The sequence below is a fragment of the Photinus pyralis genome, unplaced genomic scaffold (genome assembly GCF_008802855.1).
Source record: "Photinus pyralis isolate 1611_PpyrPB1 unplaced genomic scaffold, Ppyr1.3 Ppyr1.4_LG3a, whole genome shotgun sequence".
Classification (NCBI taxonomy): Eukaryota; Metazoa; Arthropoda; class Insecta; order Coleoptera; family Lampyridae; genus Photinus; species Photinus pyralis.
The window spans coordinates 16,896,620-16,968,708 of record NW_022170509.1 but is presented as its reverse complement, the minus strand read 5'-3'; the positions used below and the strand labels follow the sequence as shown (position 1 = coordinate 16,968,708).

Here is a 72,089-nt window from a genome sequence, read left to right as displayed (position 1 = left end):
AATGTTTAAAGTATACATATATGTTGACGCTACAGTGAGAAGCTAGCGGCCCATCCCAAAAAATTAGAAATTCTACCGTGACTCGCACACAATTGTAAATTAGCAGAAAATAGCAAAAAAAGAGACCAAATTAATGCAATAAACAATTTTGAAAATACCAATGTTGACACCACAGCGCGAAGTTGTGAAGTGAGTGTGATCAGAAAAAAAATGAATTACTCATTAACGTGATGAGCACAAAATTTTAAATTAGCACAAAATGAGCACAAAATTATAGTAATAGAAAATTTTGAAAATATCGATGTTGACACTCCAGCGTTTAGTTGGAGTGTCATCAGTTGAATTGCTCATTAACCCGACAAGCACAAAATTTTTAATTTTCAGCAAAATTAGCACAAAATAAGCACAAAATTATAGTAAAAGAAAGTTTTGAAAATATTGATGTTGACACTCCAGCGCGAAGTATAGTGCAACTCATTGGGGTTGCACAACATGCCAGTCCCCAAGTGTGGTCATCTACTTGGCGTGCAGTTTTTAAAGCTCAACGTATCACTTCGACGTTACAGTGCAGTAATTGCACGGGGAAACTCGTCCTGATTAGGGAATGAAAAAAGTATTTCCCCAAACCGACGATAGTGGTTAGTAATTTAGCTCAAAGGTATACTAAAAATAGTGTGAGGTAAACCTGATAACCAATTATTTTGCGTAGTTTATCAGAGTTTATTAAGGGCTTGTTCCGGTAAAAGCATGTCGATCGATACCTTATTTATTGCGGGGTTAATTGTTTAGCAGAAAATTAACAAGGTGAATAATTCTCCTTAAAATATTATCTCACCTCAAGTGGCCACTTTAATTAATGAGCAAGAGTTTCCATCGAACCGATATATTGTTAAGACATGGATTTTTCAGTAGGAGGACACTTTGCAAAATATTTTAATGTATGAACGTTAATTAAGAGATAGGCACTTTGAAGTTAATTTTGATTTGCATACTGTAAACCTGTTTGAAAGCGCTTGCTAACATTCTTAGATAGAAAGGGCTTATGTAAATGCAGAGATAGACAATTCAGATTACTACAAAGAAAAACCGAGCTCTATTTTAACTTCTAAAAGTTCGGTCATAGCAGATTTCTTAATTATGTAAATTTGGGATTCTGTTTTGGGGATATCAAGATTGATGTAAAATTTCCAGTCGACAATGTGTCAAGACTCGCATATAATTTTTAATAAATCAGCAACGAGGAAACCAATTTCATAAATAAACAACGAGTGTATAAGCAAAGTGGAAGGCATTGTTGATGGAGAAAGGTTTATAATATACGATCAACTTTGTAAAACCAAACACGTTTCTTCTACCCACAATTGCCATTTAATTCAAAATTAAATGCAGTTTGTGCACGATCCCTCATATCCGGCGTTAGATTTTCATTACACACAACGTACAGTTACTTATTCTCTGCATTTCATTATAACTTCAATATTGTTAAGTGCAGTTTTACCTCCGTTTTATTGTATGCAAAACGTGTGTCTGCCGGATGAAACCCACCAAAAAGTTTAACTGCCAGACATTTACTCATATTTTTTAATTGTCTATGAAATACAATAGGTAATTAACTGAAATTTTCCTCTCGAAAGCACTTTTCTTTTTTTAAAGAAAAATCAATACACGAGAGTATAAGCGTTTTCTACACCATAAATCATTTAAGCTTCCACTTTTGTGCTTTTTAGGCTGATTTAATATTAATTTTTGGATGTGTGGCAAAAAATCCAACACGGTTCGTATATTAACCCCCTAAAAGTGTCCTCTACAGTAGTAATTTGCATAATGAATCAAATCGAGCGGTTCAATGTACAAAAATCTTTGTAATTCGAGAGCACGATCTGATTTTTGTTTGTGGAATAAATATGAAATCGTAAAGTAGCAGCATGTGCCATCACATTGTCTTGCAACCTTTTAATAACATCGCAGTGAGGGGCGAGGGCACGATATTGGAAGCACCAGCTAAATGCGCCAATCGTTAGTGTTTGATTGTTCACGAAAAAGCTTTGCAAAAGTTCCATTCCCTTCGAAAGAACAAAAATGTCCCTTATGTGATGGACCGGTGCACAAACGATCTATTGCAATTTCAAATGCAAGTATCTCGCAAACGGACTGTCGGGACCGGGTACCCACAGAGTGAAAATAAAGAACTTTCATCTTCACTTTGTGAGTACCTCGTTTGTACTATTGTTATATTGAATTTCCATTTATGGATAGATTTTATCGACAAAACATTTTGTTGACATACAGGGTAGCCGTTTTCTTGTCAACCCCTTTGAAGCACTAGATAAATCGTATTTTTTAAAATGGCTTGGCATGTGTATAAAGGTTAAATTTAGTTAAGAACAAATTTTTTTGCAGAAATGGCAATTATTGATGTTAGGATCATACACGTATTGCAAATTTTTATTTTTGCTTATTAGAGCTTCCACTGGCAAGTCTTTTCTTACTTGGAATTCCATCGGGTTTTCCTCCTCTTATCTTTCTGAAGTACTTCATTTCTGTTTTTTTGTGATTCGTTCAGCACCCAGCTCTCGCTGCCATAGGGCATTATTGGTCTGAAATGGTCTTCTAGCTTGTCATTTAGTTTTATGTTGTATACTTACCTTCCCCCAAGGAATGTACCTATTTTTTATTCGATTGTACCATGCCCATAGTTTCTTCGTGCTGTTTTTTACTTCCTTTATTGTGTTATCTATCATGATTATAAATAGAATTGTCCTTGTCGTAACCCGTCACTCATTTGTTCTTATGTAGCTCCTATACACTCTGCATATGGTTTTAAGAGCTGTTATGAGAGCCTGTGATATTTCCATAGCTTAAATCGCGGAACTCGATCGAATGATTTATCTAAATCTATGTTTTGTCTCGAAAGTTTGGTAATATTCTCAGGTTCGTGATGTGGTTCGATGTATTAAATTCTTCTTGCAATTTTCTTCGACTTCTTTTGTTGTAGTACATTGAGACCTCGTACATTTACTTCCCAGGTTAGCTCAGGTAATAATGGGTTAAGAATAGGAAAGAATGCAATATATTTTCTTCTACTGATAGTCTTATAAAATACTAACTCAAACTAATTGGCAGAAATATTTAGAAAGTTAAATACGAAATAATTACGAAACTTTCATATTGGAGTGTCTTTGAAACAAACCTTTTCACTCCCTTTGTAAAAAGCAATAACTGTCATGAAAATTACTCTCAGAACAGAATACATTTAATAATTTAATAATAATTAAACACTGAAGTCTAACAAATTCTTACCTAATCCCTAATTATGTTCAAAAAAGTATCTCTACTGGCCAGATACCTACTTGAATTTATATCCTAATAAACAATGCGTAATTCTAAGCAATCAAATATAAATTGTCACATTTACACTATTTAATAATCGTTCTTTAAATACGCATGAAGATATACGTAATTCGAGTTTAATTTAGTAGTAGTAGTGATGGTGCAAAGAATGATTGCGGTCAACGAAATATGTGCCATTTCTACCTATTCATTTTGTATGGGATTTTGTTCTTTAATTACATGAGCCGTCTTTTTTAATGGAGTATTATATTACTCAGCTCATCATGAGACAAGCTCGTAGCGTGGAAACTGCTGATCAGGCATGTTTTGAATTGGGTGAGCCGTTCGGTATTGGTAGTACATAAAACACGAACCAATAAACAATTAGACATGGCTATTTTTAGTGGTAATCTGCCATTGTGGGCACTCACAATTTTACAAAGTAATTAAGACGGTGATTGGTTTTTGGAGCTGCACTAGTCTTATGTGTACAGTTTAATAAAATTATCTTTAACGTCTCTTGAGGCTCATCGTGAAAAACCCGTGTAAATTAAATATTTGATGAAAATATCGCAACCGATAGGACCAGGTCGATAAAGTTGGCACCGCCACTTTGCCCAAATCAAGTAAAAAATTAGAATTGTAGTCCGCTTAGTTCTGCGGGAAAAGCGATTTTTAAAGTGGGGGTGCTAACTAGAAATCAAGTTAGCACCCGCATTTTTTCCGATTGACATTTCGCATCAAAAACTATGAATTAAAGACTAATTTGGACCCAAGTTAGATTTTCATTGTTTAAACAATTTATAAATGGAACGTATAAATTGAAGACTAATTTGTACCCACAACATTAGAATTTGTACCCGCTTGGTTCCGCCGGAAAACTGATTCTAAGATAAGCATTTAACGGCCGCCTGGCATAAATTCAAAATATACGCTTTATAATGTAAGAAGATTCAAGCCCTTAGAAATATTCTCCGCAATCTTGCAATTTCCCTTTGTACCTTCCGTCGACTCCCCATTTTCGAGATATTCACACTAAGTACCCTTCTCAGTCACTCCGTTCTGCATTTAATATCATTAGTAGATTTGTCTAGGTCAGACGTTCCCCTTGCCCTTTATGAGTATCCTCTTCTAACACTTTTCGAGATAGACATCACTAGTGGATATATTTCTTCCAAACGTGCCAGTCGCCCTTTGTGAGTATCTCCTCCGACACTTCGCTCCAGAGATATTAGAACCAATCATCTTAAGGGGCCGAGGAGGAGGACAGTGGTTGGTAGAAACTAATTCCTTTTATTGAGACATTTCATTAGAATATCATGAAAGATAAAATCAATTTCTAACCCCCCCCCCCCCCCATCTTAAGTAGGAGTCGCGGATGAAAGTTATAGGTTGTAGAAACCAATTCCTTTCGATGAGACGTTTTATTAGAAAACCATGCACGTGTGTTTCACGTTACAAGCAATACACTTATAACGAGAAGAGAGAGAGAGAGAGAGAGAGAGAGAGAGAGAGAGAGAGATAGAAGAGAGAGAGAGAGAGAGAGAGAGAGAGAGAGAGAGAGAGAGAGAGAGAGAGAGAGAGAGAGAGAGAGAGAGAGAGAGCTTAATACTTCACTTCGAATCGAAGAACTGACTCAAAACACAATTTGATTTGATTAAAAATTCCTATTTTTCATTTGTTTTGCCAGGTTCATATGAACTCAGCAGAACACTACCTCAAAAAACCAAGAAAATGAAAAGTGAACTAACTATAATTAGGTGCTAATTAAGTGCCTTATTCTCGAATTAAATGCTCCTTTTTTTTATTTATTTATTTTTTTTTATTTTGCCTTTATTTTTAAGTGGGCGGGGTTTCAGCCGAGGCTGCTCTACCAACCCAACCCACTATACATTTACAAATATCCATGCCCGAACCCGGATTCGAACCAGGGACCCTGTACCGTGGTCTAGCTTCCACTGAACTGCGCTACACGGGCCGGCTACGCTACACGGGCCGGCCCGTTTTAATTTATGACATGTTCGGGCAGGTTCATATGAACTCAGCAGAGCACTACTTTAAAAACCCAAGAAAATGAAAAGTGAACTAACTATAATTAGGTGCTAATTAGGTGCTAATTAAGTGTCTTATTCCCTAATTAAGTGCTCCTTCTTTATGAACCTGGCAGAACATGCAATAGTTTTAAAAAAAGGAGCAATTTAATTCGGGGATAGGGCACTTAATTAGCACCTAATTAGCATCTAATTATAGTTAGTTCACTTTTCATTTTCTTGGTTTTTTGAGGTAGTGGTCTGATGAGTTTATGCACCTGGCAGAACATGTAATAATTTTAAAAAAAAAGGAGCATTTAATTCGGGAATAGGGCACTTAATTTGCCCCTAATTAGCACCTAATTATGCAGTATGTTTGATTGTGTTCTGCTGACCTTGCTCTGCTAGGTCCCTGGACATATAAAAAACTTAGACATACTTAAGCTACATGCATGTACTCTTCCCCACAACTATTTGGGAATGCGAACTGATACTATGCAATAAATGCAACAAGTTTAATAACGATTGAATGTATCTATAATGGTCTGGTGGTATCCTCGGCTTGCAACCGGGGGGCCCGTGTTCGATTCTTTGCATAAAAAGTTTTTTTTAATTTTTTACAAGAATACGTATCCCAATTCAGCGCAGTTGGACATTTGGTTATTTGTAGGATTAAGACTCGATATTCCCTCCCAACATCCCCCTGGCTCAGATGACTTCCTAATAATATAATTTGTGTACAAAAAAATGTTTGCGTGTACAAATTAGTCCTTAATTTATACGTTTCATTTCTTTTTACTAATTCCGAGAATTTATAGAAAAAAAATTGTTTAAATAATGTATAAATTGTTTAAACAATAAAAATCTAACGTTGGTACAAATTAGTCTTTAATTCATAGTTTTTGATGCGACTAATAAAACTAAATGGGAGTGCTAACTTGAAATCAATCCTTCGAATCGGTTTTCCGGCGGAACTAAGCGGGTACAAATTCTAATTTTGTGGGTACAAATTAATCTTTAATTTATACGTTCCGTTTCTTTCTAATAATTCTGATAATATAATATGTATAAATTAACAATGAAAATTTAATTTGGGTACAAATTCGTCTTTAGTTCATAGTTTTTAATGCGACTAATAAAATTGCAATCGTAAAAAGTGGGGGTGCTAACTTGATTTCAAGTTAGCACCCCCACCTTAGACTCGGTTTTCTGGCGGAACTAAGCGGGTACAAATTCTAATTGTGGGGGTACAAATTAGTCTTTAATCTATAGGTTCCATTTATTTTTATTAATTCTAAGAATTGCCCTTTTTCCGTAAAAAATTGTTTAAATAACGGTACCTCCATTTCATTCGTCAAAAGGCAAAGAACATTCTTCAAAGTCCCCAGCTGCTCCCAACCCCAAGCAGTTTCGTCAAAAAGTAACGGCTAGTTTCATTTAGCAGAGTTCTAGTGGGATCGGGGGAAGATGCTGGATTTGAACCGGAAACTCCAGATCAGATCATCTCGTAAAAATGTAACTGAGAATTCTTCTACTCGCTTTCCTTGAACCGGTCGCAAGTGCTTTGACTTTAATCTGCACGGGTGAGGGATTAGTATTACTGAGCCATGGATTAGTTGAAGCCCACTTAGTTATTATACTTAGCAAAATGGAGATGAATTTCCTGGAAAAATAAACTTGCAATGCGCACAAATAAAACAAAGTCTATAAGCTCTCAATAAATGGGATAATAAAATTTTGTTTTTTGAAGCGCTGCATGTAGCACTATTGCCTTTCATTGTTTAAATTCGTACTTAATGCTATAACCATTGAATTTAGTTATAAATTCAATGCTATAACCTAGCGTACCAAATATTGCATAATTTTGTAACGTTACTTTTGTTAGCTTTTGTTTCTATTTGGATGAAAATTGTAAACATTCCAAAAAGGCCAAACATATCGACATTCCCATAATTTAATCAAGGTAATTCCCTGTTGCCATTGAAGTTGTTCAAAAAGCAATTAATGAGAATAAAATTTTACACAAGCGAGTTTTAACAATGTAATGCATTTAGCGATTGTGCAAACATTCGTGACAATGCAGATTTTGTGATTTTGTGCAAAATCGATCGCATTTAAAAACTCACATACAACACTGCCGGAGCTAGCTGTGATGCAAATTGTGTGCCAAGTGAAACGCGGCTCGTTTTTAATATTTTATGTCAAGTAATATTAACATTAAGTAGAGAAGTACACATTGTAATCCTAATTCTTTGTGTTAGGTATAACTGAATTGGATAAAAAATGTAGGAGTTGAAAAAAATACATGCAGGCATTATGCGCGAGTGCGTAACGATGCCATTTACGAAAGGTCTGCCACGCATTGATTACGGAATGTTTTATGAACGTCTTGTTTTAGCTAGATGAAGATGCGCACATATAATGGACAAAGGAATAAATGTGTAGTGTATCCATTTAGTACTATCTCGAAAGGTAGTGATAAGAATTTGTGGCTAAAGCAACGGTAAAGCTTTCAACGTTTATGTCTTCTGCGCTGTGGAACTGCCAATTTTTCTAATCGGTGGCAGTTCCTCGATATTTCATATTAGAACGGAATAGGTTAACTGTACTTTTTCAATTTTAAAAAAGAAATTTAACAAATGTTGGCACAATGACAGCTGAGAATTAGAAATAAGTGTTCATAAATTCATTCAGTTTCATTAGTTTTGCTCTCTAAGCCACTTTACATTTTCATTTGATATATGGCCCCTTTAGAATTTCATTATAGTATCATTCCGTAATAGTAACATGCTTGAATAACACCTTAACACACTAAGCTTACAATTTTTATCGCATCTCGGTATATGATGAGGGTTTTTCTCGCTTTAAAAATGTAAAAACTATTGCTGTTATCATTTTTGCTAAATTCACTAAACTTCCTATCCCCCATGGCCATACATATTCATCCCTTTAGCTGGTTGTGTAAAAATTTGTAACAATATTATATGGAATATTGTACACCACTTAACCTCTAGGTGGATTCATAACGTGCATTTAATATTCAGAAGATGTAAAACGTGCCGTGTCTACATAATTCAACCGAAAGACGCGCATTAAGTTGTTTCTCCATAGTCGAGAACCGAAAAGTCCTTAACACATTAACGGAGATATAGAATGTTTAATCTAACGTTATTACAACTTAATGCCAAGAACGAATGTTTCCGATCGCGCCTAAAATATGGCATTTTTAATCTAGGGTTAGAACGTAATGCCAAAAACGAATTAATTGATAGATAGCCCACGTAAACATTTCCTCTTGTGAAGCTAAAATTGATATGGTAACTTACTCGCGAGAAGTTAGCCCCCCAAAATTAACATAATGAAACGTCAATACTGCCTTCGTTTGCACATTGATTGCACATTTATAGGCACACTTCGATTTTTCGTTTGCACATTTCCCTAAAAAAAGACATTGAAAAAACAAATTTGGGGGAAGGGGGGGTAACTTCACGATTTTAGCCCCCCAACATTAACATAATGAAACGTCAAATAGTTCCTTCGTTTGCACATTTAGGCACACTTAGATTTTTCGTTTGCACATTTCTCTAAAAAAAGACATTGAAAAAACAATGTTGGGGGTGCCAACTTCACGATTTTGGCCACTTAACATTAAATTAATTGAACGCTATATACTTCATTTGTTTGCAGATATAGGCACACCTCCATTTTTCGTTTGCGCATTTCCCTAAAATAAGATTCTGAAAAAAATAAAAATTTGGGGGATACCTTTACGATTTTAGCCCTCCAACATTAAACTAATCGAGCGCTATTAATATATTTCATTCGTTTTTGACTTCGTTTGCCTATGTAAGCACAAATTTTTCCTTTACATAATTTTAGGCCCTAACCTTAAAGTAGAACTGTATATTATACTTTATTCGATTTCACCTCCCTAAACAAGAAATTAAGAAAATAAATAGGGGAGGGTACATTCCCATTTTTATCGCATGTCACTAAATGAATTTGCACTGATAGCGTTTAGTTTGTCTATTTCGGAAACGGGGTGTTTGATTTCTGTTAGACCATTTCCGATATTACGTTTAGTACTGAAAATCTTCATGACAATATCTATTTCCTTAATTTTTGCAAATTTATTTGTAAAAATGTAGTTTTTAATTTCGCTGGATGGCTGGCTGGCTGGGGTCAAATGTGTGTTAACAACTTTAGAGATGGTACTACATGACGTGCTGTCGGCGACATCTGGGCGCCATCCCCGAGCGTGGTGTGCTAATTTAGAGAGCTTTCAGTTTTTCTTTATTCATTTGTTTTCTCAAATAAAAACAATGGAATACTGCCTTATTATGAGAATTAAAATGTTGTAAAAATGTTGTATACACTCGATATTTACCGAGGTATATACTATATTCCATATATAATGGGCACCGTGTATATCTATGTGCCGTGGCACGGACACACGAATAGGCAGACATAATTATGAATCTCGAAAAGGGACTCTAGAGAAATACCTTTACGGTGTTAACCCTCTTATTTTCGAGGGTTTTAATTGTAGGGTTGTAGTTCAAAATCTAGTTTTAAGGGACCAGCTTAAATTTCGAAGACGTTTTACATACAACCCGTGTTCGAGATATCTTGGATTAAACTCACCATTTCGAACGCCAACACCTTTGACATATTTTCCACCTGTTGATATCGGGATTAGATCCTCCAGCCAACTTTCACAACTTTTAGCGTATTAGTATTCTTCTGGATTATATGCTATTACGTTCAAGTAATTTGTTATTATCTTTGCGATCTTGATTAAATTGCGATCGACTTGGACACGCGAATGTTATTGGAGTCTACCACTTCCTTCTGAAGCGATTGGCCGATTAATTATCGTACCTGTTACTTTGCCGATGGAAATTGTAATATGACAAATATCAGCCGAGAAGAAAAACGCAATTATATCCTCCCTATTGGAGTTTTTAAGTGAATCCGTCCTAACAATATTTCCGTAATTTCCAATTTAATGAATCCAATTGCCAGATATTAATGAGATATGGATGATACTCGATACCTTCGAATATGTCTGGCGTAGCCGCCTCCCCCCGAATTTAGTCAACTGTCCCTGGTAGGAACTAACGGGTGCATCTCCACCACTTTTGTTGTGGATTGGGGAGGTTATGGGGAGCAATTAAAATTCCATGCATTCTCAACTAATGCCTCAGCTGTTGGATTAAACGAAGTGTTACAGATCACAAACAAAGGTCGACAATCGACAACCAAAAAGCACGGCGCCGGCAAAATGCGCGTTAAAATTGCATGATTCAAATTCCAACAATAAATAAAGCCATCTATTAAACTGCTTCCCAAAAGTTACGGGGATCATTCAACAAATAATAAACGTGAACACTAATAAGACTTGTAATGAAGAAAATAAATCGTTACAATAGCGTGTTTTCACTATGGCACGTTAGAATGGGTCGTTTAAAAAAAAATTTTGGGTTGTAGTTTGGATTTGATTTCTTTCCAAGTTTAGGTTTTTGACAAGATTTATTTTTTATAAAAACTGCACCAATATAAACAACGAGCGATAAAGTCGAAGTATTGCAGATCACAAACAAAGGTCGACAATCGACAACCAAAAAGCACGGCACCGGCAAAATGCGCGTTAAAATTGCATGATTCAAATTCCAACAATAAATAAAGCCATCTATTAAACTGCTTCCCAAAAGTTACGGGGATCATTCAACAAATAATAAACGTGAACACTAATAAGACTTGTAATGAAGAAAATAAATCGTTACAATAGCGTGTTTTCACTATGGCACGTTAGAATGGGTCGTTTAAAAAAAAATTTTGAGAGAAAAAGAAAAGAGAAAAAAAATATATCAACACTGAATTCATACCTGCAGCATATTTCTAAGTTTAAAAACTTGTTAATATCTTTTGTCAGGTGCAAGGTGAATAACTTGATAATAGAATTTAAAAAAAAAAGAAAAATAAAATTAAAAAAAAAATAAGAAATAAAATAAAAATAAGCTAAAAATAAAAATAAATAAAATAAAGGGAAAGATGATAAGTAACAAAGGACTAATAGTTAAATTAAATTTGAACTAAAAGAATGTTTCGAACCTCTTGTATACTCATTGAAGCACAAATTTTTTTTACATTTTTCAAAAATGATTTATTCGATAGAATAAAAAACGAGGAGATTTAGTTTGAAATTTTTTAGTTGAAAATGGTTATAGACCTTGATTACATGAAAAGTGAAGTTTTTTGTGCAATTTGTTTGTTAACTGTTATATTGTAAGATAAACTTAAAGTTTATTTTTAAAACTCTACTCATAACGTAATGGACTATGTAGCTTTTATTGTGCACTGAAGCGTATAGTGTATTACCTAAAGTAGCTAAACGCAATAAAACTATAAAGTAGACGGCGTGTACGAAGTTTGTGATAAAAGGTAGTGTAATATGTGCATATCACTACCTCGCAATAAATATTAAACTCGTTTAAAAATTATAAGGATGTTTCTTTTCAAAGATCAACCGGTAAAAAAGTACGTCTTCAAATGCAACGCTCTGCTTATATTGGATGTTCGTTTTCCCAATTTAGTTCCATGTTACAGCTTTCCACATCTTTTGTTTAGGTTCAGAGGTGCGCTTTCCGATTTTGGGTGGTGGTACTCTAGCCCTCCCTTAGACTCGCCTCTCTACGTCCACGGTGGCAAACGACGTTTACCAACGGCCAAGCACACACTGCACTTTTTCAATCATACATCCAACCTAATAAAAAACATTATAAAACTATATAAAATAGTGATTCACTACCATTACCTATATTCCACCCGAAATACTTGTTTAATTCAGTCAATTCTTCATGCATTATTTCCACGTTCCACATGTTAATTTTAGGAGAATGTATATTGTAATTAAATTAAATTACTGTTCATTAAAAATATGTTTAATTTACCCCATAACAAAATTTAAATTTTAAACTCTCAGGTGTCAAAATGATAAAATCCTTAAAATTGCTTAGATAATACAACTTACAGTTAAAATACTATTCTCTATAGTCTATAACATTGCAAGGGTTACGTGGTTCAATCCCTCTATAATCTTTCAGTCTTTTTCAATACTGAACCCCATTTGTACACTTTACCTAGTTACCATTCCATTATATATTCGGATGTCTCATAACAAATTAAATGGTTCAATGCATCTGCACTAAGTAAATGCCCGAGATACTTGAGAAGCTTGAAATGTTATCAAAAGATCACTTTATAAACTCCGACAAATGTCATTTTTCATATTTACGATATTTCACTCGAATGTTAAATAAGATATCTCTGCATTTTCTTTCAGTAAACAAACTCATTCTAAGATGTCAATAAATAACGCTCTTATTGTAAAAAGCAAGTCTTCTGCGAAATTTAGATCCACTCTTGGAGAAATGTCTTGAAGAATTACATGTTGTTTTCAAAAGAAATTTATGGAAATAAAGTGCGTTGTAATCTAGACACAAAATAAAATTCTGGAAATAGGAATAGAATCGTCTGCGAGACCATCTCTCCGTATGCTGAGAACATGATAAAATCTACTCTATTTTCTTTTTATTATCTGCTCATATCATAAAGCAGACTGAAAACTACAAATGTCATGTAATAAGCATATAATTTACTTTGTGTTATAATCAAATTTCATTTATAATGCGTCATTGTCCATTAGTTGATTAACAGTATCGATTTTAAGATTATTTCTATATGGCCTTTATCATCGCTTCGAGCACTTCAACGGCTATCTATTTCTCTCTTTTGATAAATTTGGTGTTTCATATAATGGTGTTTGTCATTAATATTATTTGCATAAATCTCTTTTAATTTCGATTCCAAATTCAATTATGTTGCTACGTTTACCCACAACTTCATTATGAAGTAATAATCAATCACTGAAGTTAGTCTAGATAATGAACTGGAGAAATAAAGAGCAATAAAAATGTGATTTTTTATTTGTTTTTCCGGCCGCCAGTCCGTTCCGTCAGCAACGACAATTTTTCCTAAGAACGTATAAATCCTGAATTGTACTTCTTATGATCCTATAAGTCGATTGGTGTCAAATGTTGTATGCATCTTAGTAGCGATGATCAAGGGTATTGTGGTCACAGTTTCCAAGAACAAAACAGTTAATAATAAGACAACTCCTTTAAAACCTTTAAAAATAGTCATAACTAAAATAACTGTCTAAAGCTGAAAATATATATCGTTGTGTGAACCACCTGGTCATGATCCACACAAAAATACAAACTAGGAAAATGTCAGAGCTTCAGGGACTTCACTTAAAAAAATAAATGAGACACATTTTTTAATCACACAGTCGGCTTCTCCAATTTAAACTAGAAAAAAAGTGCATGAAGATACGTGACAACATTTAAAAGTAATTACAAACATCTTACACCTTTCCCCAATACTACGTAAATTAAATCTAACCCAGTGGTTCACAAACGGTGCCCCTGGGAATACGCAGAAGGTTTTCAACGAAAATAAAGCTCAACAAGTAATTTCTAAAGAATCATCTGTACCTTTATCATGTTACAATGTCTTATCAATTTAGATAAAAGCAGTAATGTCTCATTTTTATCTTACATTCTAACTACATAGCGTAATCAGTCTTTCTAATAATCATAAATTAAGTAATTACTCAAACTAAAATTATGCATGGTATCACAGCAATATATTAACCACAAGTTTTCTATCATATAAGTATTCACACTTTTGTGCAAATGAACCTTGTCCATTCTTTCTTGTTTTTTGCTTTTTCATTTCATAGTCATACCATTGTATTTATAAATACAATGGTCATACTAACATACTTGGATTATTAAATCGCGCTAAAATTTCATATGGAAAATAAGTGTTAATTTTTCAATGAAAGAGATGTGTAACACACTGTATATTGCTGTGTCCTATGCCAATTTTCATTATGACTTATTTAATATATAGATATAGCATTGCATCAATTGGCGTGTATGTAACTGATGACTTTTTTTTACTTTCCGACTATACATACAAAGTATGTATAAAGGAAAGTACTGTAATCGTGATAAATTTTCGATATTCCAATTTTGAGCTTTATGGGCGTTTCGAAGCCCCCAGACCCCAAAAAAAGTAAAGTTGTATTAAAATTTGACATATTTGACCGCCCCTCCCAGCCTTAACCCACAGGATCTTACTGGCAGACATAACGATTCCTACTTGACTATCAGGAAAAATCAACATTTTTCTGTAGCCAGCTCTCCATCTATAAGGCATTAATAGAAAAATCTGTAATGAAAGCTCTATCTGGGTCCCACTTTAGGTTCGATTAAACACACAGTTAATTAATTGACAAACACAAAAATTTATTACGCAACACATAAAGAAATTAAAACAACAACTTACAATTACTAAATAATCCAATCAATTTGGTCGTAACAAATTTGCGATATTCAAACGTAACCAAATCTGACACACAGACGATGAACGCCTCAAGAACTTCTTCTTGAAATACCGAACTTGATGAGAAAGTGTGGCGTGTTGAATTTAATAACAAAATTTCTTTCAGGGCGGTAAAACACTTTTACCTTTTAATGAAAAGAAAACCTTAAACAAAAGCTTCACTATGCAACAACTTGCTACAACAACACACTAACTTTTTCCCAAAATAGGCAACAAGTTTTAAGAAACGTTTACTTCTTTACTTGACGAACTTAAATCTTTTATTAAGACTGCTAAACTTCTTCCGCACACGTTGTGACAATACTGATGAATTGCGTTTTTCCATTCACAAGCTGACTGCTCCAAAATGTAGCCTAAGGAAAAGTCCACGTTCTCAAACCGCCATGAAAGAAAAAAACCCGTCTTTTCGTTGTCTTGAATATTTAACCATAAAACAATCTCCTTCCTCGTGAATTCTCAAATCAATCGCCTAACACAATTAGCTAGATAAACGCCAGCCACGCGCTAAACGTCCCCAGTTCTCCACACGAAATTCGCGCAATTCTTCATACCACGACCAGATAAAAGCTAACACCTAAATTTCACCAGATGTGTCGTACTTTTAACACCTTATCTAAATTGAACAATTACAATGCGATAAAATTTAAACAAAAATTACGCATTTACAAACATTTCTAAAAAGGAAGAAAACAAATTCAAGTAAACTAAACCAAATTTGTGTTTATTCGTAAATAACCCACCAAATTTGCACATAAAAACTGAAATTACACCACATACTGGATGACCCAACCTTATTAAAGGAGCTGACAATCGCAAATAATAAAAATGATGTGCGCATGCGCAATGCAAGCTTTTTAATAATGGAGATTTAATCACAGATGGTTCGAGTAACGTGGCACCCATGTTGAGACTCAAATCCGTCCATGCGCAGCGATATTAACCATAAAAATGCTTGTCTAACTTGAGCCTTTCGGGAGGTACTGTTCTGTGCATGGAAAATGCGCCAAAGATGCTGGCCCTTAGGGCGAAAATCTGTATTCTTGTTTGTTGGAATTCCGGAAATGCAGAAAGCATAAAATAGTGTAATTTGATCAAATCGTTATTCGTCCAATAAATTTTATTATAATTCCATTGGCTAATTTTACAAACAAAATCGGAGATTTTGCGGTAAAGAACGTTATTAGTAATATAAATTTTCTTAGTGTTTATATATAAAACTATATTTATTCACGTTGTCTAGTCTGTCTCATTGGAAACGATATACGTGAGAATTCACAGTTGCTACGTAAAACTGTGGTTATAACGTAAACAGAAATACATGAAATAAATTTGAAACCTTTTCTAAGACAGTAACATCCCTACATTTTATTAAATAAAACAGGAAGGCACGAGAAAATGTACCTACTCCTAATCCAAACGTTGTTTTACGTTGGTTCTTTTTGTGTTAAGATTATTTACAACTTAAAATTTCTATGTAGAAGGTTTAGATGCAGTGAGTATGTACAAAGGTTTTGTGTTAACCAAATACGATGTAGCAGGTTTAGTAATACAACTACGAAACTTTACACATATACCAAACTTATTAAAGTTGTTATTTATGACAAATTTTCTCTTTAAGTTACCCTTTTGTCTAAAACATAAAATTTCCCTTCTGTTGCAGTCAGTGCTGATCGATTAATTTAACAAATTGCGACAAGCGCTTTTTTGTTACGTTATTAATCTAATAAATAGTCAACAACGTTGTTATTAGGTTTGTGCTTTCGTATTCATTGTCGGTTGTCGTAGATATCAATTTCTGAATTGAATATACTCTTGTATGTAAGCAAGGGTTACTCTGATTTTACCATCGTTCCCAGGAACAATCATTTTGGCGAAAAATAGACCCTATCCTCTCCTTTGGGATAAGCAGACTCAATTATTACTTATATTTTTTATTTGCGCATAATAAGTCTGAGACATCCAGCTTGAGACACCCTCTACATAAGAGACTCCAAGCTAAATCTCATTTTAGGTTTCTCGTATTTAAAAGGAAATGGTTTTGGGTTATAGTACAAATATGTAAAATTGCATATGTACCGCTTTATACGCGGAATGATTGTATAAATAGAGGCACGATACATGTCTGTGTGTATCGTGAATAGAGGTAACAGCGAGACTTCAATTTTGCGTTTGTTCCGTCCGTATAGAGCCAAGATAATGGCAATAAGTAAGAATGAGCTCTTGGGATTAGCAAAAATAGGACGGAGGTCCCAGAAGTTGCGTTGGTTCCGCTTTGGCTTAGACGAGCTTGAGCCGCCTTTGCGGATAGTCGATTTTTAATAGCGAAATTAGAGTAAAAAGTTGTTGCAAGCGCAGCTATTGTTAATAATTTATTTGCGTACGCGAAGTCTCGCTCGTGAAGGAAATTAATCGCCGTTGTAAATCATTGTGTCAAGCGGAACGAAAAAAGCGAGCGTTTAAACAAAATGCCACCCAATTTTTTATCATGGTATACGAAGGAGAAGGTTCACCTAACACATTCTCCATCTCTCCAAGTATTTGGAAATTGTCTATTTCGATAATATTACAAAACACTTTTTTGACAACAAATTACTTGACAGATCGCTATCCATTGACCATAACTTAATTTTAAAATAAAATGACACATAGGGGAAGGTGGTCTAATTTCGACCGGGTCTAAATTTCGAACAGTGCGATTTCCCGCTATCCAAATATCTCAATGTAGCCAACCAAATAAAACAAAAGTAGCAGCAGAAGTGTGTTACGCTTCAGTAAATGGTGCCCGCATAAAACCGTATTTACACAGTTCACAAGGTAAGCTCTATTTTTCCACTTGAACAGTTAATTTGTTATGGTCTACCATAGAATTGATAGCTATAATATTCAGGCTGCTTGATTGGTTATATTATGTCATATTTACGCCAATATGGGTAGCGGTTCAGCATGCTTCCACATTTGTTTTGAAGTCGGCGTTGTTGCTTAAGATTTTGACATTCCTCGGTCTACACTAAAAAATTTCCTAAAGAAGGATGTGCAAAGCAAATCAAAATTAGGACGGCTTACTATGTTTGATATTGCTATGGAAGAGGAGCTAGTAAAACACATCTTGAAGTTTGAGCCTTTCATAGTCGGTCTCACAACCAAAGACCTCAGCGAGCTGGCGTACCAAGTTGCCTCTAAAATGGGCTTTGGTAAAACCTGGTATCTGGTATCAATTTATTGAAAGACACCCTAACCTGTCGCTACGGCAACCTGAAGCGACATATTTGGCTCGAATGAAAGTTTTTAGTAGGGCCAGAGTGGAAAACTTTTACCTTTTAGAGAAAACCATTGACGATTTGAAAATAGATGGAACAAAAATCTATAACAAACAAAATCAAAACAAAAAAAATTTGAAATGTTCAATATTTTGTCAAGTTTTAGGCTCTATGCGCGACCGGAAGATATCCACTGATCTAAATCAAATTAAAACACAATGTTTTTAAACTCTACCTGAAGATGTTGCAAAGTATTACATTATGAAAATCTCAAATTCAAAAATTAAAAAAATATTGCAAAGTAAGTTTTTGTCAAACTTTAGGGCTTCTGCGTGACCGATTTTGAAAAAAAAAATTTCTTGTTTTGTCTGTATAATTCGCATATTTTCCGCACTATTACAACTTCGAAATAAAAATGAGTTTTCAGTAGGGAGTAGGTGTCGCCCATGGTTAGCATTGCAGTAGGATAAAGCGAAAACGTTTAAACCTGTTCTCGTCACATGAACGAGAACACCACGCAGCATTCAATAACATGGAAAAGCATACATCTATTAGGAGAAAGTTTAACTTTGTTAGCGATAATAATTTCTCGAATAAATTTGAAGAGAAGTTTTCTCATTTGTTCTATTAATATCCCAGAAGCGTATGCAAAATCTAATTTTGAAATGGTACCCAATTTGCATTTTCCACTAGCCGCTGCGCTTATAAATCACATCAAAACACACACTTATAATAAATTTACGTTATCAATTACCGATAGACCAGTTTAGATAGGTAAAAATAACAAAGCACGCCGGTATAGAATATGCATTATAAACCACTGCAAATTCATGACTTGTATTTTAATTACATCAATCAATTTTCGTATAATTTGGAAATTCAATAAAGGACTCCCCGGAATGTTTGTTTAAAGAGTGGTACTTTAGCTGAACATCGAACTTCGTGTTCTGGAATAATTAGATAAGTTGAAATTGCACAACCACACCCAATGCAAATTCTAGTAGTAACATGTGTATCTAGTACTCTGCATTCATTAAATTTGCTTAGCACGATCGTTGTCATTAATTACAGGCCGTGTAAGCAAAAGATGTCCAATATTTGAACGCATCTAACCTTTATATAATCCCGGCGTGTAGACTAAAGAGTGAGTTATTACCGAAAAGGCTGGCTTATTTAGAACAATGGAATTTTAAAAACTTGCTAATTGAAAATCCTAATTGTAAAATTTGTTTAGAAAATCAGAAATAAAAACACTATTGCGTGGAAGTGGACGTGACGGATATAAACTGTATTATAACATTTTGAGTTTTAAAATAAAATCGCATGTTTTGAAAGATTATAACTTGAAACTGGCTTACATTTGGTTTTGGTTTGGTATCGAAAATCCAATGTACTCTGCAACCCCACTGAGTTGCACCACTAATTCCCGTAGTAGTAGTATTTTTTATAATAGTTAATTAGTAGTGTTAGAATCTCCTATCCTATTTTTAGTTTAATTCCTAGCTGAAAAAGCGGTGTAATATAATATATAATACACCACTGGTTATCAAAAAAATTATACAGGCTGTTTCGCGCAAACCTTTCTTATTTTAAATAGCATTTTTTAAATCTACATGAAGATCTACGTTGTTTGATACCACATTTACCTGTATCTAGCATCAAAGGTTTCAAGTTATACAAGTTTTTTCAAAATTTTTGACGTTTGACTGCTTCTCTTTAGCGCCTTTGTACATATGGCTCCGTTGACTTGAATTTCAAAAAGTCTTCCAAAATCAACAATACCGACGTGATGCTACATGCGAATGATTTCAGTTTTGATCGCCCTTCTACAGGGTATTTTGAAATTAATGGTCAAGTTTAATAACTTCGAAACTTAAAAAGTTGAAATGAAGCTTTATTTTTTTGCACTTTCAAATGTGGAAAAAACTCTACGTCGATCAATTATTACACGCCGCAGAGCCGCAGGGGCGGACTGGGTAACTGCGGGCCAGGTGGAAATGCATAGGTTACGGGCCATTAAAGTATTAGTGTAGAATGAAGGTGGCGGGGGGGGGAGGGGGGGTAGCTCTGAGGTGCACCACAAAAAACATGTTTTAAAAGTACCCTTTCTCGAAAATCAAATTACCATCACAGTTTTTTTTAAATTGCAGCTGATAATTAAAAGTACAAATATACCAATTCCACACGAGGGACGTTCGGCTGAATCATTGTATTGTTTGCAGCACTTTCAATACATACGAACAAAAAAAAAATATTAAAATTCGATATAAACACTTCAATTAAAACAGGGAATTTTTTAACAACCTAACATCAACCCCAATTAAGAGAAACGTGTTAATAATTTATTAATAAGTGCAAGAAACTAAATACCAGGCACATACCTTATAAATTTCCAAACGGCCATTATGTCACAGCAGGTGGCAATGCCATCGCCACCCCCCCCCCCCGGCCAGATGCGCCCCTGAAGCCAGATTTAATTGGCCTTTTTTTGAGCCCCGAAAAAATTGTCACTGATCCGACCCGGAAAAAAAAATTTCTTAATAGAATGTGCCTGTAGAATCCAATAATTCAAACAGATCCAAGATTGGGCTACATAGTTTAAAACTCTTACAGCCCTTTGAATTTTTTTCGAAATTCGGTTTCTAGTCTATAACTTTTATTGAGAATTCCGATCGAAAAAAGTACGAATTTTTTGGATTCTACGCACCAAAATAATAAAAAAAAGATGTTTCCCGATAAAATTTTGGTGCAAGTCGATTTTTGGCTAAAAAAGAAGGTTTAAACACTGCCTTTTTTTGAACCCGAAATAAAAATTTTTCAGATCGACCCGGAAAAAAAATTTTTCTTATAGAATGTGGCCTGATAGAATCCATGAATTTCAAAACAGTTCCAAGATGGGGTACTAGTTCAAAAAGTATTACAGCCCCCCCATTTGAATTTTTTTTTCAAATTTGTTTCTAGTCATCGAAAAATAGAATTGTTATTGGATCTACGCACCAAAATTAATATAAGAAAAAAGTGTTTTCCCGATAAATTTGTGATTGCAGTTGGTTTTTGGTAAAAACAGGAAGTATACACTGCCTTTTTTTTGAACCCCGAAAATAAAAAATTGTCTCAATCGACCGAAAAAAATTTCTATAGAAGTGACCTGTAGATCCATAATCTGAAAACAGTTCAAGATTGGGCTACTAGTCAAAAGTACACCGCTTTGATTTTTTTTTCGAAATTTGAGCTTTAGTCTTACTTTTGACTGAAAGTCTTAATCGAAAAAGTACGAATTGTTTTGGATGTCTACGCACCAAAAATTTAATAAGAAAAAGTGAATTTCCCAATAAATTTTTGTGCAGTCGATTTTGGTAAAAAAGGAAGGTTATTATACACTGCCTTTTTTTGAACCGAAATTAAAAATTGTCTCAGATCGACCCGGAAAAAAAATTTTCTTATAGAAGTGGTCTGTAGAATCCATTATTCAAACAGTCCAAGATGGGCTACAGTCAAAAGGTACAGCCACTGTTGAATTTTTTTTCGAATTGGTTTTAGGTTAACTTTTTGCATTGAAAGTCTAATCGAAAAATACGAATTGTTTTGGATTCTACGGACAAAATTAATAAGAAAAAAAGTGTTTCCCGGGAAATTTTGGTGTAGTCGATTTTTGGTAAAAAAGGAAGGTTATACAACTGCCTTGTTTTTTGAGCCCCGCGAAAAAAAAAAATTGTCACAGATCGACCCGGAAAAAAAAATTCTCTTATAGAATTGGCGCTGTAGACTCCATAATTTCAAACAGTTCCCAAGATTGGGCTACTAGTTCCAAAAGTTACAGCCCTTTGAATTTTTTTTCGAAATCGGTTCTAGTTAACTTTTGATGAGAAGTTCTGAATCGAAAAAAGTACGAATTGTTTGGATTCTACGGACCAAAATTAATAAGAAAAAGTTGTTTTCCCGGAAATTTTGGTGTAGTCGATTTTTGGTAAAAAAGGAAGGTTATTACACTGCCTTTTGTTGAGCCCCGGAAAAAAAAAATTTGTCACAGATCGACCCGAAAAAAAACCATTTCTTATAGAACTGTGGCCTTGTAGACTCCCTTAATTTCAAACAGTTCCAAGATTGGGCTACTAGTTCAAAAGTACAACCCTTTGAATTTTTTTTCGGAAATTGGTTTCTAGTTCTATAAACTTCTGATTGAGAAGTCTGATCGAAAAAGTACGGAATTGATTTTGGATTCACGCATCACCCAAATTAATAAGAAAAAGTGTTTTCCCGAGAAATTTTGGTGTTGTAGTTGCATTTTGTTAAAAAAAGGTAAGGTTATTAACAGGGGCGACTGCGGTACTTACGGGCCATTAAAAGTATAGTGATTAGCTAATGAAGTGGCGGGGGGGGGGGGGGGGTTAGCTCTGAGGTGCACCACAAAACATTTAAATACTCCTTTCTCGAAAATCAATTACCATACAGTTTTTTTTTAAATTGCAGCTGATAATTAAAAGTAACAAAATATACAATCCACACGAGGTGCGTCGCCTATCATTGTATTTCAGCACTTTCAAAATACTACGACAAAAAATGATAAATTCATTGTAAAACACTTCAATTAAAACAGAATTTTTTAACAACCTTACATCAACCCCAATTAGAGAAACGTGTTAATAATTTATTAATAGTGCAAGAAACTAAATACAGCACATAGGTACTTATAAATTTCCAACGGGCCATTATGATCTACAGGCTAGGTGGCAATCGCCATCCGCCCCCCCCCCCGTGCCAGTCCGCCCCTGCAGAGCCGGATTAATGGGGCCCCTTTTTTTCTTTATGTTGCATCGACCAATTATATAATTGATAAAATACATAGTCAGAAGATTGGTAAAAGTATACATACATACGCCGGGGTTGTGATTTAATAACAGATGAATTCAATAAAAACGAAATGGAGGCGTATTCGTAAATATGCTCGGACCCGTCGATTTTGCTTTTGGATTGTGCATATTTTGTAGGTATACAGGGTGCCCCAAAGAAGAGTGCAGAAAAAATATTTTTCCTTAAATAGGAGTACTCGTATATTATTGCGGCGGCCCGTGATCGAGTGCGGAGCGCCCCAGATCTAATGGTCTCGCCATCCTCGCTTTTTTGGTTTTTATGTCCTTGTTCTCGGGTGACGATTTAATTGCTTCAGTGTCCCCGAGACTCTTTATAAAATGTTTAATTTTTGGAAAAGTCCCGTACTTACGGAAAAGTCATGTTACCAGTTACGTTAATTCCCGACCCCTTTGGTATGGGAACCTTCCGCAATCTCCCCTGAAGGCAGTTTGTTTTAAAAGAAAGGTGCTACGTTTTGTGAGCACATCCCTCTAACTAATGCTTTGGAGATGAAATATTCAACAGCTAATGACAATGTGTTCACTTTAAAGGAGCATGTTCTCAAAATATAAGAATCCCAATCTGGTCATCTCATGGCTACAAGCCTGAACCAATGCTAAAAGAAGCCTTTATTATTTTAGGAACATATTTTGACATCGCCTATAGAAAAAACCAACGCAACAGATCAATGATAACTTATGCATTAGCGACATATTACCTTAAAATTAAATTCGATAGAGGTCTACAGCGGATACTTCCTCAATTTAGTATGTCATCAGTGTCACAATCCGCCCCTTTATGTTAGCGTCGTTTTGGGTGTCGCACCGTTATGCGTTTAGTTCGATATTTCCACGGCACAAGAATACAAGATGCACGATTCGTAAAAATAGTGAATTTTGAAAGCAGACGGGAAAATAAACAGACGCTCTCGTAAATTTGTGTTAAAAATGCAAGAGGTTTATCAGTATAATATATCTTCGGTTACCTTCAGCCCATATCAAAGTGAACCGAGCGCTTGCAATTGCACCTGGGTCACGACATAATGTCACGCATACTACACCTCCACCCTCACCTAATGCGATAAGATCAACAATCGAGATTGCATTATGTATATAAAATTATGACATTAGCCATATAGCGGAGGGTCATAATTTCCAGCTAAGCGATAACTTTATGATATACTTAATTATAACATTTTTCTGATTACATAGTCATGCTAAGCTTACCATTTGTAATTAGGAGGAATATTAGTAGGCAATAGAATAGCGTTTAACTAATGGACTCTAACTCTGTTTTTAAAATCTACAGCGGAAATCGCTTTTTCATTTGCTTGTCATACGTGCCAGAGGGAAACGAACAAACCCAGAACAAGATACACTGACTGCAGGTGGTGCACATGCAATAGTCAAATACCTTAGTCAATTAAGTCAGTGTAAATTGACGGTTCATGATTTACGTCCAGGATCGCGTTAGCTACTTTCTTCTTTTTGACCCAAGATTGTCTTTGTATTATTTGCTATCGGTTGTTTTATAAATTTGAGTTTGCATGCCCTTTTGTCTAAGATTGCGCAATGTTATGAGTTATCAATTCAGTGAGGGCTATACTTAGGGGTAGCTTTTTTTATTTCTTATAGATAGCACATGCGTAATGCTTTCTCAAGGTACCTAATAATTTCGCTCCAATTACGCTTGTAGGAATTGCAAGTTGTGGTGCCATCGCTTTAATGCTTGGGGATTCTTCGCTTTCGCTTTAATATTATTTTGATTTGACTTCAGGGTTGGTTTTATTATTTGTTAGTTAAAGGTTAAAGATTATTATACAGAGTGTTGATACAATTGGAAGATTTTGTCTACGTATTTACCTGGAGTGGAATTTTACTCAACGTAGCAATTTTACATTTTAAAACTCGAAGGAAATTCCATTACGATTTTTGTTATCGGCTTGTGTGATGGGCCATCATGGGATTTTGGTTGTTTTATGTGGAGGCGTAAAATATTTGTTCTTGTATTGCCATAATCTTTTATTAATTAGTAATTGACTAAATGCCTAATAACATAATATAACACAATACTATGCTAATAATAATCATAATGACTTTATTTGGTCACACTACAATTAGTATGTAATCAAAACTAAAATTATACATAGAACTTGGCGTCCAAAAGGTGAAGTTCGCTAAGAAACTTAAAGCCCTTTGTGCTCCTCCACTTAACCGGTTTAGTAACAAACGAAAATTTTGGATGGTCCACATTAACAAGAAACATAAAAAGGAAAACACAGGCCTGCTTAGTATGGTTACCACTAATACAATTTTGACAGGGCATGTCAATGAGAATCATTCCCTCTGATTCGCTAGGAAGCGTTGTTCTTATTTAATTTGGAGCCCATGATAATGATTCTATTACAAATGTAAATAATTTGCACAACAGCTTCTGCACCTCCCTTAGTTCCAAAACCCAATTGGTAAGGTCTGCAAAACTCTCCAGCTCTCTGATGTACACGGGAACAGATGATTTTCGCAACTAAACGGCGTAGCGTCATTCCGACGGCAATAGGCCTTATTCCTCCATCCTCTTTTATTCAGAGCTATCAGTGAAGTTCCGAAGAAAATATAACGGAAGAATTCAGGTATTTCACCTCGTTTTTAAAAACGATATTAACTTTAAATAACAAATTTATTAACAGGAAAACGTTACACACATCTTGACATTACATTACTAATATTATATGTCATCATATTCTTAATACTGTCAATCTCATGACACTACAGTCTCCCCTTTTTAATAAGAAACATAAAATTTTAATTAGAATAAATTGAATAATAAAATTATCTATAAGTTCATTTTTTTGCTAATTTTGTTGACATCCTTTTGAATAAAGTGAGCACATTTCCTGGGAGGTTTTCAGTCGCTCTGTTCCCTTCCTTTTAATCAATGAAGACCCTAGAGCTACTCTCGGTTGCAAGAGGGCAACTTATATTTGAATTTTGATTTAAATGTGTTAACGTTTTAATTAAATTTCGCTGTCCCCTATTTCTTGTGTTTTGTCCTATTTTTGTGGTCCTGTTGTATGTAGGTCTTTTTTAAGAAATACCTGCATTTCTCGAATTTGCAGCCATAATCTTGTCGGTAAGCATGTAAAATCTCTAATAATTGAATTTAACGCATAGTGAGAAATGAGGAAGTATGAATTAGATTCTCAAATATCTTTGTGAGTAAAACTCGAGTTCAAAGTTAAAAATAGGTGTAATTAAATAATGGATTTAAAGCCCGGTATTCATCAACAAATAAGCCTTTTATTAATTAAAGAAGAATTTCTACCAATAATCACCTTGCATTAGCGAAATAATGGCTGCAATTTGTTAGAAAGGAAGTAATTTAGTCGAGCAAGCTTGACGTGAAACCTTGCTTCACTGTACAGTAGAAAAAGTGTTATTTATGCGTTTAATAAATTTAAACTTAAGTGTTTATTGTAGAGAAGAATTAAATTGTATTAACCCCGCTTTGCAAAAATAACGTATTCGACGGGAATTTCTTCATCACTTTCGATTTGGAAGCTCTTGTACACTCCGTTTATTCGTATATCCTGGATTTATTAATTTTATACTGCAGTGAAACTGATAAGGCTCAGCAATCACGATAGCCAGTAACTTAGCGTGCTAGTGGAAAGAGGATGTATGACTTGGGCTCGCCATCCATCATGAGAGTGGCAATCGCATGGTAAGTTGAGCGCACGCCCTTCTTCATGTCCTGAACTAAAACGTAACACAACATTGGCTAGGTATTTCATTAGAATTGGACAGCCAATGTGGCAAAATTTTGGTTTTCAATTAATTTTTTGTAGCAACTTTCTATCCACGGCACCTATAGATAATAGTTTCCCCTTGAATAGATAGTACGATATCATAAAAACCCTCATAAAATTTTCTCAAATTTTATTACGTATATTGAGTAAATCTTGATAAAGCTTTTTATGCATGCTTCACCTTGTTTGTTCGGGGAATCGACAAAGAATGACAGGAACGACACTCCGCTTGCTAGTTTCAACAGTAACAGTGCTAATGTCGTGGAAAATGATGATATATCTAGAAATCTGAACTAAAGTTCTGTAAGTCACGATAAAAAAAGGGTATTCTGTAAAATTACATTTTACTTTCAAATTTTATGAACTTTTTCAGATTAGTATACGCGCTAACGAACATTAAGAAAATAGTGTTTTTGGCACAATGAGATGGCAAAAATGACACAATTAATCCAATCTTCGTGACTTTCTTACACGATTCGAGAGCCATTTGCTTGTGTTGTCATTCAAAGTAAAAATTCGCGTAATTGCAGCTGAAATTATAGTAACTTGAATGTATTAATTATATTGTTGTTTAAAAACACTATAAACATACATAAGGCTTTGAAAGCTTGTCATTAGCACACTTTCACATGGACTTGGAGCTTTATTTCATTTGTAAACGGATTGCATTAGAATTTTAGTTTGCAATTCCATTTTAATGCTTCAATTCCTTCCCAAATGGCTTCAACTCTTTAATTCATCTTGAAAAGGCTTAAGTGAATTGTAAAAAAACTCTACTCATGCTCGTTAATTATTTAAAAAGGGTGTGTTAGCTGCAACATGTTTCAACAGTAAGTTATCATCAGGCAACTTTAACATCCCTTATTGAGACAAAATTTAAGTACGGATTACATTGTTGTCGGATGTAGGATGCTAAAAATGATCATTATGAGCTGATTTGATAAAATTGAAAACATTTATTGGAAAAATGCACATTTTCATCTAAGAGCAGCCGTTAAAGCCCACAAGAACTTGGGAGACGGGGTATCTAACTCATTGAGTATTGTTATTTGGTTTTTTGGGAAATTAAGAAGGTGTTAATGAAAATTGACGGAATAATAATTACCTCATTCTTGTAGAAGGCAGGTAGTTAGGATATGCGAAAGGAACTGGTCCTAGTGTGACATCAAAGGGACTTCAGCGCTTTTTTGTGCGGTAGCCAGTTTTGACTCCACCACCAATACGATCTTGTCGAAGGCTACCCCATTTCCTTTGTCTGACGCCACCAAAGTCATTAAAATGGGGCATTTTGGCGAATTTCGCTAAAAAACCCTCCACAAATTAGTACCTACTCAATTTTTGGGGCACTTCTCATAGCTGGAGCTTCTCTTGGCGGCACGAGAACAAAAGTTTGAGAAAACCTGCCCTATGACACTACTTTCCATATTTTACCTAACCCAATTCGCGTAACCTCATGAAAATTGGAAAAAAATTCGGAAATCCTAGTTAAATGTAGGGCTTCCGTTACACAGATTTTGTCAGCAAATAACGGGAAAATGTTGTCCATAGGAGAGGCTGGTAATTTCATAATTATCAGGAAGTGAAAAACCGAAAAATTATACGATTGATAGTGACCTTTTTGTTGTGTCAAAATTCCGGTAAAAAATAAATGAGACATGTTTATTGTTTTAGAAGGGAATTTGTAGAGGGGAGCACTAAGAGAGGATTCTCAAAATTCCGGAAAGAACGGAATTTTTTATTATGCAGTTAAAACTGCGCAAGGTAGACACTTCACATTTAGAACCTACTCCGAAAGCACTTCAAGAAATTCCCACGGGAACGGGGACAGAGGATCATGTTTATGCGCGTACGAAGTCGCGGGTAACTATAAAGTCATTTTATAAATGTAGAAAATCCTGTGATGTTAATAGATATTAAAGCAAATTTTATATTTTTTTGATAAACAAATAATTAAAATAAAATGTTGCAATAAATAATAAAGGCGTGTGTGATAAAATCTGCCGTAATTTACTTTTGAAGCTAATAGAAATACGAATTAGCAAAATTCATATCCCAAGGGATGAATTTATTCTTACAACGTTTACAGTTAATACCATCAAATTCCCAATCGCTCATAAATTTTACACCCACTTTATAAAAGTATGATTAATTTGTAAATGTACAAAAAATATCGTACACATCCGTTCACTGGATCTTCGGGAGATTATGGCCGAAGTTATAGCTTGGAATGAAAAATAGCATCACGCACAATTTTTTGCTATATAAAGTTCCGCAGTCATTCCAATGGAATATCTTTGAGGTGATTTGTCGTTGAATAGGTACCTTTGTGTTGTACTCGAGCCGTCATCTAACGTAGTTATAAAGGGCTTTGGGCTTTGGTAAGGGATTTGAACTGACTGCTGTTCAGCTTTACTACATTTCTATTGCCTATAATGTCGTTTAATTACACATCCACCAACTGTGTTATATCTCATACATTCAACGTTTAATTGAGCAAATTCTGCAGCTGCTGTTCGAGCGAACGCAAAAATGTATTAGTTGCATGTACATAATTATGCAAATAACTTGCAATGGAAACGGTACAATTTATTCCGATTAGGTATCTTGTTTATAAACATTTTTAACTGCTTACTTTATCTCTCAGTTGCAGTTACTAACAGGTCCGTTCTAACGTATTTTTACGTTTTTGTCTTGGTCAAGAAATTATGTAAAACCTCGTTTTATTTGATTTGTTTGAACGTATCACGCATGCGTAATTTTGAATTTGTCGGCCATTTTGTTCTGCCGGTCGCTTAAGGGTTTTAAGTTATAACGGCCAATTGCCGGACGCCGTTGATTTGAAATGATATTTTGTCCAGAGATTAACGTCGCTATCTACTGGCTTTTTGGGAGGCATCATTTTATATTCGAAAGTTTTATTCTAAGCACCTTAGATAATGTGTAAATTTTCGGTTATTGGTCCGTTCGGCCGTTGGCACGATAACGATTTGATATAGGGAAAAAGTCATTAGATTTTGGGCTTCGAGTTCAACCCCCAATCAGAAAATATTTTTGAAAACGTGAGTTTCTTAGGAGAATGACTTCAATTCAAATTCAAAATTTAAAAATCATTAATTTTAAGAGGGGGGGGGATAACTTACCAATCAACTCGTCTGATTTAGGGCGATTACAAAAATTTCAAAATCTACGCTATATAAAGCAAGAAGAATCAACCCCTTAGGGAAATATTACATTTCCCCTTTGCACATACCTTCCTCCAACATTTTCGAAATATTCACAATTTAGTTTACACATCGCCAGTAGATGTGTCTCGTCTAGACGATCTTTCCGCCCTTTGAATGTACCCTCCTCCGACTTTGCGTTCTGCAGGCACCTGCTGCAAGTTTTGGCATCACCAGTAGGTCGGTACAGGACAATAACCCCCGACCAAAATCCCCTTGACAAAAGCCCTCTCCGTGAACCTCCGAGAGACAATAACTCCCTTTATGGTATTTTCTACAGGTTGATTATTTACACTCCCATGTGGATGCTTTTCTAAACTGAACTCAAAGGAATTCAAGGGGGGGGGTAATACCCAACCGTGTTGAACACTGGGTTAATGTTCTTAATTTTCCTCGAGTGCACAAGTATTAACTTGTTCAGGGGTTATTTTTCAAGCCCGGAGGGTACAAGAGTTATATTTTCCGGGGGTTATTGTCGCGCGGGGGGTTAATGGTTAAAGGTTTTTGACCATGGTAATTTACCGGGTTTTTTTTGTCCTAGAGCTCCAGTAGATATGTTTCGTCCACACGTTCCACTTGACCTGTATGCAGGCCTTTATGAGTACCCTCTTCTGACACTTGGATTTCAAGATATTCGTTTCGACTTAACCAATTGATATTTCTCATCCAAACTATTCATTTTGCCTTTGTGAGTACCCTCCTCCGGCAGTCCGTTCTTGAGATATAAGGAATTATATCCGATCACGACTATGGTGAGTAGAAATTAATTCCTTTCGTTGAGACCTTTCATTCGAGTACCATGAAGAATAAAGTCAGTGTCTCCTCCCCCTCCCATTAATTAGAGTTCCATGGTGGGTAGAACGTCTGTAACCCCCTTCCCCCACAATTTACAGAGCTTTACATGACACCACTACAGGCATCCGTATGAAAAATCTGAGGTACATTGGTTGTCCCATGTAAAAGTTATACACACGTTTTACTTTCAGAAGCAGCATCTCAGTAAAAAATTACTTACGGTGCTCTCCTTGCCCCCCCCCCTTCTCAATACAACAAAATTTGAAGAGTGTCTGGCACACCTTTAAAGTATAAGCTACCTATTTGCAAAAAATTCTAGGCTTCTAGGACAATTCCCCTATAAGTAGTTTAAAACCGCAGAAGTGGGCCCGGACGGACGGAAAGACGGAAGGACGGACAGACGGACAAAACTCAAATAATGGTACATTTTTTTTAATTCTTAAAAATGCACCACTACCCCGTAGGTAATATAACTAAACCCGATAAATATAGCTTATTCACTATTCTTTACAATTACTTTAGTAACAGGCCACAGCCCACAAAAACTCACTTCCGCAGGACCCTTTATAGATTCTTATGTTGAGGGACGAATCTACCCTTCAACGATAAGGATAGAATTTGGGACTCATGATAGACTCCTGTTTGGCCTGAAAAGTGCACATTTAACAAATAAACCAAAATGTACCTGGCAGAAAGGGTATTGGCTGTAAATGGGGCTTGAATCCTCCACTAGTATATTGACTTTACACTGTGGAGGTAGTGATAAGTCCAATAATACTATACAGTGCATTTGGATGATTATTTTATATTTTTATACAAGTTGATCCAGACTTTTACAAGCATAATTGCAGAAGTTCTACCCCAATTCTTGGAGAGTAGATTCGCCCCTTTAGAGTCTGAATCTGTAATATCTGTCTTGGCAGAAGTGTTTCTTATTTTTTGCATGATTTTATACAAGTGTTCGAGCCCGTTACAAATACAATTGCAGAAGTTATAGTTCTACCCCAATCTTTGGAGAGTAGATTCGCATCTGAATCTGTAATACGAGGGACACTATAAAATAAATCTACCTAATTGTGACAATATTATTTTTACCGTTTAATCTTTGCTTTCATTTAAATTACGACGTGGAGTCCCGCTCAAATAACATTATGCGAATCCTTGTCTTTATATAGCAATCCTTACGCCATCTAGGTTGTGAATATAGCTTTCTTTTATGATGTTCCCGTAGTAGATTTCTTGCTTTGCATTTTTCTCCCATTAAGTTAATTGACATTTTTTGTCTACCATTTTATGGGATATACTAGTGTTGTATTAAGATTAGTATTTTAGGCTCCTTCCTCCTTCTTCCTTCTACCTTCGCACTTCTTACTTTACTCATTGCTTCCTGATCATCTACCTGATTGTGCTGCTAACAACGATATTTCTAAGTGGAAACGCTGAATTTGGAAATTGGTAAATTTCAACGCCGTTACAAGTTAAAAACTCTTATTTTTTGTTTGTGTGTCTGTCTGTTTACAGATTTGCAGTTTCGCGTCCTCTTGAGCTCAACAGGTTGCGACCGGAAGTTCAAAGGTAAACTAGACGTGTTCATTCCCTTTTTTACTAAAGTTTATTTTAAATTCCAATATTGACATACCAGATCTATATATTACAGTGTCCTATTTGTGATATTTTGAGATGATTGAATTAAACCACCATCATTTGTGACATTAAATATTGTTTATGTTTCTTTCCCTATAAGTGTTGCATTCCTTTTAGTTTAGCAAGACGAGAACAAGGATCTCCTAGTCTGCTTTGTTTTACCTTTTAGTAAGCATTCCTCCCCTCTCTCTTAACATTTATTGAACGCTAAGTTGAGCCTATCCGGATTACTTTTACTGTTTCTTTTTTTTGCTTATTTGTGCTTGTATATAAGAACCCCACATATTGACCCCGACCCACCCCTACTTGGCTGAGCTTACCGTGTGCTTATCTAACGTAATTTTGTCGCGTTTGCCCAAAGTGAACGGTAACACAGTCATAAAAAGAAACAAATGAAAAACGTTAAATTAAGGTGTGTGGCGCAGTGGTTTGGGGGCTCGACTGCGGTGCTAAGGATCCCTGGTTCGAATACGGGTTCGGGGCTTCGGGCATGGAATATTAATTTGTAAATCTTGAGTTGGTAGAGCAGCCTAGACTAAAACCCCGCCCACTTAAAAATAAACAACAGAAAAATAAAATAAAAGCTGCGGACAAGGAAGAAATTTTTTCCAATGGTGCTTCGATGTTAGGGGAAACTACATTGAAAAATACAATAATCAAAACAATCGTCTGTCTTTTGTTTCATGTCGAGGTAGAATTCTTTTCTAGCGACCCTCGTATCTGTCTTGGCAGAAGAGTTTCTTATTTTTTGTATGATCTTATTCTTATATAAGTTTTTCGAGCCTGTTCCAAACACAATTGCAAAGGTAGTAATTCTATCTAATTTCAGCGCCATACGACGAATAATAGCAGTCTATTAAACAAATTCGAGCTGCAGTTATTAAAATTTTAGAATTCTAACTGCGGGCAAGTTCCGGAGGCACACCTACCTACAAAGATTCAATCGATAAATTACATAGTCAGCAGTAAAGTTGCTGTCAGCGGCAAGTTAGTTTGTTACTGTGTACGATCTGAGATCAGCCGTTTGAGTAGAAACCTAAATTGGTTTTATGTAAACGTTTACTTCTACAAAATCCTTTTGCAGATTCTATGCAGTAGTTTAGATGTACCTAGGTAAAATCACGAATTATGAATAGTGGATGAAATAGAAGGGTCAAAATGCTTTCATGTACAGCACATCCTTCTATAATGCCTAGTCGATTAAAATGTGCGAAATGCACTCGAATTAAAAATGGTAGGTCAATAGAGATGCTTTCGAGGTCATTAAAAGGCGGCTGCATTGATTTCCTTAAGCAGATCAAATCTATTACTTTTAGTGTTTGCTCTGTAACCATAGACGTAGGTATCTTGGAGATATCCGAGCACGTCCCATTGTCTGCACGTGACACATTCAACGGTGGATGAGTACGATCGCTGAAGCTTTTGTTTCATTTAAACAAGAAGTTCATTTTCCCCTAAATAATTTAGAAACAATAAGGAAACTGCATTGAACATTCCTGAGACAAATCTTTAATCTGGACCATGCATTGCATTTGCTTCGGACATTCGATATAAGTATTTCGTGTGATATTCCAAGTTTGTCAAAAAGCAGGTTTACAGAAAGTTTCCACAATTACTTAGATTGAAATTTCCGTTTCTATTTTACACAACAAAGAAACTTTTCGAATAGGAGGGAGCATGTGTACCTAATTTTCTCACAGTGCTTGTTTTCTATTTTATACTGTCTTTGTATTGCTGAACTGTGCTAAAAATCGAACGAAATACTTACCTATTCCAACTTTGTAATTTTTGCATTCTTAGCTTCCAAAAGCTTTAAGAAAAACGTACGTAACTCGAGTTTTACTGATGCCATGAATTATTGTTTTTACAACCTAACATGCAAATTACGAAATGCGCGTCGCAATTTGTACTCGTAAAGTATAGTAGAATTTGTGCGTTATGAATCTAAAGTAGTTTTATTGCATATCTACATACTTTAAAAATACAAACTAGCACTTTGTTTCAAACTTTCAAACTCATTTAACTTGAAATTTATCGACTCAAATATAAAATGTACATTTTACTACAGCAGGATTTAATGGCTCACGTAATTTGTTGTATTTTCAAAGACTGGTGCAGAAAAGATTACCAAAACATTTTAGATAGATATATTCCTAGCATGCCAATGAAAGAGCAATCAGAAAGAAAATCATAGAAGTAACAGAATGGGAATTACTGAATAAGGTACTATTTGGCTTATAACAGGAAAAAACCTCTTTCTTACACTTTTTGATCTATACAGAGGCAAAAACGAGCAAAATTTTTAAAATTGGAGTGCTACATCAAAAGTTATAGTTCGAGGTATGGATTTTTGGTTTTTCTTTGAAAATCGGTTTTTTGTCCTTAACATTTGATGTTGTAGCTCAAGCTTGAAAATTCTAGATATTTTAGATTCCAACCAACATGGTTTTGCATCTAACGTTAGTTTCATAAACTGAAACGCTTTAAGTGCTACCATTGTACTGAATATACAATGGTACCATTAAGTGCAAAAAATTATATGCTTGAAAGACGTCTTCTGCAAACGAGTCACGGCATGAGGGAAGTAGGTGCAACTAAAATTGTCTCAGATCGACCCGGAAAAAAAATTTTCTTATAGAATGTGGCCTGTAGAATCCATAATTTCAAACAGTTCCAAGATTGCGCTACTAGTTACTAGTTCAAAAGTTACAGCCCTTTGAAATTTTTTTCGAAATTGGTTTCTAGTCTATAACTTTTGATTGAGAAGTCTAATCGAAAAAGTACGAATTGTTTTGGATTCTACGCACCAAAATTAATAAGAAAAATTGTTTTCCCGAGAAATTTTGGTGCAGTCGATTTTTGGTAAAAAAGGAAGGTTTTACACTGCCTTTTTTTGAGGCCCGAAAAAAAATTGTCTCAGATCGACCCGGAAAAAAAATTTTCTTATAGAATGTGGCCTGTAGAATCCATAATTTCAAACAGTTCCCAGATTGGGCTACTAGTTCAAAAGTTACAGCCCTTTGAATTTTCTTTCGAAATTGGTTTCTAGTCTATAACTTTTGATTGAGAAGTCTGATCGAAAAAGTACGAATTGTTTTGGATTCTACGCACCAAAATTAATAAGAAAAAGTGTTTTCCCGAGAAATTTTGGTGCAGTCGATTTTTGGTAAAAAAGGAAGGTTATACACTGCCTTTTTTTGAGCCCCGAAAAAAAATTGTCTCAGATCGACCCGGAAAAAAAATTTTCTTATAGAATGTGGCCTGTAGAATCCATAATTTCAAACAGTTCCAAGATTGGGCTACTAGTTCAAAAGTTACAGCCCTTTGAATTTTCTTTCGAAATTGGTTTCTAGTCTATAACTTTTGATTGAGAAGTCTGATCGAAAAAGTACGAATTGTTTTGGATTCTACGCACCAAAATTAATAAGAAAAAGTGTTTTCCCGAGAAATTTTGATGCAGGGTTCACTATCTACAATAAATGTTTTTTTTTTCGTGATTCCGCTTACCATTTCTTGAAGGGTTTGCAAATGCTGTCGTTCCAGGCTATATACCGGGTGCTGACTTGCGCGACGCAGCATAGGATTACAATGTTAATGTTCAAATATTGCCTTCTCTAATTATTATAGATGCGTAAACCACTATTAGGTTTTTTTGTTGAGAAAAAATTACATTAACAATCCAAGCGCATCCATTTGGCAACGGTTTTTAAAATAAGTGTAATACTTTTTCCCTGGTTTTCCCGTTACAGAATTAAACATCTATGGCGTCGTAACCTTTTTCTCTACAAAAACCCTCAATAGGCTTTACCTCTAACATATATAAAGGAGAGAATTTACTATTTAGCATTATAAATCATATGCTGCGTCGTGAAAGTCGCCATCCGGTATAAGAAGAGAAATTTAATGTACTTTACCTACTAAGAAAGTTTATTGACAAACGTATTTTTTATGCGCAGTATATATCTAAAAATGAGTGTTCTAAAGAAGTCATAAATACGCAAGGCATAGATTTTATGCGCACGCCGCTGACGGTGAAGGTGAAAAATTTAAGGGACTGAAGTTCTTACTCTTCATTTAGGAGATCGATGATTTGAAGTTTTTTAATACTTAATCGTAACTGAAATTTCAAAAAGCAAAAAAATCTGAAAAACCTCGTTATTTGTTCCAAGCGGGCATGCAGCGTTTATTGATTTAGTGCATAATGAAAAGGAATAAAAAATAACAATTCCCAACTGTTTTTAAAATGTGTACTTAAAAATACAACCAGCAGACAGACAAAGCCCTTTTGTCTGTATAAAATATCTCAAAATGTTTTTTTGCAAGTAAAAAAACAACATAAACTAAAACATAAAATAAAAAAGAAAAAAAACAAAAAACAGCACTTGGACCCCTCCAGGTAGAGCTAAATGGTAAGGGTAAGCGACAGAAAAATATTTGCGGAATGTGGCACAATAAGTGTTTCCGTCCTTGTGTTTAATTTTAGCATGGAGTCATTTTATTCATGACTTTTAGCATGGCAATGTTGGGTTGCCTAGATTGTTGTTAAATTTGTTTCAATAATGAATGGAATGATAGTTATAGTAGGTACTTCCATAGATGGTACTTCTTACCATTCATCAGGTTCATTTTATTCATTCATATTATTCAAATAAAAGGTCATATGGTTAGGTATTACATTTATTACAAAATTCACAGTCTTAGTAGTATCTTACCATACAATACATAAAAAAAGTTTTCCATATGTTACCCATCAAAGATACATACGCAATAACTGATGAGATATTCTTAGCAAACTTTACTTGAAGAATAACAGTATAAAAATACACCCTATGAATACAATGATTTTATAGAAAGTTACGTTAATACTTATGCAGTACTAATAATTGGAGCAGATTTCAATTACTTTTTTAACAAATCCTATAAATATAAGACTTTAGCTAGCTCTCGCAGCATCCATTAACTTACCTAATTATAGTTGAGTTGTAATTATACACTGATAACACTTAACATTGAGCAATTTTACTTTTGCAATAATTAATACGTTTACTACATGTAGCAACTTATCCACCTAATAAGGCAAATAAAAAAGGGCTTCTGTTTGTTAAGACACCTTTCAATCATGTTCCGCTTATACGTCTCTGATCATAAGATAACAGTGTCTATAGATTACCATAATAAAATATCTAATAAGTTTCAACAAATGCAATTATACATTAATTAGGTACCTTAAGGAAACTTTAAACACATTTTGTTCTATAAGAACCAATACATTTCCTTTGTTACAGTCTCACAAACAGAACAAAACAAAGTATACTAGAATTATATATATACATTAAAAGATAGTACCTACACGAAAAATTATTTTTACAAAACTTTCAGTTATAAACGTTTAATGCTGCATAGGTAATTAGTAATTGTACATTAATCTAATATAATATAGTGCTCCATTACAAAAATATTTGCTTTACTTAATTTAAACAAATAAAGCCTAATGGAACCGCTAAAATTAAATTTTCAACAAAAATAACTAAAGATGTAAATCAACATTTTTACAATAACAATTTTGTTTTTTGGTTCTAAAACCCAGTCACACAATAATCATGGTCAATTATTACACTTACTTACGAATTGCAAGGTTGACTTGTCGATCTCCATTAGACTAAATTGACTAGTTAATTAAAATGGAAAAGGAGGTTCTTCGCCGCTTGATTCTAAACTCGAAGGTGGAGTGTCAAGCTGAGGAAGACCTAAATCCAAATACTCTTCATTCGCAGTTATAGTAAGAATCCTATCTAAATCTTCAACCAGTTCCGAAAATATGGGTCGCTCATTTGGTTGATAACTCCAGCAGTCGCGCATTAGTAAATATATCTCCAATGAACAACACGCCGGTTTTTCCATTCTGTGACCATTCCTCAATAATTGGAAAAGCTTTTCGACACTCGGCACAGACGGATATGGAGTACCTAACATTCAAACAATAATAAATGAAAAGGTCAGTGTCAAAAAATTACCTCCAAGTGTCATAATTTCCCACAACAAGATTCCATAGGACCAAACATCAGACTGCGTGGTGTAAACGCGGTGAAAAAGTGCTTCGGGAGCCATCCATTTCACAGGCAGTCGCCCATCTGTTGTTTTTCTGTAGTAATCGTTACAGTGCACATCGCGTGCTAATCCAAAGTCGGCAATTTTGAGAATAAAGTCATCGCTTACAAGAACATTTCTAGCTGCCAAATCACGATGTATACACTAAACTAGGATATTATAAATACGTCTAGAGAGATACATGTTTGTTACCCTTCTCGACGCCAAGTATTCCATACCTTTTGCCACTTGGTAGGCAAAAGATACCAAATCTTTTTGCGTTAAAGTTTTCTTCTCTTTCTCAACTATTCCAATGGCTGGTTCGTATCCTGAGGAAGATCTGTGCTGTCTGAGAAAATCGCGGAGATTACCGTGAGGTGCGTATTCCACCACAACATACAAGGGGCCATTTTGCGTACAGCAACCTAGTAGGTTTATTATGTTTATGTGTTTGCCAATCATTTTCATCATTTCCATTTCGGACACCAAGTCCATCATCTCGTTGTCTGTATGACCTTCTGCAAACGATTTAATAAAACGTGTTTAACTTGGTCATTTAATGTAGGTACCCTTGAGCATTTTTACGGCAACTATAGAATTATGGCCGGGTTTAAGTAAACCCAACGAATCTGCCTTAACTACTTTGCCAAACGCTCCTTCGCCTAAAGTCTTTCCCAGTGACAAATGCTCCCTTGGTATCTCCCACTCTGAGTCCATAGGCAACTCGTACTCTGATATAATATCGTTGCCATTATTACTTTGAGTTTTTTGCTTCTCTATTTTAACAACAGGCATCAACTAAAGAAACGAAATTAATTTAAGTTTCAAGAAAGGAGGTTTACCAGAGGTTCCACTGCGCTGGACGAATTATTTTGAAATTTCTCCACTATTACTTTTTTGGTCCATTGGGTGACAACAGCCGCTCGTGCTGTTTCAATCGCCAGGAGTTTTTTCATTTTCTCCCTTAACTTAAATTAATAAAATGTATCAATCATGCGCTTTTACTTACTGCTTTAACTTTCGTAATATAACGAGTACTACAATTACGCCGAGAACGGTAAAGAGAGTAACGAGCGCAGCTAGACCCAACACCAACAAGGATGGGGGTGGTGTATCATCCTCAAACTCTGCAATGCGCTAAAGATAAATATCATTGGAGGTTTTTAATATGCTTACCGTCCACAACGCGCAAGTACGCACTAGCGCTATTCACCCCTAAGCTGTTTGCAGCTACGCATGTGTACCACCCTTCGTCTTCATATGTAACGTGGTACAATTGGAGTAATTCTGGATTCTGCATATCCGCGCTTGTCTACATGTCCATAAGTAGGTTTATTATGACACAATTGATATTCAATGAAAGTTTAAACAGATGCAGAATAATACCCAACATATAATGCAATAACAATTGTTTGTCGTCAATTTACTTGTTACGGTCTGGCGTCAGTGTATTTTAACAGTACCATCAATACCAAATTTATTTGGTTTGAACCATTGTCACAAGTGTTTAAATTTTCATGTGAAGGTTTGTTTTTACATAATCACAATGAATTGAAAGAAACAGGGGTCGAAAAATACCAATTTCATTATGACGGACCCTCTGCGTTAGGATTATTTTGGTTTAATTACTAAAACAAAATTTGAACACATGCCTGTTATAAATACAAAACATTTATTAGGCCGAATTTATATTATACTGAAAATATATTGCAGCTGTTCCGTCTTTCAATTCACCTTTATGCAGATATATTTATGTTAATGTCATATTGCAGTTGTAATTTCTTAATTCACAGATTTCATTGAGAAGATTAAAATGAAACAGAGAACGTTTGGTTGGTCTGCAATTCAGAAATAGTTATTAATTCCCCTGAGTAGGTAGGTATTACATATTTTTGTTTTGATCACATTTTCTGAATTGCATAATATGTAGTTAGGGTACGTATGGTAGACATACTGAAAGGACAAATATTGGTATTTTTACGATTTATAACTGTGTGTCACGGAAAACTAAATGAAAAACATGATAAAAAGTTGGTAATGGAAACTAAAATTCCATAGAATCAAGAATAAGAAGATTGTACCATTGTTACTGCAAAAGAAGAATGTAACCTTTTTAACTCATTTGAACAGAATCTTCATTCAATTATTTTTGTTCAACAAGCAAGTGAAAACGATAATTATAACAACTACCACTCACGCGCTGCTTAGGTAGTAACACATGATTCAAACTTTCATTTTGGTTGTGTTTTATGTTTTCCATTACAGAAATATTTCCAACAAATTTTGAGTTCAGCGCTCTTGCAAAAAGATCTTGTTCTCACCTTCTACTCGGTGGCGCGCCATGCGCATACCGGGCGTTCAAAAATTATTCTGGTAGTGGTTGGCTGTGGTTTACTTTCTCTAGCCGTGTCAAAAAAACACGCACGGACGATCATAAACACAACGAAAACAGTTTTGTTTTAAACAAAACTCACTTCTATTGCAAAAAGGACAGAAACTGGAAAAGACTAGCGTTAGTCTCAATAAAAAAGTATCGAGAGACTGAAGGCACTACCTATACAAATTATCTGATTTTGCTTCCCCCATTGGAATTTGACTTCCAGTTTGTTATCCGTTTTCAAAGTCTCACCCTGAACACACAATACATCATGATCAATGATATATTCTAATAAACTAAAAGCCAGCTAATTTTTTATAAACACTAGGAGGCAATGATTGCTAAGAATTTGTTAAAAAATTGCAGTTCCTCTTTCATTGTATGCGTTTCTGCGATTCTGACTATCAATTACATATTTTATATTCATTAAGTTGCTTTGTAGCGGAAATAGAAAAGAAGGATGGTTACGCAGTTTATTGGTCCTTTCAATTTGTTTGCCACCGTCGTGCATTTTAAAAAGGAAACTTAATATGTTAGAAAAAGTATGAGAAATACCTTAACATTGCCATTTTCAACATTAGTTCCAGCAACCCAATATACCACAGGATTTAAATCAGACACATAAGTGCAACTGAAATTGACATTGCTACCATATAAGACAGTTTTGTTATGTGGACGATCGGTTAGAAGAGGTCGATTGTGATACCGCTCTAAAAATCAAAAAGTATTAATTGTTATATAGACATAATGCCTCATTATATCTCAATCAAGGTATTAAAACCGGCTACTTTACGTTAATGGTTACAAATTCAGTAGGTAGGTAGGTACATCAAAAAATGAATTATTTCTGAATTATTACAGTAACAAAATCATTTTAAAACTCTAGGCGGTGTCATCTACACGCGCTATTCTGTACGTATCCATCACCATTAAAAGCATTCTTTACCCAAAACCGACAAATGTGCGCCTCCACCAAGCAGTGAATCAAAATACCAATAGGGTGCCACTGAATAGTCAAGAAGGTACCTGCAGAACGGTTCCATTTACAGTCTCATTATTAATAAATTCCGGTGGAAAGCTGCTTGGCCTTATCCACTGTAAATACGGCTCAAGATCAGCAATTAGTTGTGGACATTCCAAAGTAGCATTATTTTGCACTAAAACCGTAGCATTTTGTGGATAGCCATCTTTAATGTATGGTTTGGATGGATAACGTTCTGTTTCAATGTTAATATAGTTAAATGGCCGTCTACATTAGATAGCTAAAGATGTCATTAAATACTTACCAATTACTTCTACGGTATAATTATGAGAAATACATCCCAATTTATTACAAACGTTGCACGTATAGGTTCCCGTATCACCAGTAACTAAATCTTCCAAAGTCAACGACCACGGACCATACTTTATACTTCCCAAATGTCTTTTAGGCTCTTTATCGTTAATCTTCCAAGTTATTGTAGGTACAGGATATCCGGTCGCTTTACATTTTAAACTTATCATATTTCCAGCTGGTTTTACCTGCGTCGGATACATCTTTTTTGGGTTTGTAAACTGCGGTGGTCGTTCTTCTGGTAAACCATCAGTTGCTTTGTCCACAATGTCGTGGGTATCGTCATCATCTTGACCATTTTGGTCATTGTATGGCGATTCCCATGTTGGATGGGTTGTCACTAAAATTATTACAAATTTTCAACTAAAAGATCTCAGATCAAAAAAGAATCAACCTTAAAAAATGTAAAAGCAAATAAACGAACTCACCACCTACTTGACGATCTTCATTTGGATTTATTCCAGATGACGACGCTAGAGTAACCGTCAATACTATATACGTAATCAAATCCATTTCTGATGCGGCACTTAACCAAATGCATCTGAAACAACATGTTAATAAATTAGTATTCTAAAATCTTGGAAGGTTTAATTCATTAATCCCTGACCAATATTCCGAAAAATTTTATTTTATTACTTAGTACCTATACTCTAGTTCGGCATCATCTAGAAGAGTTCTGGGGTTGCAGGTCAGGATGGTTTAGACTTTAGAGGAAGTTTAAGTGAATAGTGAAACAAAGATAAATACTGATCAAAGGTCGTCGTGTTTCATTCCTCCGACACCACAGACTACAGAGGCCTGCTCAGACTTGCCAGAGCCTCTTCAGGCAAAGGACGGGAATGTAAGCAGCCACAGCAAGGGATGAGAACGGAAAGAACTGAGTTGGGATGCTGAGGGAGAAGGGTACTGCTCCAGCATTTCGTACATTTCTAACATTATGCGAAGCTACGTACGTCTGAGGACCACCCCCTGACAAAACACCAGACAGATCAGTAGCGGGAAGCTCGCTTTTATTTGATTCTGATGGGTTACGTTTGGGGGAATAACTGCCAACTCGAAATGGTAACTGAGAGTAGTGGAAAAGCACCTAAAATGATAATTACACAATTCCTTACACACTAACGAATATGTACGCAAGCAAGGCATAGATCTCAAAGGTGAATAAAATGGCATCCCCTACTCCTCTGGTCTAAACCTAGTCCCCTTCTTGAGATCTAAGCAATTGATACACTACCACTACCACCATAAGAGAGCTGGTCTGTCCCGACGCCCAGTTCACAAGACATAAGGGATAAAAGGTTTTAACTTTAGCGCATTTTCCATCAACTAATCAGTACTCCCCAAAAGGTCATGTAATGCACTATTTATGTGTACAAAGGAGCATAAGTTATGGCATAAATATTCTTATAAGTAAGAAACAGCATTGCGCAGTCCGCGCATGCGCATACAAAATGTTTACAATATGCGATATGTTTGTCTTTACTAGAAGAAAAATCTCTCTATCATCACACATCTGATTTTTACAAATATACGTTATGCTTGTCTTTACTAGAAGAATCTTTGGTTAAAATTTCACGAAAATATCCGTATAAATAAGAAACTTTACAATGAGCATGCGCAGGCTGACGGACGGACGGACGGAGAAAGTGGCCATAATAGCGCCTTCCAACATGAGATGGAAAATGCGCTAGAAAGCAGGGTGAAATGACCCAACATGAACATGAATCATATGTAGGACGATACTGCAAAATGAAAAAAGAACTTAAGCCCTGTACCCGTCAGTTTTGAGCGCTACACGTGACTGCACGAGAGAATTGAACCCAAAGTTCTAATTTTCCGAACAATTTTGAGGCAAAAGAGGTGATTTAAAACTAGGTCTATGTGCAGGTGCAGGGGTGAGAATCCCGCGGTTTCCACCCCCGCCTTTACCACGTATAGTGATGGTGATCTGACCCAACGTAAAATTTAATCATTTCAAGTAAAAAAAAGTCGAGCCTAACCATGATACAAGATACGATATTGCGCATGTGGGCGGAAATCGATCATATTTCACTGCAAATCCCGCAATAATCACACTTTAAATTCAAATTTTAAAATCTGTGTGACGTAATGCGCGAATTGGAGGGATTTGTGACGGCAATCTGGCATACATTGTTTTCATGGGACTTAACCCTTTTTTTTAAACGGAACACTATATTTTAATCTAAAAAGATCTAAAAGTTCTAAAAAATTTCAAAAACCTGTTTTAACTTTTTCAAACTTTTTTTAATGTTTTTGAATCCTTTTTGAATTTTTTTGAATCGCTTGAATGTCATAAATTTAATATGCTACGCTTAATTAATAGGGTGTTTCGTTTAAAAATATGCTTAACAGATTATTTAACCAACACTATAAAGAAACTTTTCTAATAATAGGTTTCTGCATCTCTTTTGAATAAGAAAATATAGTCCTTCTGAAATTGACAATTTTTTATTTTACAACCTAGCAGCGGCGCAGCAAAAAAAAAACTTCAAACGTAATAAATGGAACATTCTTTTCATAACAATACGTCTCGTAAGATCCTAACTTATACATCACAACGTATTGCCTACTCTATTTAATCGCCAGATGTATCCTGTCTAATCCTGTGATTAAACATCGCCAAAACTATTTACCTACCGCCTCCAATTTTCGAAATCTGTTAGTTTATATTGATATTTCTACATCGTAGTGCCCTCTGAAAGCCATGCATCCAAGTTGCTATTATGAGACTTTTAAACTGTAGTCTCCAGATTCCTTCCCTTATTGTCACGCACGCTCCCTACTTGGATCGAATATTGTAGTTTAGGTAGGGTTGTGGAACGTGGTCGCCATCGGAGCAGAAAGGACATCTTTCACATTTACAATGTCTTCCATATTGATTAAAAGCAAAGACATTTATCCCTTATCAAATCGTACAGTCCTTTTTCCTCAATTTGAGTTTCACAGTTAGCATTTTATTGTAGTGGACTACGGGAAATTCCGAAAAGCGTAATTCAAACCATTCATATCAACTATTCTACTAATGTCAACTGTTTACCTACATTTATGTTTGTATGTTTCGTTCTTGCTAGAACCAACACCGCAATCCGCAACAGAACAAAATTCTGTTATAGGTACCTACCCAACAATTGTGGTGCAACTTTGAATAGTTACTTTCGGAGTTCGGTTAAACACGAAATTATCCAGCAGACACATCTCGGTAAACTCAGGTTTCAAATGCACATATCTCGAGCACGGAGTGTGCGAAGTCGATACTCACAAAGAGAAAGTGATACATCTCCATCGTCCAAATTTTAAATGCAAATATCTCCAGAACGGAGTGTTGATGAACTCGCACCATGACGGTGGGACTGTTGCTTTCTCAAGGAAAGTCTTTTCCTTGGAAACACCTACCACCTCCATCAACGTCCACATGAAGAGACTCGATGTCGAGCCACTCACCATCTTCTCTTACGAGCTCTGTCCATATCCAACGGCAAGAAACCTGCTTTTTACGCTGCCTTCACACAAGAAGAGAACATCAGATTTGTTGTCGTCAACTTTGGGAGAAATGTATGTTTAATTTTTGATGGGTATCCTGAGCCCAAAAGAGCATCCCACTTGCAGAGAGTTCACGGTGGTATTATGCAGCATCAGCAGAAATTATGTTTAACACACCGTCCATCATCACAGTCCCCCCAGAGAAGATGCTCTCGAATGACAAAAACAATGTTGGTCTCATTGAGCATTTCTGTTCTTTTTTTTCTGTGACAAAAACAGCAGAACAAGACGTAGAGCGTGATATCGTCTGAAAAAAGTACCTTCAATGACCACGTCATTATCATTGTTGATTTATTTGTGCTCCTCTACGGTCTAGGGTCACTAAAACGAACGTCTACTCCAAAAGAGTGGCAGTGGTGAGGCGGGTTGCATCTTGTTCTCCACCAGCACCTGGATTTGGACTGTTCGTCCACGCATTTACTGGGTGCAACATCAGAGGAACATGAAAATGTGGAGTCACTTCAGACGGAATCAAGCCCTAGTGAACCAAGAAAGGGTTTTCCTCCACCCAGATGCCACACACGAACAAGTCGCAGCACAAGCGCCTAGTTGCCCTATGTGAAGACGAGACGACAGACACCATCATCAATGTACGCTTCCGTACTTCCAACGCCAAAGCGAATCTGGCCCGTTCGTCCCCAACCACCGAGGCTGCGTCCTATCGTATACACCACTAGGTGCAAAAGTGGTTCGAGGAGAACCGTCACCGTCTAAGGTTGGAAATTGAGCTCGGCTGGACTCATCTCCATTACCAGTCGGCAAACCCCTGCCCCTCAGAGCTCCTAAAACTCATTTCTTGCAAATGCAAGGAGGAAGATGATGAAGAGCCTCGAGGAAACCCTGACGATCCACGACGACGATCCAATAGTGGAGGACCTACCTGTTGAAGAGTGCATGTGGTATGTGGGTATTTGATTGATTGATTGCTGTAATTTTGATGACATGTTTGTATTAAAATACATGTCACCTTTTTTAAATGATTTTTTCATTGCCACGCCAAAAATAAGAAGGGTTTTGGAACATTTCAGAAAACTGCGATTTTACCTTATATAGCTTTTTTGAGAGAATTACGAGGGCATAAAGGATGCACTTGAGCGGTGTAGTTTACCTGCTGTAATTAATCCCGACCGTCCTATTGTTATTTAAACCCGCCTCCGACGTCCCTGTAGCCGGAGCTGTCGAGGGAATGAAACACAGTGACCATAAAAATTCAGTCGACAGGTCCTACTGTTCATTTTATTTATTTATTTATTTATTGTCCCTCTTGTTCTGGGCCCTCAATACGCTTGCCCCCAATTACAGAGTGACCCGCGTAATGCTTTTTAGAGGTGCCTCTGCAGAAGGTCTTAAGTTGTTCTATACTGCTCCGGTATTTACCTTATGAATTAGGAAAACTGCAGGGAAACCTAATTTTGGAGTAGCCGGCAGAATGCTCGAAACTGATCTAAGGAAATTCCCATCTCTGCCACAGATGAAAAATTTTTACCTCAGCCCAGGTTCGAACACCCGACCTCCGGTTTTGTAGCTCTACCAGTGAGCTACAAAGCCGGACGTTCATCCATAGCGTCCTACTGTTCTGCATTGCCTACGTGCCACATATTCTATTGCTCATCCATAGCGTAGGATTCTACGAGTAAAAAATAAGAGGAGAGAATGTAACGGTGGAGGGAAATAGCATAGCACGCGACGGAATTCGCCATCATTACCTCCTTTGCGCTGGTATGTTGACTTGACTTATGATAAAACAGAGGAGACGATGTCAGTTTTGTTTTACTACGCCACTGATGAATGGTGACATTTTTTACTCTCATCTAGGGCCGGACTGGGCCATCGGCCCTGCTCTCATCTGTGTTACAGCTACATTTGACATCTGGGGCTGTCACTGCTAAATAGCCTGACAGTTCTGTCAATAAAAGTCGGTGACACGGACCTTCATGTCTCCTCATCTGTTACTCCAAAAAGAGTCAACGCAAGCATCGGCGGCGCAACGTGCTGTAACACCGTAACCAGAAACGTCGAAGCGGCACCTCAGAGTTAATACAACCGCCAAAAGTACCTGCTTTTTGGGGAAATTTTTGGAAAGAAAAATATTCCTCTTATGTGATGGTTTTGTACGTCTGTCCGGCTGTTCCACGTTCCACGAAAACAGCGATATCAAACCTTCGTCAATCGATCTCTACGAGTTCAAGAATCAGTGCTATTGAATATGAGCCGGATTAAAAGTTTTGTTTCCGAATGCGAGCTGATTTAGTTAGGTTCACAAAAATTCCCCTACTGAAAATCGTATCCGAATCTTCGTATCTTGTTTTTAAGGTAACACGAAGGGAAGCAATTTTTTAGTGCTTGCCCTAGGCGCCATTTAGGCATGGGTTTTTGCCTATGGTTAAACGTCAAATTTTTGTGTGTTTTATTTTGTGACAAAATAGCACATATGTTTCTTGATGGTTCTGTTAAATCAAAGTTAATAAATTCTGCATACTTTTCGTTTCGTTTCCTTCCCTACAAAAACAGTTCATTTTAGATATGGGGATGTAATTACAAACTACCCTCATTTTTCAGTGTGGAAATGATGAACGAAAAAGTGTTTGACAGTCTTACATCCTTTATGCCTAATGTGCGCTGCCAAAATTTTAACGAAATCAAAGTAACCGTTTTGCCTAAAAAAAATATTTTAGTTTTTTAATTTTGACATTTTTCGTAATAGCATTTTTGAATGTTGTACGTAGAAAAAGAAACTCTTTCGAATAATTTAATTAAAATTTTGCGTTGCTATTTGAAAAAAGAAGTTCGATGCCATTGCGGCGCCCCAAAATTTTGTTCCAAAACTCTGACTCGTAATTTTTCGTTTCCGTATGCCTAATATACAATATATTCAGAATTTGAACAAAATCCGTCGAGCCGTGATCTCGGAAAATGGCCAACGTGCGTACATACATACAGACGGAAATAAATGTTCTTTAAAAGTTGCTTAAAATGATCTAAAACTACGACATTTGATGCAATTCTGACATGTTCAAAAAACGGTGATCGCTCAAGCTAGTAAACTAAAAAGGGGGGCATTAAGTTAGTTTTTTCAAAACTGTGAAATCTGGTATGAATTTCTGACACCGTAGAATATATTTGACAGTTTCTATGTATCAGATAAGGCTAAGTAGAGCCTGAAAATAATGAGTCTTTGACGAGATTTATTTTATGAAGGCGAGTATTTTCCAAAAATTTCGAATAAACTCAAATAATTCAGAAACCTTCCGATTTAGGCGATCTGTTCCATGAAATTTACTCAAAATTTAGCTATTTGATATAAATTAATAAAAATCGGGAAAGTATAACCGGAAGTCGTACAAAACTGAAAATATTTGAACTGAAACTTGCTGAATTAGCATATTAGCATGCCAAATATTAATCGAGTCCTTGTCCTTGGGCACCCTGTATAGTAGTGCGTTATTTTTGTATTCTTATAACAACATTATTTTCATTTTTGGCAATCTTTCATTGCAAAACATAAACTACGCACAGATTAATTTATATTAAAATCACTCACGATCAATAGGTTTACTTTTGTTAAGTTGCAGCCCCCAAATGTTGTCACCTAAGGCAGCCCCGTGCGTACGGGGTTGTCAATCCCTGGGTTCTAGCATCACTTGTAAACATTTTTGTTAGCAGAACGTAATATTTGTAGATAGAAAAGCTTACAATTCAATTTTGCTAATCTGTCAATCCGCTTGATCTGTACCAAAAGCTTAGGTAGAAGCCGAAAATGGGTTGTGAAAGCTCCTGTGCTATGAAAAGATCTTTCATGAGTTATTTGTGAATGCAGGCATTTATAAAATGCGAACGAGTAAGTTTTTAGATATACTCTTGCTCTAGTGTTAAACCCCAGCTTTGTTTACTTCCGTCAAATTACTGTAAACAGTAGATGCGGCAGTCTGTTTAGAGGCAGCGATACAGTTGAAAATCTGCACTGAAAAATAAGAATCGTGAATGAACTTCCCCGTGACGTCCGAACAAAAAGCTACCCATCACCTTACTAAAACCGAAACTATTTCCTCTTCAGACTCTCGTCTACAGATGTTCACAAAAGCATAAAAAAGTCTTAAACAAAAGTGGTTTTTAGCTCATAAAATTTAAGGAAAAATCAGAACTTGTTAATTTAATTATGGGCCAACACAATTATCGGAAGTTCAATGCCCGCTATTTAGTAAACTTGCAAATAAGAAAGAATTCGGTTTTGTACATCATAAACGTAATTAATAATGTAGTCGACTAACTGAGTTACATTAATTTACTTAAATTTAATTAACCAAATACGGTTCTCATTCAGTATACAGATTGCACAAATGTTTCGCTACTGCTTCTGGAGAATATCAACAACGCTATTTGTTTGCCAGTGTTAAAAATATCTTAAGTTTGTAAATTTTTCAGCAGTTCTCATAAAAAAGTTACGAACTGAGTAAAAGCAGGTAGTTTAGCAACCAATAACTGCAACTGTAAATGATATGTGCAATTAGTATCTTTCAATACCGAGTAGCGAGGAGCTTTTCCAGATAAATATCGTTAACATACCATATTGTTCACAAAATTGGGAGCCGGAAGCATTTCATTAAAAGGACATATCAAAAGCTGGATATTTCACAAAGGTGGTTTTGTAAAAAAAAAAGTAATGAACGTAGGTAACGTGGGATTGCAACAAAATTGGGATTGATCAAGCCAGTAATGCAATGTGCATTCTTTCAAAGTGAGTTTTGGCGAATAAGTCTGGCGGATATTCATGATTCATTTCCTTTTCGTAAAACTGAGAATGTTGTTTCCTTCCTTTCCAACTCACATGAACAGATGTGAAACATTTTGGAAATCACCAATCGAAGCGATCGTCATTCTACCGGAAAATGAAAGCAGGTCTACTTCTGCATAACAAACATAATAAATGTTACCTTTATATTCAATTGGAACATGCTCATGCACCATCTTGTGCTTTGGTTCCAACAGTGTGACAAGCATCTAACATCATTTCTGACTGAATAATCTCAAGGATCTTGTTCATTTCACAAGTTTAACCATGTCTCACTATAAAAACAGCGTTGCAATATGACGTACAAACCACTTATTAATATTCGTAGCATTCATTTCCTTCAAGTGCTAGATGTAAAAGCAAACCAATTGTATTTCTGTATCTCCTCAGAACAATTACGTAATTCAACCTCCGGTATAACTTTAAATTATCGCCCTTGTATTTTGTAGAAAAAAAGCTGCATTTGTCCGTTACCAAACTACTCCTGCATTCTTGAAGGTATCGAGATGGGATTCTGTGGAGGTTTTCCACGCTGAAAGACTTATTGCGGAGGTTTTCGCTTCCACTTTACATTCATTGTAATACGTCACGCTCGAGGGACAATAACACCATTTGATTTTTACCTCGACTATCAGACTAACCGGGTGGTTTACTGAGAAAATTCCCGAGGCGGCAAAATTTGGAAAGCGCGTTCATTTGACATGCGATTTGGTCGAGAAGTTTTCTCCTTATGAGACACTAAATTAGATTTAGGAAAACGCACATAGCAATTTGGGTTCAACTACCTTTCAAAAATATTTGTTACACCCACCAAGCCCATGGGATATGGGCCTACCAGCCCATAGAGTTGGGGGTCCTATGTGATGTTCAGAGAAGATATCCTAAATCCTTTCACAATTCGTCTCTATTGATTTATGAGAATTTTAAAGAAAGAACTTGAGGACCTTGAGAGTGCTATGAAGAAGTTGAATGACGACTGTGAATGTGACTGCAGGACTACTCGAAGGATTTGATAAGAAATTGTGGAGAATTTGAGGGCCATGATCTGTGAGTGGCGTTGGCTGAATGTAGCCCACTGCGTTTCTAACTCACTCCTTTTTCTTTGGGTGACTTCATCTCTATAGCTTCCGGAGATGTTCGTCGGATCCCTCCGGCATCTTTCTTCAGGTTGGATAAGGACCTGTCCAGGGCTTTGGCGAGGTTGAACTGCTCCGCGATCAGGGCTTCTCCATCTCCATACTTGCTATTTTGGGTACTTGAAGATGTAGCACTTCACTGGAAGAGCGGCACAAATGTTCGAATGACCAGGGTGCCAACATGGCGTCACTAGCGGTATCAACCCCTGGAGGGTGGGATCGGCTTACGAAACCTATCCAGGACACACGGGCAGAACTGTTTTATCCAAAGAAGGTACCACCATTCGAGCAGTTCTTGAGCTTCCTAGAGGGAAGGTTTCAATCATTGGCACTCACCAAGGGTAACCAAGCAATCGCCAACAACAGAGGCCAGACTGAAAAACTTGGGCACGAGTATACCACACCAACTTCACTGACCCCACTCCCACTACAACGTTTCTGGCCCAATCGACATGATAATTGGGTCTGATCAAGCAAGGACTAAAGAAGCTGCAAGAAGGATGCATCTTGCAAAATACGGAAGTGAGTTGGAATGTTTCAGGGAAGACAAAGGTCGCCAGGAGAAAAGGGGAGCTCATACAACGCTTGGTCTCCATCACGGACGTGAGCGGGCTGGAGAGTTTTGGAAAATGGAAGAAGTCCAAAACCAAAAAGCAGGAGAAGGTATCAAGAGACAACAAAAAGGAACCGTAAGCCTTGAAAGGAGAAGCTGAGGAGTTGGGGGACGCAAAAAAAAGGCAACCGCCCGCCTTTTACAAATGGAAAGCAAGTTTTCTTACGATCGATACTTCAAATCCAGCTGCAAATCCTTCATGTGGAAGTTATAAAGATCCAGGGCATATGGTACCTCGGAATGCAGGAGAGGCACATGCGAAATACTATATTCCCCATCATGCAGTATTGAAAAGCTCCACCACAAAATTACAAGCGGTGTTTGCCGCCTCTGCCATCTCCAGTTCAGGAAAAAACCTGAAAGAAATTATTCTACCTGGTCCAAAACTACAAGAAGAGTTGTCGTAGTGCAGACAAATCAAAGTACAAGAAGACTATCACGGAGCAAAGACTAACCACAGTCACTTATGGCACTGCTTCTGCACCGTACCTAGCAATAAGGTCCCTGCGACCATTAGCCGAAGACGAAACTGAGCAATTCCCAGAAGCATCAGCAATCGTGAAACGGGACTTTCGTACAACCAAGAAGCTGCAAAGATCCTTCAGTCAGTTGATCGAGTTGTTGAAACGAGGAGAGTTCAAACTTAGAAAGTGGAACAGTAACTGCAAGAAACGAAGAGTCCTATCTCTGATCGCAAGATTATATAACCCACTAAACTGTGCATACAGGAACTATTGAGTGAGACTGCCTTCCAAGAAGATCTAGCGCAAATAGAGCAGATCGAAATCCCAAGATGGATCCAATACGACAGGAAAGTAACCATCGAGCCTCATGTCTTCTGTGATGCCTCAGAAAGGGTCTACGGCGCCGTAATATACATTGGTACTGTGTACAAATGTGCAAATAAAAGCCGAATCTAAGGTGGCTCCGATCAAATTGAAGAAGACCCTACCGTGGTTAGACCTCTGTGGAGAAGTACTGGCGGTCAAGCAGTTAACAGGAACAAAAAAGTCCTCAACCTGGGAAACATTTAGACAGTCACATAGTCAGACTCGAGGTCAGACTCCATAATTTCATTAGTATGGATCAAGCGTAGTCCCGAAAAAGACAATAATTCCGTGGGGAACAACTAGCTAATATCACTCCATGACCGACAAAACCATCTAGAACCATGAGAGGATAATCCAGCCGACCTGATTTCTCGAAGCGCAACTGTGAATCAGCAAATGAGTTGTGATGGCATACTGGCGAAGATTTGTCGTGAAATGTAAGAAGATAGCATGGCCAAATGAGGTTCTAGTAACACTTTCTGGTGTACTGAATCATAGTTATTAGCAGTATGTTATGTGAACTAGGATGGCTGATACCTACTGAAGGAAAGAAAATCGTGGGGACTTTTTTAAGGATAGCTTCCAAATGAAACATTTGGTACCTTAGGTGAAAAAAATGATTTGGCCCACTCCATCATCTGATTTTTTTTGCATAACTCAAACGTAGGCCCAATATACCAATCCTTGACTGAAGTTCACATTCCTATCCCTATATGAAAGATGTTACGTCTTCCAAAATGTCAGAAACCTTTAATTTGACCTAGACTAGACTTGACCAAAAGGGATATAGCAGTTCTATAAGCCCTTCTTTTAGCATGGTAAACTTTCAGGTGTGGAACACCTGTAATGGTGCGGTAAATAACATCCTAGTTATTTTGACAAGTGATAAATTGGCCACACCATTCTACTATAACTGAAAGCCAGGGTGTGATAATGCTGGCACTTCTGGCAGATAGCATTCTAGTTTCAAGTGGTTGCGGAGTAATTTGCGGGTTTCGTAGGCTTGACGGTGTTTTGGTTACTTACATAAAGTGGTCATTTAAAATTATTCTACCAACACGGAGATTTAAAACGAGGCCATACTTGTACATAGTAATCATAAAATTTAGCTCAAGTGAGTTATTATTAGATAGAATGTTTTGAATTAGAGTAGTCTCAGAACCCGCGTGCGTCACGCTACTTGCTATTTCGCGCAATCCGCCTTTTTTTGGTTTGGAACTGAGAACTATTAAAAAACTATTGATTCTGTATGTGGAACCAAGCGTGTACATTGTACAATAACAATATAACTCCCTCTGTTTTTATTAATAAAACGGTCATTGAGGACATTAAACGGTCAATTGATCAGCCTGCTATCACAATTGTTTAGTACTTGCACAATTAAAAGAAGACATAATATTCTCTCTACGGAAGCAGTTAAAGTTTTAATGCAATAACTGTAAATTTGCAAATGCGCCTTCTGTGTAGCGATTTTTTAATTGGAGCGGCGCAGTTATTTTTTACACATTTCCAATACACGTTCAAAATACTGTGTAATAGTCGGTAGTAATCTAAAAATAATTAAATCCAAGAAACCTACACGAAATCTAAACATAGCTCTCATTTATAACACTAGTCCACAAAGTGACGAGAATAAATCGGTAACTATTTAAAAAAAAATGAATGAAATAGAATTTGGTCAAAAAATATCCGACATAGGTAAACATATTTTACGTAATTTGCCTAAGGCTATTAGGGGCCTATGTCTAAATTTGTGTTTCGCCCCATTGTTTATATTTTCTCGTGAGATTAGAACAATTACTTCCAAGACCATTACATTTTAGAAGCAATTATAACACAACGGAATATCACTTGTTTAAGGACCATTTATTTTAATTTTGCAATTTCCATCCATATGAAATTAATGTCTTGGCATTGAAATAATGCTCTTGATCTTTTTCCCAACGATTCTTGGTGTATGGATAACGATTTTGACAGTCCCATAACTTTTGTTCCTGTTGGGCCAGTTTCCTGAAAATCAATAGCGTCGGCCAAAGCATACATCAAATTTCAACACGATCGGCCACTTTTAAATAGCACACATGGACGAACGGACGACAAAAATTAAATGCTATAAAAAAAAAGGATCTGGGGATCATAACTAACAGTAATAGCGAACACAGACGAATGGTGGAACTTTTGGTTTAATTTTCTTTAAACTATTTGAAAGTATATTTGAAATTCTGTCTCCTAAATAAATGTTCACGTTTTCAGTTTAAAAAGATACAAAAAATTTTCAAATTTAATTCTTTAAATACAATCTTACTGTATCTTAAATAATTTTGAGGTTTTAAGTTTAGGAAGATGTTTTCAAAACATGCAAAAAATTGTCTAGTTTAATTTTATAGACCGATAAAAAAGATTAATTGAAATATTTCTGTATCTGAATTCAAATTTTGGCGTTTTTTTAGGTTTTAAGTTTAGAGCGATATTCGAAATACGTTTCAGAAAAATGTTAATATGTTTCAGAGCTTTTTTTAAAATGTTCAAGTTTAATTTTATAGTTTGATAAAAAAGATTCATTACAATCTTCCTGTTTCTCAAAAATGTCGCAAAGATTGAAATAAGCTCCTTTTGATTATTAAATTAATAAAGGCAAATTGAACGTGTTTATTATATAGAATGATTTTTTTGACAAATTACAACAACTAAACTATTTTGACCGGCACAATCCAATATGCATCGATCACAACTCGTTAAAGTAGTAGTGGACTTTTGTACCTTAAAAAACCAGAGAGCCTCTGCGTTTCAGATCAAGGAAAACAGATTTTCCAAATCAGCACAAATTAAAATTGGGGGGGAAGGGGGGCTAATTTGATAAAGCTTCAAATTTTTGTTGTTTTTCCTCTCGTGCCAAATTTTCAAAGTGACAGTCTTGCATTTACTATCAAACAAGAGCCAATTCAATTACAATAAGTCAGTTCTACCGTGCACTTTTCGAATGCATTTTTGACACTACCTCCCCCTCATTTTCGATACTTTCACTACGGCCCTGGTTTGATTGTGCTTTAAAATCGGCATCTACAATTACCCAATCCGTTTTTCAACAAAGGTTGTCCTCACTCCAAAAAACCTGACTTTGTGTTACCACGGTGCGTGTAAATGAAATTATTATAGGTAGTAGGGGTTGATCGTGCTTTAGAATCGGTATCGATATCTCGTGCCATGTAATTAAAGTATCCGATCCGGTTCACCCCATAGGCACAATAAGCTCGTGTTTGGGGCCTCGTCTTGCCCGGAGGGCTCCAAAGATATCGCCTTTGGGTTGCATTTGTTTCAGCCGTTTACAGGCCAGTCATATCAGTCACTAGAAATTGCTATTAGAAGAAAGACCTGTACTAACTTTGCAGTACTCAAAAAACTGCGAAATTTTCGCACTTCTTTTGGTTTTTTCACTATGCGTTTTGTTAGAAAATATTTTCTATGCGTTTTTACAGTAGATTAAAATTGCTACAATTTGAGAATAGAGCCAGTTTTGTAGGTTCAATACTTACCGTGATACAGCCCTCCAAAAAATTAACATTTTTTGCAAAAAAAAAGGAAAATTTTAAGATGTGCTTTAATTTTCGACCCCGATATCGAAAAGAATACGATCAAAGACTTTATTTGTCTTTCCCACATTTATATAATGAAATACGATCATTTTACGGGAATACGTTGTAGCAAATTTAGGGGATCTCGGCCCCCTTTCGTTTCCCCGACCAGCAGGTGTTCCCTCCCATTCCTCTCCACCATTCCTTGGGTCAGAAATAGGGTTCTCATTCTCAGTCCGACAGGATATTGATTTATTTGTTGCAATACACTTCGAGGAAGATAAAGTTGTAACCGATTTCCACAGGGGTTGAATGAAATCAGGGCGCATGCCGAAAGAGATACAAGTTTGAAAGTAATATTGTCGCGTCGGTTCAACAGGCACTTCAGGATCCTGGAACCTCGACAATATTTATGTTCTCTGTTTGTTTTCGCAACGTCGGGAAAAACATTCTGTACGACAACTGGTAGAATGAGAGAAGTAAGTGATCCTGAGGAAGAACGATGCTGGTGCAGAGATACTTTTACAAAAGATTCGTTCAATGATATATGACGTCAGTTAGTATCCTCCATCCGATCCCATGACTCTGGGCTTGCCGAATCTGTGAATCCTACTATAAAATAAACCTAAGACTGTCCAAAAGAGAGAGAAATGTGTGGAATTTGCTCACTTCCTGATCTCTGCAGTCAGGTCAAATTTTTTCGTTTCTTCCTTGAAGACTAGCTTTGGTACATACTTCTATCGAAACTGTGTAGTTCAAAACATATTATACACATCTGCTCTGAATGGGGTGTAGTAAAGGGGTATATTTATTTATCTTTTCCATAGCCTGCTTAGTGATTAAGACACAGCACTAAAGTTTTTGCAAATAGAATGTATAATATTTTATTAGTTTCTTGGTGCAAAAAAATATTATACATTCCATTTGAAAAAACAAACGTTGGTGCTGTATCTGGAAAATTAAAAAAATGCCGCCTAACTAAAAGACTTCTTTGCGTTTATTCTTGATGCTTATTTGATAATATGTGAGTTATAAAGCAAAAGCCTTTATTGCAGTTTTAGACTTTTGCGCTGTTGCCACGTTCGCACCAGTCACATCAAAATGGACATCTTCGATCTAACGCAGATTTGAAAAGTAACTACGAGAAGTGTAAACCGCATCACTCTATCTTTTTTAGTTTTCAAAATATACATACATACACTCATTGTCTTTGTACAAGCGATCTTCTACAAGCGTACAAGCGTAGATTGTCGGAAATTGTTATTTGTACAACTAGAGAAGAAAATGGAGTTTTTCAACTCGAGTTCAAAGTTTGACACATGAGGGTAGCGAGAGTGTGTCAATTGAACGAGAGTTGAAAAAAACTTTCGTCCCAAGCTTTACACATAATTTTTTCTAAAACTACAATCCAAATTAAAAAATTACCGTATACAGTAATGAAGGTTGACACAGCAATCTAGATGCGGGTATATTTCAATTTTTAATGTCATGATTAAGATTAAAGCAGCAATTGTTTTTTACTTTCCTCACTAGAGACGAAAATCACATATTTTCGTCACCCTGTTTAGAGACGAAAGTAGTTGTTTCTAAAGTAATTTTAGAAAAAATTGCTTTCCGAACGCCGTACATGGTGCAAATTGAAAATAGATTTGATTAACTAAAAGTAACTTAATTTGAAATTCGCAACCCTTTTGTAAAATTGTAAATATCGAATATCATTTGCACCCCTATTCTAAAACTTAATCATTTCTTCGGCCCCATGCCACAGCTAAATTTGACGTACGAATTGAAAATAACTGTATCTTCTTCTAAAATTTATGCAAATTGGTGAGTAAATCCAGGTTCAGGTGATATGTAAAGTTTGCATAACTTTTGAAATTTTCTGCTACTGTCAAAAATATACAGTATTTTATTGATTAGAGCTCAATGGTATCTGATAAGGCGCCAAAATCTGGTAGGGCGCCAACATCTGATACGACACCGCTTCGAAAAATACACGCCACTGAATGCATTTAATGTACTACCTATGTATGTGGTTATAGTCCAGGCTATATAATATTTTTTGACAAAAAAATTAGTTACCGGGCGAAACCGAGTTTTTTGTATCTGCACTATTTTCACATAGGTAACCTCCAATCTTCCTAGAAAAACCGGAAAAACTGTTTTTTTCGCTTTTTATCCTTATTTTTTCGAAAAAAAGTAGTAGGGGTTTGAAATTTGGAGGAAACATAGCCTGTTTTATGATAAAAAAGAAGATATTTTTTTGGGCCCGTAAAGTCGAACCGTTTCCAAGATCTCACGATTTCTGAAAAAAACCACCTCTTTTTCAAGGGGATGAAAAATCTATTTTTTTCATCGTACAGAGGTGTGCGGGGTAGCAAAATTTTCGGGAAGACTTATATTTTGATAAACAAAAATAAAAAAATATTATTCCTATCGCAAAAATTCGATAAAATCGCCAAAAACTGGAAAAACAGTTTTAAGATATACACGGTTTTTGACATTATAAATCAACATGTTGGATGTTAATAAAGATTTTGTCGAAATATGTCTTCTTGCTTCTTTAATGTTTGCTTAAATATTCTCTTTTGTTATCTTATGCTCATCAACTGTTTTAGTTAAAACATCTTTATTATTTTTTTTTCTGCATTTTTACCGCAATAAATAGTAATTCGAAATAAAATCGGATTATCTTGCTTCCTGATTCCTGAACAATTTCTTTCTGTTCACTGACTCTTCTTCCTGCCTGTTTTATAGCTGATGCAATTGCGTTGGACCTGTTGAAAACTTGCTAAATCTGAAATAAGAACCTTTTACCGGCCATTGACCAAAGCAAATGATTTGAGATGTAAAACCTGGAATAAACTTTATGAGGATTTTATTCATAATTCCTGTAAATTAACGATCAACAGGCCCAGCTTAATCCCATCAGCTGTAAAACAGGCAAGAAGTTAGTGAACAAAAACAAATTATTCAGGAAGCAAAAGAATTCGATTTTACTTCGAATTGCTTTTATTGTGGTAAAAATGCAGAAAAAAGAATAATAAAGATGTTTTAAATAAGGCAGTTGGGCAGTGGGAAATAAAAGAAAAATTTTAGCAACATTAAAGAGGAGGGAGAAGACAGATTTCAAAAACTTTTTATTAGCGCGGATCTAATACGTTAATTTATTTGCAAAAAAAAAAGCTATTTACCTACCGTCAAAAACGGTATATCTTAAAACTGTTCCCCCCGTTATTGCCGCTTTTCTTAAAATTTTTCTAATGGAATAATATTTTTTATTTTTGATTATTAAAATGTAAGTCGTTACGAAAATTTTGCTACCCCGCGCACCTCAGTACGATGAAAAAAATAGATTTTTCATGCCCTTGAAAAATAGGTGGTTTTTTTCAGAAATCGTGAGATTTTGGAAACGGTTCAACTTTACAGGCCCAAAAAATTATCTTCTTTGTTATCACAAAACAAGCTAAATTCAGCTGTTTTAATTATTTTTTCCCAATTTCTATTCATTTCACCTGCCTGAAAAACCCGGTTTTGCCCGGTAACTAATTTTTTTTTAAATAAATTATTCTAGAGCTATTTAGCCTGAACTATTATAGCATAATCAAAAATCAATTTCACATGATTTCAAAATTGAATTTGTATTAGAAGAGAGGCCTCAAAATGGCGTTGTGATTAGGGCCTGCTAAGGGTTTAAACCGCCACTGCCTTTATTTTTATAATTAAAATCTAATTTTTATTATATAAGTAACAGGGGGTGATATGCTTTAAAATCAGTATCGATAACTCGTGCCATGTGCAATTAGAATATGTTTCACTGAAGGTTTTCCCTTACCCTGAGTTTTCTTTACGGCGGAGTCTATAATTCAAATGTAACTTTTATTACAAGTACTAGGGGTTGATTATTCAGAAGTTGTATGGAAAGCTCGTGCCATGTACAATTAAAATCTCTAATCCATTTTTCAATTAAGGTTGTCCGTCATACCAAAAAAACGGACTTTCTGTTACTGCACCGCGTGTAATATTATAAAACGAAACTTTACAAGCGGAATGAGTCGAGATGCTAACGATATTACTAAATCGTACTAGTGCCCTAAATATTATCCGTGTAATGTCAGATGCTCGTGCTCCATTGTCCAAAGTAAAGGCAGAGGAGGTTTGGTGGAGGTTTATTGTAGGCAACCGAAAACGGCTCAAGTATAAGTTCGACCCGGTCTGGTCGGGAAGCTTTAAAACCAGGTAAAAGTATGGAGATGACTGAAACTTTGTCCGTTTGTCGCACGTGCATGCCATATGTGCTGAACTTGGAAGTAATACTCACCCGATGGCGGATGACGAATATCTACCCGAATACACTCTATGTGATTCACTTTTATGAGAACTTATTTTATTTCGCTGTACACAAGGATACAAAGAGTACTTTGGGTACTAAGAGAAAGGACCCCCAGCATTGAAAGTTTTGAAGTTACTGACAACTTTCCAGACTTTTTAAGTTATATGCACACTTCGGCCTATAAATACAACGTGCACCCTACAAGCTTTATTTAATACCATCGAACCCCATTCCAAGTGTAGATACTGTAACACTCACCTGGCATAATTTAAACGCGTCGTCTTAAAAAATTTTAAATAAAACAGGACACTTTCACGATAACTGTGAGAAGTTTTACAGAATTTTAGTGAAGGGCGATTTATGATTCTGTCCCAAACCCCAGCGGGGGTTTTAAAATCTGATCAAATTGTCACCCAACACAATTTTTAAATGCTAACATCAGTTACTATAAATATGTTTAGGTACTCGTTGCGTCTTTAATTCACGACTAAGAATAAATTGCTCGTAAAGTTTATGATAACGATTAATGGAACTTTACCGTTTATACAGAATAACCTTGGAGGTTTTACAGTAATTTGCATAATTGTTATCTTAAAAACCCCCAAGTGGCAAGTTTTGTAACGTATGTAAACCTCAAACGACCAGGTAGGCTTGTTATGCAACAGACTGACAACAGTTTTAAATTATTACGAAGATGATTAATTTTTTACAACGCACATGCTTCTGTGACTAAATATAATTTAATTTCTGTCCGATTTTTATGTGCTCAAAATTAATTTGCGTCGTATGTACATCATATAATTAATGATGAAAATTAAGAGCATTTAGTGCGTAATATACTTAATGTGGGACTCGCGCTCTTTAATTGTATTTGCCTTCTTTGGCTTCACCTTTGTTGACGAATTAACAAAATCATTAAGTATGTGTTAAGAACAACACCAATATCTTTAAAAGAGGCTCTTGAGGCATTTGTAAATATGCCTAAAAACGTCTAGTTTCAAGGTGCTTGTGTTAGTCTTCAAACAACAATATCATCTAAAGACGGTAATCAAAAGCACAATTCCCATCTTAGAGGTGACCGTTCTCCAATTATGCCTAAAAAATGTTCTTTAATTATAAATTTTCATATTCAAAGGGCATTAGAGGTGGTCACACATTGGGCGACATTGCCAAAAGAAGATTTAAAACAAATAAAGTTTAGCCCAAAGAAATGAACAAGGAAACTATAGCGCATTGCCACATTGACAAATTCGAAAAGATACCTTTCCTGAAACTAACGAAATAAATACGTCATTACTCGTTCAAAATAACTCAAAATAAGGCCATAATACCACTATATTCAGGTTTTGTTCGAAACATTTTAACGTTTCTCTAACAAAATTATAACTTTTAAGCAACTAAACGGTTACCTTTGTAACTTTAGCACAAACCCGCCTGCTTTAGACCTTACATACTTCACTCAATTACGATAGAGCAATAAATATGCATATGAACAGCTGAATCGGCTTAAGGTGCGGGATCGATTCTACTGGGTAAATTACAAACAAGATGTGAAGGAATGGTGCAAGAAAATGTGCAGTTTGTGCCACAAGCAACGGGTCAGTAAAAAAGAAGAAGGCACCGATGAGGCAACGGCCACGGTCATCCCGGCGATGACCACCCCGGCACCGATTTCCCGGTAACCATTTACTTCCCGGCTTCGGTTACCCCGGCGATCTAAACTCGGCTATGGGCATTGGGCAATCCCAGCTTCGGTCGTCCCGGTAATTTGAACTTTGCGGTCGGAGGGATGGAAAACATTTAAGACGCGGTAAAACATATGAAGTAAATTCATGTTTATTATATTGAAACAATTCACCGGAATTAAGTTCTCTTATTTGTTACTGTATAGAGTCTGATTTTTCCTTTCCAGATATAATACAATCTGATCTATAGTATCAAATTGAAATTATGCCATTTATAGTAGGTATAACTACTTTTAGATTTGCATTTTAGAGCCACTTTTATTAACATTCTATACGCCTATGTCCGGTAGTTTTTTAGTTATGGCATTTTAAAAGAAGAAAATGGTAGCAACCCTTGACACTTTCTCAGACTTTCAGACGTCGCTCAAAAAAATTGTTACACTGACAGTACGTACGCAAATCACAAGCACTTACAGAGAGTAACTGCTTCCTCCGTGAGCATGAGTTTTTTAGATGCCCCTTCGCCCCCGAGGAGAGAGAAATGTTCAGTTACGATTTAACGCAATCTCGGATGCAATGGTCCAGTGGGCAAGATCCCCCGGTTGCACCCGGGTGGCTCAGGTTTGATTCTTTGGTCACAATCACGTACGCAATTCAGCGGAGTTGGACATTAGGTTATTTGTAGATTTAAAATTGTCTTCTCAATTTTTTTCAGAAGCACTCAAAACAACAATATCTACACGAGAAATGCGCATGCCCACAAGCAAGTAGTTACTCTCTATAAACGTTCGTCGCAAATATTAAAAAAAAACAGAAAATGGTTTCTACTTAAAAAAACAAGATGGCATCAACTTCTTGTATTTACGGAAGCGGTGCCATCTTAAAATTATTTTATTTCAATTTTGAATTTCAATGGTCGTTTATGGCTGTGAACAGTGGCGTAACTAGGTAGGTGCCAAAGGTGCCGCGGCACCGCGCTCTGAATGGAGGCGCTGAAGCACCGAGGGCACTAAGTCGGGATGGGCATCGCGGTGTACCGTATAGGCCAGTCATAAAAGACAAGAACGGCGGTTAAATTCTAATAGTTTGCTAAAGACGAATACAGGGTGCAGTGAAATATAATTAAAACTAAATTTACGGTCCTTTAAGATGAACGGAACATCCAAGGGATTTTAGCGCAATTTTGTGTGGCAGATCAGTACTTTTATTAGCCAGTTTTGACTCCACAATCAATAAGATCTTGTCAGGGGGCTGCCACATTCCCTTTGTCGGTACCCACTTCTGACGCCCCCACAGACGTCGGAGGTATACAAAGTTTGAATCAAAACACTTGTACCACGCTATGATAAGCGCCTCAATATGAATGGCGACTATGTTGAAAAATAGCCTAAGAGTGTAGCTTCCAAACGTACTTATATAATAAAAGTTGTTTCTTACACTGTCTTAATTTTTTATTTCAAAACGTCTGTTACTTTCTGGATGGCCCTTGTAGAACAAAGTTACAGCGGTAGGAAAAGGCTGCAGATCTAAGCTAATAATAATACTTTATTTGTGATATATACAATAGTCTGTATTAGTGTGACCAGCATTTGCACCCTTATTCTAAGACGCAATCATTTCTACAACTTGTACCCTATGTCATAGCTAAATTTGACGCGAGAATTGAGAACATTATAAATGTATTTTTATTCTTCATTGAGTGAAAGACTTCGTTATTCAAAGCATTTTTCTAAAATTTAAGTAGTGCAGTGCTTTTAAAATTTCGTGTAAGTTTCTCTCAAAAATGTACAGTGTTGTATTAATTAGAGCTCAATGATAAGGCGCGCAAATGCGGTAGGGCGCCAAAACCAGATCCGGCACCGCTTCGAAAAATACCTAGTTACGTCACTGGCTGTGAACCAACTGCAAGTTTAGAAACATCTAACGAATGGGCAACGTGAATCCCCCTGTATAAGTAAATTAAAATGTATTTAAAGGCAGTTCCAATATCGTTGACGAAATAATTATTAGTGAATTTCGCTGTTGTCATAAATGTTGTAAATTTGTGTACAAGTGAGTGATAAATAATAGTTAACTGTTACAAATCAATCCATTTAAGAACTATTATAGATGCATTGATAATTAAATGTACCGAAATACATCACGTAATTAAATTCTTGTTACAATATGTTAATGTCTTAAAATATGAAAAACACCCGGGATGTAATGGAAAATGTCGAAAATTGGAAATGTTACCTATACGAATTTGGAAATCTGGAAATGGTACGGATATGCGGTGTACAATTTTGAGTGGTCGTCCCCCTTCTGTGTGCGACGTTTTAAAAGTTTCTGCTGCCGTCGCAATATTTAAAAGGTTGAGAACCGCTGCAAATGGGCAATATGGTTCATCAATGTCTGCATCTGCAACTCTAAGACGTGGTTGTAGATTACCTATAGTTCTGAACAACCGTTTACTTAATTTGTTTGTATTGCTATAATACCACTCATAATTATAGTTTTGCGTAATTTTTTACTTTTATAAGAGACTGTTTATGCTACGGATGGTTCGTTTTTCTTAATTTAATTATTAGATATGTGGAATTATTGACATTTTAATGTGATAATTTCCAGGTGTTTTTCTTTGTGTGCAATTTCCTTATCTTTAGAGTTTATTAGTTGGTTATTATTATTAAAATGGACAGACGTGTTAAAGGTTTTGTTTATGTGATAAGTGTTTTATAAAGTGCGACAAAAATGGTGTGTCTTTAGGAAAGTGGGAGTGATTTGAGATAACACGTTGGTTATAAAAGAAAGTTTTTAGAGAAAATTGGAGAAGAGACGCCTACGCATTTTCCGTTTTGACGGGTATTGGAGTTATTCAAGTTATTAAGTTTTTTATTGGACGTTTGAATATTGCGTTCTTTTAAATAAGTGAAGACGTCATTCCACGATTTCATTCTCGATTTCATTTAAGTAGAATATAACAGAAAAATGTATATTTACTGCGGTTTCTATGGCCACAGTCGTCTAAAATCGGAAAATTTCATATTCTTATTACGGCTGCTGGTGTTGTCGCAGTTTCCCAATGTCGTCTATAACTTTAACAACTTTCTGTAATGTAAAATATTAATTTATCGAAATTACAAAGGGGCGTAGTTAAAAAAGAAACAATTTCTTCAGTAAAACTGAATATATTCCAATCACAAAGTGCTTTTCACTTGAACAATTCTTGTATTGAATTTAAAATTCATGAATGATTTTGTACGGTTTATGTGCTCGCTCACGCTCACTTAAAAAACCAGCCACCCGGTATAGACAGAGGGCATGTGTTTGCTTTTTCAAGTAGTCTGCCTTACTTAAACTCAATTAAACGAGTATGGAGCATTTAATATACATTCAGTTCACCTCAATATTTACAGTGCCCTAAAGAGATTCCTTCGTATGTGGGCTCATTCAAAATTCATTTCTCTTCACTGTTATTATTAAATATATAAATTCCGAGGGCGTTACTAGACGGTAAATTAAATTAAACGGTCCCCTGAATATTGACTTTTATATGGTTTGTAAATCCTAAGAACGTGAAATACGAATCCCGACTAAAGGGTGTTATTTTATGGCCTCAAACGTTTGTATTTTTTGAGTAAACACGACTGAGATTTATACCCGACACAAAAGCATTCGTAAATTTTTATATACTTGGGACAAAAGTTAAAATTAAGTGTTGCGGTCGTTAAATTTTCTTAAGACGGTCCTTGAGTTAACTTTCTTTGGTGTCACCGGATATCATATTTAATAGGCAATTCAGACTTAAACCTTATCAACATGCAGTCCACAAATGCCTGTTTAGTATTCGAACAATGGACTTCTCACTTTGCTACCTTGTAACTAAACTACTCCTTGAAACAGTACTCAACTATAAAAATATCTATTTAATTGCCGTAATTCCCTCAATTTTTAAATATTTACAAGCGCGTTTTATTGATCTGGCGCATGTCTAAGCTTTCGAAAATTTGCGCGGTACCACAAGACGCTTTCAGAAGATTGGTACAGAGCTCATTAGTGGAATAATTTCAACCATGGCAAACCATTACTTACCAATTACGATTATGATCTAATTAAACTGAGTCCAGACAAGACTTGCACACAAAAAATTCGTATTGGTGTTTATAACTTAACACAACATTCAACTTCTATTTTAAGTTTAGCACAAATCGCAACGCCAGACAAACTATTTTTACCACAGAAATTATAAGAATAACCTAATAAGTTGTACGAACATTATTCTATTACCGCACTTTCAATAATAAAATATACGCGATGCGACAAATAAAGACAACGACGACGCCGGGAAAAATCAAATTCAAGACTGTCGCTTCTGTGTATCCGTGTAGGTAGCAGTTCTTAACATTAATAAGTCTTAACCAAAGCCAAGTCTATTTCTACTGCAGTTGTTGGTTCACAGACGAAACGTTTGTCCTGACACGCCCCGCAGCGTGTAAACGTATCCTTACTTCAAATTAGTTTGCTATTCTTTGTAAAAACAGGAATTGGGTTTCTTTTTTGCATCCCTTAAAATAGAAATACAATATTCCGTTTGATAATGCTACGCAAAGCTCAATCCCTCGCGCACCTCTCTATCATATTACAAAAGTTCCTTTGCTCAAGCAATATGTTTGAAATATAAATCATTAGTCCCGCAAAGCAACATGGTTGTGCCCTTTTGGAACAATCTTTACGCCGTTTTGGCAGGTAGTAATCTTACGTCGTTTCAGAATCTTCATTACGAAGAGGTTATTATCGGTTTCTGTGTGGGCCATTATACTAACGTCACGTTTTCCAAATGGAAGGATGAGTTCCTCATCGATAAGCATTTTCTTTACTACCTACGCAAAAGGATTCAGGTGGAAACCTCATTAAACACCCTTGAGATACTTCCTGGTCCTGTGGCAGCTTCTAGTTTCCCATTCCCGTGTTGCCGTGGTAACTAGCAAGAATCAGTTTACTATTTGTATTTGATGTTATATTGCTACTCACTATCTGGAGCGAGGGAAAATTCAGTTTTCCAAAATTTCCTCTCTACGCTAGGACCAAGAAAATTTAACGTGTGTTTGGCTTCGAAATATCGATTTAATTCCTTTTTCCTCTAATTTACTACAAAAAATTTTCCGCCAGTGTTTTCGCATCTCGAATGTGAACAAAAACTAATCGGTCACAAAGCTCTATTAACTTCACTTCTATTTACTTCCTCGTTTTCCTCGCTTTTTTCGCTACTTCAACCTCATCAGAATTGATGCATACCAAGTCGACGTAAATTGAAACTACCTCGACCGGTGTTTCATTGTCTATGTTCTTACTCAGATCTTCGTGCTCCAAATATACTTGCCCCATTTTGGTTGAGAGTCGCTTAAATCGGCAAAGTTATGCAGAATGTTATGCTAATTAATGTTCCCTTTTAAAGTTACTTGAAGCTCTTCAAAAAATGCCCAAGTTATGGCCCAAAAACAGAAATTTAAATTTTCGAAAAATAATTTTAACCATTAGTGATTCTTTTTTCAGATTTATGATGGTGCTATAAATAGAGAAAACGAGTCCCTAACATTTAATAAAAATCGCAATATTTTGGTACTGTACAGTATACTGAGCAGTGAACACTAACGTCTGTATATTAACAATTAACATGGGAAAAGGGTTTTTTTCCAAATACTTTTACGTCCAGCACAAGCGAATACTATATACAGATACATTGAAAAGTATTCAAATACTTTCAAAAGTATTCTAATACTTTGAAAAGCATTCGAATGCTTGTCACTCAAACACATTAAAAATTTAAAATAGTATACTAGATAAAAGTCCTAATATTACTTAAAAAATCAAGTTATGCTTTGTATAGGGTTAGCTTTTTTATATTTTTATATACAAATTTAAGGGTAGTAAAAGCGTATTATTATTATTATATTATTATATAGAAGGTACCTACCAGGACCTTTCTTATACCAGTTATATCCTTAAGAATACGTGTACCAGTTTTCAAAACTTCGCGTCGTGCACATGATACGTACGCCCTTCTGAAATTAATCCTAGCGATTTTGGAACAGATCCATTTTTGACCATCCGTTTGTCCGTGTGCATGATAGTTTGTTTAGAAACCTGCGATCGCTTTAAAAACTGGTACACATGGTCTAAAGGATATAAGAAAGGTCCCTATTGTTTTTAAGTTACGTAGACTATCGAGTTCGGTATTCAGATGTATCGGATTTTTATATTTGATATTGTGACAATGGAAACTTTCCCTAAACATCTCTAAATTGTTCTCAAATATTTAAATAACTTAAAAGTACTGCCTTTTTTTGAGGCCGGAAAAAAAAATTGTCTGAGATCGACGAATTTTCTTTCGAAACTTTTGTGATACTGAACCACCATGTGTGATATATCGTTGTAAAGAGAAAAAAAAACGTAATCCCAAAATGTGAAAATTCAAAATGGCGCCCATAAGAAAAACTAAAGTTGCCACGTGTTTCTCCGTCATCTTGAAAGTTATTAAAAACAGGATGCCATATTTGAAACCTCCATTAAAAAGTGTCCGAATAATGTGTTAATTAGAAATGTCTACTACGATTAGTTTATCATAAAAAAATTAAAAACGAAAATCAGAAATTTTCGTTTTTTGCGATATCTTCAAAACTATTGAAGATATTTCAAATTTCTTTTCAGATTCTTATTCAGCACGAAAATTGGCAACTTTGCCCCCATTTAACCAACTTTCTATCTCTTAAGATAAGTGAGATCCCCATAGTGGCCCTCGAAAAATGGACACCGTGTATATAACTATTTATTGAGAAGTCTGATCTAAAAAGTACGAATTGTTTTGGATTCTACGCACCAAAATTAATAAGAAAAAGTGTTTTCCCGGGAAATTTAGTGCAGTAGATTTTTAGCAAAAAATGAAGGTTATACACTACCTTTTTTTGAGGCCCGAAAAAAAATTATCTCAGATCGACCCGGAAAACATTTTTTCTTATAGAATGTGGCCTGTAGAATCCATAATTTCAAACAGTTCCAAGATTGGGCTACTAGTTCAAAAGTTACAGCCCTTTGAATTTTTTTTCGAAATTGGTTTCTAGTCTATAACTTTTGATTGAGAAGTCTGATCGAAAAAGTACGAATTGATTTGGATTCTACGCACCCAAATTAATAAGAAAAAGTGTTTTCCCGCGAAATTTTGGTGTAGTCGATTTTTGGTAAAAAAGGAAGGTTATACACTGCCTTTTTTTGAGCCCCGAAAAAAAAATTGTCTCAGATCGACCCGCAAAAAAATTTTCTTATAGAATGTGGCCTGTAGAATCCATAATTTCAAACAGTTCCAAGATTGGGCTACTAGTTCAAAAGTTACAGCCCTTTGAATTTTTTTCGAAATTGGTTTCTAGTCTATAACTTTTGATTGAGAAGTCTGATCGAAAAAGTACGAATTGTTTTGGATTCTACGCACCAAAATTAATAAGAAAAAGTGTTTTCCCGAGAAATTTTGGTGCAGTCGATTTTTGGTAAAAAAGGAAGGTTATACACTGCCTTTTTTTGAGCCCCGAAAAAAAAATTGTCTCAGATCGACCCGGAAAAAATTTTTCTTATAGAATGTGGCCTGTAGAATCCATAATTTCAAACAGTTCTAAGATTGGGCTACTAGTTCAAAAGTTACAGCCCTTTGAATTTTTTTTCGAAATTGGTTTTTAGTCTATAACTTTTCTTTGTTATTTACCGTAATAATTTATAGTTTTTTTAATGATAACAAAATATCACAATATCTTTTTAGTTCGTATTATTGGGAAATTGCGTCGAGATTCCTGTGTAGTGGAAAATTCCCCTAGGGCGAGGTCAGCGTTTTTTGGTATGTGCGGTTCTTTACAGAAAATGGAGGTTGACAACTGGATGCATAGATTAAATGTTTTTATATTTACGCTTCAGTAGTCTCAGCATTCGATCAGGTCAAAGATTGAATGGACATGCGATGTCGATGAGCTTTCATAAATCTGCGCGCTGTTTCGGAGAGTATCGCGATATTTGCACGGTTATTTTATCCTTTTAATACCGCAATTAATTAATATTAATTCGTTTATGTCGAAAACCGCCTCAACGTCCTTTGACTTGATTGTTCTTAATCACCGAAGGATTTAATTTACTGTAATTGAAGGAAATATTTCTCGATACGAAGAATTAGCCTGCATACAATTCAAAAGGTACCTCCTATTACTTCTTACGCAACCCAAACGATATATTATCTATTTTCCCTTGAAGCTTAAAAATTAAACGTGCTTGTAACTTGTAAGCAGTAGTTTTCAATTAAAAGAGGTAAAACCAAGTAAGGTTCCTTTGTCAGATTTTAGACTCCTTCCGAAGTTGCGATATAAAAATCGCCTACATGAATTAATAATAAGATGATTTATAATTATTATTATTATTAAAAAGTAGGACTATAGGTTCAAAAGGAAAGAAGTTTTTCAGTATTATGAGTGTAGAAAAACTGTACATTTTAGTGCAGGTGACCGCATGTATACTTTCTCACCAAATTAAAACTAATACGAGTTTTTATTGAAATTACCACGTCCCCTAATACGCTTAAAATCCTAATCCGAAGTTGATGGTATTTAATTAAGTAAATGTGACAGGTACCTTACCTTCATACCTATAATCAATGTTAATCTTTTCTGTAAAACGCAGACAATTGTTTTCACCACACTAGCGGAATGAAGTAGGGTTGAAAGCGCTTACTTCATCGGCGATTATGAATTAGAGTTAAATAAACACACAACTTCGAAAGACTAATCTAATTACTATGGAATTGGGGAAATAGAAAAAACAAGGAAACAGTAAAGCAATCAAAGGTGTAGGTAGTTTCATCATTGATTGGTGTTGAAAAAGAAACGAGTGTAGTTCGTGTACGTCGTGATGTCTGATATTTTCTATTATTAGTAGTGGTAGTTGTAGCACAGTTAAGATTTTCTTGAATTGCTAATAAGAAACATTCGACGTCTTACGTTGATGCAACAGGAAGCACCTGCGCCGTTAGATGTAGTAACATACGATAGACGCGTGCGACGTTTCCGGTAACCATATTTCACTGTGCTCATCTAGTCTAGGTGCTCTTTTAGCTCGCTTTTTCTTTAATTTTTATGGAGGTACTTAAATTGATAAGAATGTTGAACTTGGGTTTATTGCTTTAATAATGTTAAACCAAATGCGGCGCGAGTGCAAAAGAACGCATTCCGTCATATTTAAAATTTGTCAATGCACAAAAGTACTCATTTTCTCTGAGGTGCACCACAAAAACATATTAAAGTACTCCTTTCTCGAAAATAAATTACCATACCGTTTTTTTTTTCAATTGCACCTGAT

At 35.8% G+C, this 72,089-nt stretch overlaps 1 protein-coding gene across 1 annotated transcript; it reads right to left on the bottom strand.

The window, feature by feature from the left end:
* Nucleotides 1–37,068: 37,068 nt before the first annotated feature.
* On the bottom strand, nt 37,069–61,527 carry LOC116165339 (fibroblast growth factor receptor homolog 1-like). Its single transcript, XM_031479685.1, has 11 exons — nt 61,297–61,527; nt 42,633–42,745; nt 42,158–42,544; nt 41,898–42,088; nt 39,671–39,806; nt 39,504–39,621; nt 39,337–39,457; nt 39,064–39,292; nt 38,708–39,012; nt 38,422–38,659; nt 37,069–38,373 (listed from the first exon to the last, which is right to left on the bottom strand). Exons 2-11 carry the CDS (start codon nt 42,715–42,717, stop codon nt 38,084–38,086), a joined length of 2,100 nt encoding a protein of 699 aa, XP_031335545.1. The 5' UTR covers nt 42,718–42,745; nt 61,297–61,527; the 3' UTR covers nt 37,069–38,083.
* Between the last annotated feature and the right edge of the window lie 10,562 nt (nt 61,528–72,089).

Coding starts and splice junctions, on each gene's coding strand:
- LOC116165339 (XM_031479685.1), bottom strand. CDS start 42,717: ATGGATTTGATTACGTATATAGTATTGACGGTTACTCTAGCGTCGTCA. Junction 42,545..42,632: donor TGAAGATCGTCAAGTAGGTG/GTGAGTTCGTTT, acceptor TAATAATTTTAG/TGACAACCCATCCAACATGG. Junction 38,660..38,707: donor AATACTTGGCGTCGAGAAGG/GTAACAAACATG, acceptor ATCCTAGTTTAG/TGTATACATCGTGATTTGGC.